The sequence below is a fragment of the Musca vetustissima genome, unplaced genomic scaffold (genome assembly GCF_032173495.1).
Source record: "Musca vetustissima isolate MV318-11 ecotype Yass unplaced genomic scaffold, APGP_CSIRO_Mvet_v1 utg75198, whole genome shotgun sequence".
Classification (NCBI taxonomy): domain Eukaryota; kingdom Metazoa; phylum Arthropoda; class Insecta; order Diptera; family Muscidae; genus Musca; species Musca vetustissima.
Window position 1 is genome coordinate 5055 of NW_026877125.1, and position 65161 is coordinate 70215.

Genomic DNA, 65161 nt, shown 5'->3' on the forward strand with positions numbered 1-65161 from the left:
TGGATATCATTCTTGTCCATCTTGGCATCGTTGAGAGCCTTTTCGACTGGTTGCAATGTCTGGCGGAAGAGATCTGCACACAATTCTTCGAAACGGGCACGACTGATTTTGGTATAGAAATCAATACCCTCAAACAAGGCATCAATTTCAATGGTGGCCTCTGTGCTGGATGAGAGTGTGCGTTTGGCCCGCTCAGCAGCTGTTCTTAGGCGGCGCAAGGCTCTAGGGTTGGAACGTAGATCCTTTTTGTATTTGCGTTTGAATTCATCAGCCAAATGGTTTACCAGGCGATTATCGAAATCTTCACCACCCAAATGGGTATCACCGGCCGTGGAACGTACCTCGAACAGGGAACCTTCATCGATGGTTAGAATGGAGACATCAAAGGTGCCACCACCCAAATCGAAGATCAATACATTGCGTTCTCCTTTTAGGTTCTTATCAAGGCCATAGGCCAGGGCGGCAGCTGTGGGTTCATTGATAATACGCAAGACATTTAGCCCGGCAATGCGACCGGCATCTTTGGTCGCCTGTCTTTGTGAGTCGTTGAAATAGGCTGGCACTGTGATCACTGCATCGCTGACTGTTTTACCCAAGTATGCCTCGGCGGTCTCCTTCATTTTGGTCAGTACCATGGAGCTGATTTCTTCGGGGGCAAAACGTTTTTGTTCTCCCTTGAATTCGACACAGATTTTGGGTTTACCGCCATCACTGACTACCTTGAATGGCCAGTGTTTGATATCTTCCATTATTTTGGGATCATCATATTTGCGACCAATCAAACGTTTGGCATCGAAGACTGTGTTCTTTGGGTTCATGGCTACCTGGTTCTTGGCGGCATCACCAATCAGCCGCTCGGTGTCTGTGAATGCCACATAACTGGGTGTTGTGCGATTGCCCTGATCGTTGGCAATTATCTCCACTTTGCCATGTTGGAAGACACCAACACAGGAATAGGTTGTGCCCAAGTCAATACCAATTGCTACCATTTTTGTTGTTTCTCTGTTGTTCTGATTTGTTCTGATTTGTAGATGACTGTTTTTTTTTTCAGAGAATAGATTTTTTTACACTTCTTGACTTTTGTAACGTTGTTTTCTTTCCTTTATTTTTTCACTTCGTTTTTAAATTTCGCGTTGAAAAAGTTTTGTTTGGTTTAGTTGCGTTGTTTTTTTTCTCTTGTGCGTTGTTTACTCTTTGACCGTTTCTACTGAATTAATGCCGAAGAGAGCCGAACAGCTGCTATTTATACCGCAAAGCCCCACTGCAGAAATTTCCCGATACTCTTACGAGTAGAATGTGGAAATTTCTAGATAAGAGGAGAAGAAGAGAGTTTCGATTTTTATTTTTGTTTTAAAGAGAATGGGCTAGACTATTCTCTGTCCCCCTCTCTCTCTTTATATTGTGTGCTTGGTTATGGGAGTGTGCCGTTAACAAAATGTATTGGTTATTTGTGCAAAATGCCAACAGTGTAGTATTTTCGAGATATTCATTCATGAATATTTGTTTTGTTTTCCAACGGTTGAGGGGGTCAGTGTGTTGTCTGCACATTGTTGGGTTGTGCTGGTTGCCGGCTGGCTGGCCAAGAGAATGAGAGTTTGTTTTGTTTTGGTTTTTTCTTGTGAAGAGGCATGACTGTGCGAGCATGTGTGTGTGTGTGACTGTGCGAGCATGTGTGTGTGTTTGTTTTCGTTTGTTATTTCCCGTCTGTTGCTCTCTCTCTCTGTTTATTTATTTTTATTTCTGCAAAGAGAATGTTATAGAAATGTTTACAAAGTGTCTGGTTGGCCTCACCACTAAGGTTTGCCAAGGGTAACAAAGGGGTCAGAGGGAATTTCGGTTTTTTTTGTGGTTTGTATCTCGAAAATTCATTTCATATATATTTTTCTATTGTTATTGTTGTTGTACCTTGTTTTGTATTGAATGGGCAATGAGTATCTCTTGCCGGTATTTTTTTCTGTTTTTAGTTCGACGCAAAAACTACATCAGCTGTACACAAGCATGGCTACATAAATACACATTTCTAGAAAGCTCTTGAGGAGTACGATGATATAAATGATATTGGTTTGGTATTTTGTTATAGATTCACTGCATGCAGCCCGCCGCTTACCTTTCAAATTAACGAAATTTTTGGAGTTCAAATCGATATATTTTTGTTTTTACCCACGATTCGAACCTAATTTACAGCAGTGCGGAATAAAAAAATTATGTAGAATTTTGATTTTAATTTAATGGTTTTTTCTGGGTAAAATAATAGGAAATCAGGTGGCTAATAAATGATGGGATAGATGGTTTGTTAAGAGGTAATATTCACATTAATACACATAATTCCATGCAGTGATCAGGGCATTCTTATTTATTTTGGACAGGGACCGTAACGGTTATAACTTATATCAAATCAGGTAAAAAATAACTGTTATTATGTGACCTAACAAAAAAAAATCCACTTAAATTATTTATTTTTTAACGGAAAAAATAAACGTTGATTTTTAACTGTTAAAAATGATTTTTATTTTTTCCGTCAAAAATAAAAGTCTTTTTGGGATTTTTATTTTTTCCGTCAAAAATAAAAGTCTTTTTGGGACTTTTATTTTTTCCGTCAAAAATAACAGTTTTTTTGGGACTTTTATTTTTTCCGTCAAAAATAAAAGTCTTTTTGGGACTTTTATTTTTTCCGTCAAAAATAAAAGTCTTTTTGTGATTTTTATTTTTTCCGTCAGGAAATAAAAGTCTTTTTACGTAAATAAACATATAGAGTTTGGTACCAGTTATATAACCTTTGACCTAATAGTCAGGGTAATGATTCTTTAATTTATATTCATGATTTGGTACACTAGACTATTTTTTAAAAATTTATAACAAATATTTTTTACCTTTGATCTTGATTACTTATGTGTACACTTATTGTAATAAGGACAGAGATTTATAAAGTGTAATTTTATAACTGATTACAAGTTTCTTTCTTTACATAAAAAGAGTTTTATTTCCTGACGGAAAAAATAAAAATCCCAAAAAGACTTTTATTTTCTGACGGAAAAAATAAAAGTCCCAAAAAGACTTTTAATTTTGACGGAAAAAATAAAAGTCCCAAAAAAACTGTTATTTTTGACGGAAAAAATAAAAGTCCCAAAAAGACTTTTATTTTTGACGGAAAAAATAAAAATCCCAAAAAGACTTTTATTTTTGACGGAAAAAATAAAAATCATTTTTAACAGTTAAAAATCAACGTTTATTTTTTTCCGTTAAAAAATAATCCTTAACATGGGAACTGAGAGTGTTTTCTCAAGATCACTCAATATCCTTAATGGGCTCCTCAACACGAATCTATTGGTATATGACACTATTGGTGTCCCATGTCTCTAACATGAAGATTTTTTTGTTCGCATTTTAAAAAATAACTGTTATTTTCGGTCCCTGATTTTGGACCATTGATTAAAAGGGTGGGTTTATCTTTTCAACATTAATTTAAAACTGTTTACCATCTTTAATAAAAATTAAACCAAAATAGTCCCAAAGGGAGTGAAATAAAAACTGTTCATGAAAACTGTGGCCTCAAGTTCTATTACATTGTAGTAGTACCGGGGTACTTTCCTTTGGTGGGATGGGGTGTATAACCCTAATTCGTCCTACATTCAAGTCGAAGATTTTCTACAAAAATTATTTTATAATGGAATATCAAGGGATAGATTTCTTAATTTTTTTTTTTTTTTTTTTTTTTGAAAAATATCGAGGCTTAGATTTTTAAAAGTTATTTTTTGGGAGGAATATCAAGGCGTAGATTAAAAAAAATTATTTTTGGGAGGAATATCATGGCGTAGATTTTGAAAAAATATTTTTCAATAAAATATCAAGGCGCAGATTTTCTAACAATTATTATACAAAGGAATATCAAGGCGTAGATTTTTTATGAAGTATTTTATGAAAAATATCAATACGTAAACATTTTAAAAATTATTTTGTGAAGGAATATCAAGGCAAAGATTTGTATACCCTTCACCACACTGTGGTACAGGGTATTATATCTTTGTGCATATGTTTTTAACAGAAAAAAGAAAACGAGATAGACCCATGGATCCTTTTGAGAATATGCGTAGAATAACTTTCTATGTCCCATAACTCCCATATATAGCTTCGTCCGATTCTATGTAAATGGAGCACCATACTGCCAATATTTTACACAGATTACTAAATTAGATCCATTAAATTTAGATTTAGCTTTCATATATATTTTCGTCCGATTTAATGTAAATGGTGCACCAAACCCACAATATTGGTCCGATTGTGACAACATTTTACACAGAGTACTGAATTAGGTCTAGTTTGGTATATACCAAGTTTTGTTGAAATCGGTTCAGATTTAGATATAGCTCCCATAAATAGCTTTGTCCGATTTAATGTAAATGGTGCACCAAACTCACAATATTGGTCCGATTGAGACAAAATGTTTGCCCAGATTACTGAATTAGGTCTAGTTTGGTATATACCAAGTTTTGTTGAAATCGGTTCAGATTTTGATATAGCTCCCATATTAGCTTCGTCCGATTTTATGTAAATAGTGCAGCATTGAAACAAAATTTTGCACAGAGTACTGAATTAGGCCCTGAAAGATATATGACAAATTTTGTTGAAATCGGTTCAGATTTAGATATAGCTTCCATATATAGTTTCGTCCGATTCCATATAAATGGAGCACTATACTGCCAATATTGGAATTTTTCATAAAATTCAGATTGGTATGTGTATGGGTTGTTTTTAATTTAGTTCAAATATCTACCCAGTTGTACAAAAAATATCAATTGTCTGCTATTATATAGTTATATAGCTTGTTACTTGGTGATCTAGTTACTTCATACCCCAAAAAGGAACACAAAATAGACTGTTGGATTTTTTTGTCAACTGAAAAAGTTGTTTACACACATCATACCAATTCAGTAGTTACTGGTAATGCAAAGGGTAATGAATCGACTATCGAAATGGCTGTATACTGGTAACGCAGACAGGGGACAATTGACTTCCCCAATGACATACACATGTTAAATTCACCAGTCTAGGGCATGAAGTGGTAACTAGTGATACTTACAGGTAATTAGTAAAATATCTAGTTCATCACCAGTTACTCGAACTACTGGGTATGTACTTCACGTAGTTAATTTCGTCTGATTCAATTTCAATGATCCTCCAAAGATGCTATGTCTATTCTACCTAAAAGATGTTGTACATATGAGCATCTCTTGTATGTACCCAAAGTGGTGAAGGGTATCATATAGTCGAGCCCGTCCGACTTTTGAGCTTTCCTTACTGGTTAAAAAATTATTTTTTGAAGGCATAGATTTTTTAAAAATTATATTTTGTTTTCTATATTATTTTATAAAAGAATATCATTAAGTAAGATAAAAAAGAAGGAATATCAAGGCGTAAATATTATTATTATCTTTAAACAATTATTTTATGACGGGATATTGAAGATTGGATTTTTTTTTAAATTATACATTTTTATTAAATAATTTTATTATATCTGGGAACTATTCCGCAACTTCTGAAAGAAAGACATCCGCATAATTAAATGAATAATCAAAATCATTGCGGGTTCGCTATGTTTCATTAATTTAAAGCAGTGGGCCCAGTCGCTTCTCAACAGCAGTTGATGATAGTCGCTTTTCTTTTGCGTATTTGTTTACGAACGAAAAAACAACAACAAAACATAAATAACAAGCAAACTTATGTGATATTGTTCTTATTCTTTTTTGGATTTGACTTTTCTATCAATACGTTTTTATTTTGGTTTCAATAATTGAAAATAAATAAAAATTGTTTTTCAAAATGGATGGGGATCCTCCCCCGCAAACAAATTTAAGCCCTCCGCCGGGCGATTTGAATAAACGAAAAGCATCCGCCATATCCAATGATAATAAAACATTTAAACCAGATAATGGCGAAACTCCGAAAAGAGAAAACAATTCACTACAACCACCACAAATACCATCAAATCGCAATCTTACATCGATTTACAACTACAATGCATCTAACAACACTGAAACTCTATACCCTGAGCGCCATCCTGGGCCATTTTATGTGCTGGTCACATCAAATACACCAATTTGTACACGTAGAAAGAACTCCGAATTGCACTTATATGCACTGCTTCAAACAATTGGAATGCCAACTAACTATGTTTGTAAAAACATTGGTTACAACATATTTAGATTGACTTTTAACAACTACTCTGCTGCTAACTTATTTGCTCAAAATCAATCTCTAATATCAAGAGGATTAAAGGCTGAAATCCCCGAACGATATGTGCAGAAATTTTATGTAATAAAAAATGTTCCTAAAACCATTCTTGGTGAAACCATAATGCAGTCTATACAAGAAAACAATGACATGGATGTAGTGTCTGTGTATAGATTTATGAGGAAAAATGAAAAAGGTCAATTAGAGCCAACAGAAACAGTTAAAATAGGTATAATCTACGATGGGGTACCTCAGGAATTATATATGTGTGGGTGCAAGATTGTTCCAGATCTTTACGTCCCTCCTATTCGTCAATGTAAAAACTGTGGCAGACTTGGTCACATAGCTCTTCATTGCAGGTCGGAAAAAAATGTTTAAAATGTGGAAAAATATTTGTATGTCCTAATATGTGCAAGAAGGAAAAATGTTTGGAGTGCTTAGCAACAACATCATGCAAAGTCAGATGTGATTTTCAAAGATGCATTTTATGTAACAATACGGATCACATATCCACAGAATTCAAAAAATGCCCTAAATGGGTTGAAGAAAAAAATATAAAAAGCATAATGGCTCTTTCCAACCTCTCCAGGAAGGAGGTATTACAAAAATATCCAGAAACAAAAAATTACTACAGCATTTTATCGGATGAAAATTATATTAATGAATTTCCTCTTATAAATACAAACTCAATACCAAAAAGAAATATTCACGAAGAAATAAACAGAAGAATTACTAAAGTAAAATACAGCAAGGTAGCCTCTCCAAGACCAAGACCAAATTGCAGGTCGGAAAAAAATGTTTAAAATGTGGAAAAATATTTGTATGTCCTAATATGTGCAAGAAGGAAAAATGTTTGGAGTGCTTAGCAACAACATCATGCAAAGTCAGATGTGATTTTCAAAGATGCATTTTATGTAACAATACGGATCACATATCCACAGAATTCAAAAAATGCCCTAAATGGGTTGAAGAAAAAAATATAAAAAGCATAATGGCTCTTTCCAACCTCTCCAGGAAGGAGGTATTACAAAAATATCCAGAAACAAAAAATTACTACAGCATTTTATCGGATGAAAATTATATTAATGAATTTCCTCTTATAAATACAAACTCAATACCAAAAAGAAATATTCACGAAGAAATAAACAGAAGAATTACTAAAGTAAAATACAGCAAGGTAGCCTCTCCAAGACCAAGACCAAATTTTCCCACAGCAAATCCGATTCAGGTTGTTCCGTCCACACCTGTATACAAACATCCAAAATTTTCGAAAGTTTCGGACCTAGAAAAAGAATTTTCAGCATTTGCAGCACAAATGTCACAAATACTCACGAATTTTAATTGCCCAGAAGGCCTGGATATACTAAAAAGTTTCCAGAAAACAATTTCTTCCACAACAGTTCCCTATTCAAATAACTTTGAGAATGATTCGTCAAATCCTGGGACTTCCAAATAAAACAGACCAAACTTCCTAGAAAAAGAAATAAAAAATTAATTAATTAAACATAATTAAAAATATATGAACATTTTACAATATAACATACAGAGTTTAAACAAAAACAAAAGTTCCCTCGAGTTCCACTTAAACAAGCTTAACATTGATATATGTATATTAAGTGAAATTTTCAATATCGATGAGAGTAAAAATTCTACGTCGATGTTAAACTATAATATTCTATCTAAAAAACGAAATGATAACTATGGTGGCGTCGCGTTTATAATTCACAAAAATTTAAAATTTAAAAAAATAGCCTATCCGACCTTATTTGATATACTAATTTGTGAAACCACAAGTCTATCAACAAATATTACTCTGGTATCCATATATTTTCCGCATTCACTAAAGTGTAACGAAATTAAAAGCGAACTTGAAAAACTAATGTGTTTTCTTGAAAATAAAACAAATGTATTCATATGCGGCGATTTCAATGCTCGACATACATCGTACGGTGACTCCTTTGACTCCCAAAGGGGAAAAGTTGTCAAAAACTTATTCGATCTATCCAGTTTTCGTGTACTAAACAACGGTAAACACACTTTTAAAAAACGGCTAAATGAGCCAAATGGGTCGGTGTTAGATCTGACGTTTACAAACACCGCCTTAAACGTGTTATGGGATGTCAATTCCTCCTCAATTGGTGTCATCATTTTCCAGTTATAATAAAAATTACAAGTGTTTCTAAAAAACCAAAAAAGTTTTTAGCAAAAAATAAGCTTCTTAAAAGTTTAGAGAATTCATCTCTAAATCCATCTTTCAATGAGATTCACAAAACCTTTAAAGAACATATAAAAAAATCAACATATACGATTAATGAAAAAAATATATCAAAGGCATGGTGGGATTCAGTTGTCGAAAAGAATCACAAAAGATTGCAGCCCAAAAAGTGTTTGATTTACACAACAACAATATTAATGCTCAAAAGCTTATTGAAGCAAAAAAAAACTTTCGAAACTCAGTTAAATATGCAAAAAACAACTCTTTCAAAACGAATGTGGAACATTTGAGTAATGCTCCGAACTCAAAGGGTCTATTTAGACTTATTCACGGGTGTAAAAATTCGCTACTCTCAACTTCAACACAATCGAAATGGTCGTCTGAAAATGACAAAAACTTTTTAACCCATTTAAGGAATCAAGTTCCCGACAACACTCCTGTTAACTTCAATGTCCCCGAACACCGCACAACCACAAACTTCACTTTTCAGGAATTTTCTAAAGTTTTAAAGTGTAAAACGAAACCATCTGCGGCTGGACTTGATGGTATTACGTATGAGATGGTAAGTCATCTCTCAGAGAACTCAAAGACAAATCTACTTGCGGCCATGAATACTCAATGGAAAAACTGTGAGATAAAAGAAGAATGGAGAAAGATAAAAATTGTCCCTATTCCAAAAAGGGGGAAAGACCTTGATTGTATAACCAACTACAGACCAATTGCCCTTATTTCTGTCTTTGCAAAAATCATAAACTTAATGGTCAAAGAGCGACTCCAAAAGTTTTTGGATCAAAACAATATATTACCTACAAACACTTATGCATATAGGAAACACCTTTCAGCCTCAATGTGCATCAATAACATTCTACACACCATTAGCTATCACAAAGAAAGGGGAGATAAAGTAATCATGTTGTCATTAGATGTAGAAAAAGCATACGACTGCGTAAGGATCGATACTCTACAAAAAATTCTAAGTGAACTACACTGCCCTATTGATATCATAGCATGGATTATCAGTTTTTTGAAACTCCGAGTACTAGTTATGGGAAAAAATGAACTAGAGATATACAATGGACTTCCTCAAGTGAGTTGTTTGAGCCCTACACTCTTCAACATTTACACCCTAGGCCTTCATGGAATCATTGATGAAAACACATACACATTTCAATTCGCAGATGACTTCGTTGTACTATCTACTAATAAACACTTCGATGTTGCTAATCAAAATCTACAACAAAAACTAAACACTTTTCAGCGAATGTTATCGCAACTAAACCTTAAGCAGAATGTTGAAAAAACCGCTGTAATGTATGTAGCTAAAGGAGCTAGGAAAAAACCTAACATACGCAGTCAAGGCACTGAAATTAAAACTGTCAGTATGATACAATTCCTGGGAAGAAACATTAAAAATAGTCTTACATTAAAGGAGCACTATGAGGATGTTATGACTTCATGTAAAAATTCGCTAAATGCACTTAAAATGATCAATTCGGTCCAAAAAGGAATTAATCCAAAAACGGCAATAACACTATCAAAATCGCTAATATGCTCCAAAACTGAATATTCAATATCATCAATGGCACACATGCCAACATACATAAACCGCAAAGTGACCAGCTTTCAGAATCAGAATTTTAGGAGAAGTTTAGGACTTACACCTTCTACTCCAGTACATACAATCTATGCTCTTGCGGTATGTCTACCGCCCGAACAACGATCGCAATATTTAGCATCTAAAGAATTAATCAAGTTCAAATTATTCCACAGAAACATTTATGACAAAATCACCTTGGTTCCCTCTGCAAAAACCAGTCTAGGCAGAGTTTATACCAAATTCAAACACATCTTTGACAACATAAATACTAATGTACATGTTACATCAACAAATAAAATAACGTTTCTATTGGACATCTTTAAATCCTTCAAAAATAATCAGTCAAAGGAATCTTTTAAAGCCATACTCCAAGAAAAACTCAATGAAACCCAATTCTTTGGTACCTCAATATGGGCTACAGATGCGTCAGTCACCGGTAATAACACTGGCTGCGCAGTGTGCAACATTTCATGTGATCACAATTTTGTTTTCAAAATATGCTCCAAATTATCATCTCTAATGGGAGAACTTCACGCTATAAATAAAGCGATTGATATCATCATGGAAGATGGTATTGAAAAAGCGGTAATTCTTACCGACAGCAAAAATGCCTTACTTCTCTTGCAAAACAACACCTCATACAACTATCTTGCCAGTGAAATAATCCACAAGGTTAAGCACTCACCCATAACTTCACTCACGTTTATATGGACCCCTTCACATACTGGAATCTCCGCCAATGAACGAGCCGACAATTTTGCAAAGCATGCAACTAATGTAGGATGTATAATTCCATCGCACTTGTCTGTTGAAGACGGATGCACAAAAATACACCAAATCCTATGGGATGAATGGGTAAACAATTACAAGGAAACTTCAAGAACCAAAGGAACTTACTTTTTCCAATTTTTTCCGGAACCTCCAAAGCATCACTGGCACTCTGGCACCACTTTATCACCTGCGGATATAAAATTGATTAACAGACTCTTTACAGGTCATACATATGGAAAGACCTATCTGCACAAAATAAAAGTTTCCAACACAAACATCTGCGAGACTTGCAATACAACAGAAACTGATGACCATGTCATTTTCAGCTGCCACAAATACACCACAATTAGGAAAGATTTTGCTTTTTTCGGGAACTTCAACAACTTATCACAAATATTAAGCACTCACTCTATCCCACTATTACATGATCTTTGTAAATTCATTCACAAAGCTAGAATCAGTCTATAAACGCCAAGAAAAACACAACAAAGCAACGAATGAAGACAAAACAAGCAAACAGATACACAAATCGACATATCGATAAACAATAAAATCGATTGAACAGCTGTGGTTCATGATTACTTTGGGTAATCGACCAACCCTAGTTTGCCCTCATCGGCGACAAAATTCCAAAAAAAAAAAAAAATAAAGCAGTGGGCGAACTATTTTTAAACTCACGTGTATCGGAAAATAAATTATAAATCGCAACACGTTTTGCCGGCATAGTTTCTAATGCCCATCAATTTAACTGGCTATGCCTTTGCTGGCAACCAAATATAAGGCTGACGTCAGAGTGCGCGCGAGAAGCGATGCTATGATATGCCGCTAGACGACGCTATAAACCTCTGCGTGTGTTTTCTTATGGTATAGCGCAAAAGCTGTCAGAGTGGATGCTACGCTACAAGCGAGACAAAGCGAGTGCAAGCGATAAAGCGTGTTGTGCAATGGTTTATAGCAAGAGCTCGCTTTGGCTCTGTTTGAGTTTCTTTGTTTATTATTTTTATTTACCGTTATTGATCGGTTTTTGGCATCGTTCTTTTGCATCTTATCGAATTTTAATGGCATGGACCAATCTGTCGGGATTTTTGTGGACTCAAGTCCAAATTTAATTAAATAATAATAAAATAATTTGGAAAAAATAAGGGAAATCGATGCAGAAATATTTGTTCATTTCATGAATTTTCTTTAAAAAATTACTTTGAAAATATTTTGTGATATGAAAAATTCTTCGTCGGAATCCTTCTTGAGTCAATAAACACCAGTTTACAACAGAAATAGGCGATATAAACCAACAACACGCTTTGCTCTCTATAGCACTCACTCTGACATACTATAGCATTGAAGTAGCATGAACTATTATAGCATGTAGTATCGCATCGCTTCTCGCTTGCACTCTGACGTCAGCCTAATAACATGATTCAGATGAGAAAAACTGAGGTAAATATGTATGTATGCTTATATTGGCCAAATATACATACCTACATTTTTTGATTCTAACATAACAATTAGAAAGAAGCTCAAAATTTGGATAACAGAAATATATTGAGATACACTTCTATAAATATATTCTAATTACAGTTGGCGGCAAATATTCTCTTTCGCCCATAGCCCACTCAGCTTATCAAGTGTTGGTTTCTCTCATTTGCAAACAAAGAAAACCACCTGACCTACCTCTACAATTGACGCTCAACCATGACATTGCCATAGAAATACGAAATTTCTAAAACAACATTTTGTTGATAGGGTACAGCAGCAGGCCCTTCTTGTGACCACTGCTATCTATTTCTCTATTCGGTTATTCATTTCGCTCCATATCACAACTCTGACCTTTTTCCATTTCTAATCTACAATTTTCAACCGAATATTCCCGATTTAGACAAACCAACTGTCTCTGGAATTTTTTATATTTTTTATTTGGCACACTCTTCTCATGTGTTTTCTTGTTCTCATCTGGGGCTGGCATGGGGAAATGAATCACCACCACCACCATTCTCTTCAACATTCAACTTCAGCTCTCTTCTTCTCCTTCTCAACTTATCTAGAAATTTCCACATTATTCTCGTAAGAGTATCGGGAAATTTCTGCAGTGGGGCTTCGCGGTATAAATAGCAGCTGTTCGGCTCTCTTCGGCATTAATTCAGTAGAAACAGTCAAAGAGTAAACAACGCACAAGAGAAACAAGGCGACAAAACTAAACCAAACAAAAGTTGTTCAACGAGAAATTTAAAAACGAAGTGAAAAAGTAAAGAAAAAAACGTTACAAAAGTCAAGAAGTGTAAAAAATCTATTCTCTGAAAAAACAGTCATCTACAAAAATCTAAAATTAACTTCCTGCAAGAAAATCAAACAGAAACAGCAACAACATGGTAGCAATTGGTATTGACTTGGGCACAACCTATTCCTGTGTTGGTGTCTTCCAACATGGCAAAGTGGAGATAATTGCCAACGATCAGGGCAATCGCACAACACCCAGTTATGTGGCATTCACAGACACCGAGCGGCTGATTGGTGATGCCGCCAAGAACCAGGTGGCCATGAACCCGAAAAACACAGTCTTCGATGCCAAACGTTTGATTGGTCGCAAATATGATGATCCTAAAATAATGGAAGATATCAAACACTGGCCATTCAAGGTAGTCAGTGATGGCGGTAAACCCAAAATCTGTGTCGAATTTAAGGGAGAACAAAAACGTTTCGCTCCCGAAGAAATCAGTTCCATGGTATTGACAAAAATGAAGGAGACCGCCGAGGCGTACTTGGGTAAAACAGTCAGCGATGCAGTGATCACAGTGCCAGCATATTTCAACGACTCACAAAGACAGGCGACCAAAGATGCTGGCCGCATTGCCGGTCTAAATGTTTTGCGTATTATCAATGAACCCACAGCTGCCGCCCTGGCCTATGGCCTCGATAAAAACCTGAAAGGAGAACGCAACGTGTTAATCTTCGATTTGGGTGGTGGCACCTTTGATGTCTCCATTCTAACCATCGATGAAGGTTCCCTGTTCGAGGTACGTTCCACGGCTGGTGATACCCATTTGGGTGGTGAAGATTTCGATAATCGCCTGGTCAACCATTTGGCCGATGAATTCAAACGCAAATACAAAAAGGATCTACGTTCTAATCCCAGAGCCTTGCGCCGCCTAAGAACAGCTGCTGAACGGGCCAAACGCACACTCTCATCCAGCACAGAGGCCACCATTGAAATTGATGCCTTATTCGAGGGTATTGATTTCTATACCAAAATCAGCCGAGCCCGTTTTGAGGAATTGTGTGCCGATCTCTTCCGCCAGACATTGCAACCAGTCGAAAAGGCTCTCAACGATGCCAAAATGGACAAGAATGATATCCACGATATTGTCTTGGTTGGTGGCTCAACACGCATTCCAAAGGTACAAAATCTGCTGCAGCAATTCTTCTGTGGCAAGAGCCTCAACTTGTCCATTAACCCAGATGAAGCAGTGGCCTATGGTGCTGCTATTCAAGCTGCTATCCTCAGTGGGGACAAGAGTAGTGAAATTCAAGATGTCCTACTGGTCGATGTGGCTCCACTTTCGTTGGGCATTGAAACTGCTGGTGGTGTAATGGCGAAAATCATTGAACGCAACACCCGTATTCCATGCAAGCAGACCCAAACATTTTCCACCTATTCGGACAATCAGACTGGTGTCACAATTCAGGTGTTTGAAGGTGAACGTGTTATGACTAAGGATAACAATCGATTGGGTACCTTCGATCTATCCGGCATACCACCAGCTCCACGTGGTGTACCCCAAATTGAAGTGACATTCGATTTGGATGCCAATGGTATTTTGAATGTCTCCGCCAAGGAAATGAGTTCCGGTAATGCCAAGAATATCACCATCAAAAATGACAAGGGCCGCCTATCGCAAGCTGAAATCGATAGAATGGTTAACGAGGCTGAGAAATATGCTGCCGAAGATGAGAAGCAACGCAATAAGATTGCTGCCCGTAACAATTTGGAAAGTTATGTGTTCGGTGTAAAACAGGCATTGGATCAGGCCGGCAGTGATAAGATATCGGAACACGAAAAGAGCGAAGCGCTGCGGGCCTGTGAAGATACCATTAAATGGCTGGATGCCAATACCTTGGCCGAAAAGGAGGAATACGAAGATAAAATGAAAGATCTGACAAAGATTTGCACGCCCATTATGACGAAATTACATGGAGCTGGACCTTCGTGTGGCCAACAGGCTGGCGGTTTTGGTGGCGGCAGAAGTGGACCCACCGTTGAAGAAGTCGATTAAAGTGGGAGATACTCTTAGAATAATTTTGAATAAAAAATAGAATCATTGCCATTGTAAAAATCATCTCATCATTCATGTCCATAATAGTCTATGTTATATTTAAGATAATTTAGATAGAATAACAAATTGATGTTTTTTAAATTATTGTACACAAGAACAAGAGAAAACAAAGAAATCACAAACAAATAAATGCAATACTTTGGATAGGTATTTCAAACATAATTTACATCAGTGTTTTTTTATTAAGAATTAAAAAATGTGGCGCTTTAAAAAATATTTAGTGGGTTCAATGTGAAAATTGTAAAAATATAATGAATATACATACCAACTTTCGTCTGAGTAATTTGGACGACTATAAACAAATTTGATTGCGAAGTAAAGATATTTGTTTTGGCGAGTGAATTTGTTGTAATCTTACCTTTTAAATTAATTTAAATTTGAGTTTGACAGGAATATTTTGAAAATGTCCCATATGAATTCGAGACTATTTGACTCAAAAGGACCATAAAATAGAAAATCAGAAAATCAGAGATTTGCATTCATTCTACCCACAGTTAGCATAACATATGCAGAGGAATTACATTATTTTTGGACTATATCTGAAATAGACTACAGTAGTCCTATTGCTGTCCATATAGAATGTGTAATCTTAATATATAAAAGAGCTTAGTGTTAAATGTGTGACTGACAGATCATCGCCCAACGACACGGCTGAAGCTAGAATCTTGAAATTTTGTGTGTGGGTTGTTGTTGGTGTGTAGGCATGAGATAAAGCTGGGTTTTTGAAAATTCCAACTAGAAGGGCACGATAAGTACTAAAATGTACTAAATATGGTACCCTTTTTATTAGGCAAACGGAATGAGCTAGAACTCTGAAATTTTGAATGTGGGTCTCTGATGGAAAGCTAGAAAATGTAGAAAAGTTTATGGAAATTCGACCTATAAATGTACGAAAAGTACTAAATTTAGTTCAATTTGTATATATTTTTAACACATATATAACTGGGAAGTGGTATTGATGCATGGACATGTCTTTATAAATTTGTACTTATATGTATGAAAAGTACCAAGTGGTACCAAATTTGGTACATGTTGGATTTAGGTGGACAGATATAGCTGGAGTCTTGAAATTGAGTAAAGTACTGTTGGAGTGTAAGATGGAGGTAGTGTTGAAAATTCGTGCTTATGGGTACCAAAAGGTCTAAATGATACTAAAGTACCTTCCATACAAAGGGTCTTGAAAAATCCGCATTTTAGACCTATAAAATTGTTTATATTTATCAAAATTCCATGAAAATTTTCATGTCTTCGTACAAATTACTTCAAAATTGGGCGAAGACAGTAATAGATGTTGCAATTTAGTTGTTGGTCCATGTTTCAGGTACCTACCATACCAAAAGTACCTAAAAAAGTAACTTTCTGTACCATAAAATCGTTATATGCAGCTATATTAAGTATAGTAGTTTTATTTTTGTTATTTTAATTATAATAAAATATTTGATATACTTTAGTTACTAATAAATTACTGTTTTATCGTTGTCTCAATTTAGATTAGGCGAGTTTACTTGCGACAAGTCTTTGCTTAATGGAGAGAGGGACAAGGGGAATAGAAATGACAATTTTCTGCCAATTTGTTTTGTTTATTTTGTTTGCAGTGTCATTTCAGAAAAAAATAATTCAATTCAGAAAATATATGTTTACAAGCGATTTGCCTTGTATAGCAAATTCAAAAGAGAACGATAAGAATTGCCGCAAGTAAACTCGCCTAATATAAATCAGGACATTCACAAAATTTTCAGAACACCCATCAGCAGTGTTGCCAAAACTTTGTTGAGGAAAAATGCTAGATTTTGTTGAAAAAATGCTAGAAAGTGCTAAAAAATTTAAAAAAGTGCTAATAAAATTGTTAATATTTAATTTATTCTTAACCGCTATTCGTTGTCGATTTAGCCAGGTCCGTCCGATTGAGGTCGCAATATTTAAGACAGAGCTTTGGAATTTTGCACATGGTTTTAATTTGATTGTTTAAATTTTGTTGAGTACAAAATGAAAAAAATCGCCCAAAATGAAAAAAATGGAGATATAGCCGATTTTTTGTGTCAGCATCTAGTGATGGCTAAAGGGCTTCTCAAACTTTAAACGCGTTTTTCTCTTTTGTGAATGACGGGCACGATAACTCAAAAACTAATAACCCAATCGATTCCAAATTTTTACACGTTTCTCTGTGAGTGCATCGTATGAACCAAGATAAAGACAATCGGTAGATCTTCATTATTTTTTAACTTGGTTTTTTGTAAACAAATTTTAGAGCGAAGTCAATAATCCTAGTTCATACGAGAGCCAGGGGGCCTTTTCTTTATTGCTGTTTAAGGATATTACAAGGTCGGATTGTAATATAAAATACTAAATAAAATCCTTAAAATACTAAATAAAATCCTCGGCGTTAACAAAAGTTCGGGCTGCTACTAATTATTTTGTGGCATGACTTGTTAGCATTTTGTGAAAGTCGCTCAAAAGGTATTGTACTGCACTTTGTATGAACTTTCCACAAAGGCAATTCATGTGTGACCTCTAAATTTAGATTATAAGATTATGTCTCAAATAATCTGATAATTAAATATAATCTTCAAACTGACTAATTATTTATAAGCTATATTTTAAAACCTTTGTAGAGACAAAACTACTCGATATATCGATATAAAATTTCATATTTATTCTAATTGGTGTTTTCTAATACGCAATACTCATCAAAAAATTTGTCCTCCTAGGTACTTGGTTTTGACCATTTTTGGCCGCGGTCGTGACTCTGTGTGTCGCTGGTTGGAAAAAAGCTATGTTTTATATTTTTATATAAAATGTGAAACTATGTGTGCATATTTACAGGTTGTCCAAGCTATTTCAAAGCAGCCGCCACTTGTATTGGAGTTGGAATTGCTGTGGATCTATTTGGAACGACGAGGTCATTCTTAATAGCGTTTACTAAATACATAAACGCATTGAGAACAACATTTTTTACAAATTTATAAAAATTAAATATTTGAAAACATTTGTACATCGTACTTCTATTTTCATACCCGTGTTCACTTAGGGAGAGTATATTTGATCGATCTCTTAATTTTTTTTTAATTCGTTCATCATTTTTTGCACTTGTTTTCGCAATACAATACCGAGTAACCCCCCTGGATTCCAGAATTTTTGAATTAAAATTACTGTTGGAGTGTAGGACTGAGGTAGTTTAGGAAATTCGTACATATGGGAACAAAAAGTACTAAATGGTGCAATTTGGATTAGTGTGAACGGATAGGGGTAACATTCTGAAATTTGGAATTAAAATAACGGTTGGAGTGTAGGATTGAGTTTTGAAAATTTGTGTACTAAATGAGTTGCCCCACATTTGTTTCTTGTTTTGTACGCCAAGAACCAAGGGGAAAGAAATGCATATTGCATTATGTAGAAAACAAAATTTACATCCTGCTGCATATATAAAAACTATACAATTTTTTACTTTTCATTCATGATTTTCAATTTTACTGAAAAAGTTTGAAAATTTCATAAATATTTTCAAACTGTCAAAATTAATTTATTTTCGATAAATACTCTCAATTGTTAGGGATGGGACACATTTATTGGTTATTCAGAGAGTGATTCGAATTGAACAACGTACAAAAGTCGGTGTTCGCTCAGACAATTTTGTATGGGGAACTAAGTAATTACTTCATAATTAAGGGTCGAACAACGAATGAGAGAGCGAACAACGCTCGTCTGTACATGGCATAAGATTACTGTCGGAGTGTGGGATTGAGATAGTTTTGGAATATGGGTACAAAAAGTACAGAACGGTACCAAATCTGGTACAATTTGGATTTTGGTTAGTCCTGATTTATATTAGGCGAGTTTCCTTGCGGCAATTTTTATCGTTCTCTTTTGAACTTGCTCCATGCGTCTATACAAGGCAATTCGGTTTCCAAAATATTTTTTTATTTGTTGTTTTTTCACATTTAAATATATATAAAATGTCAACAAATACGAAATACACAAAACGAATTGCCAGAAAATTGTCGGTACGAGCAATTTTTTTTCATTTCTATACCCCTTGCCCCTCTCTCCTACAAACAAAGACTTGCCGCAAGTAAACTCGCCTAATCTAAATCAAGACTTAACAAATAAAGTTGGAATTCTTAAATTTGAACGATTACTATTGGAAAGAATGATTGAGGTAGTTTTGGAAATTCGTACTTATGAATTCTGGAATCCAGATATATCCGTTCACACATAATCAAGTTGTACCAAATAAAGTACTATTTAGTACACATAACTACTATACCGCCATATCTCAATTCTACATTCCAACAGCAACCATTATTCCAAATTTTAGGTTTCCAGCTCTCTCCGCTCACTCAAATCCAAATTGTACCAAATCTAGTGCCGTTTAGTACTTTACCTACACATAGATACGAATTTCCAAAGCTGTCCCTATAGCTCAATCCTTAACAGTAATCATAATTCAACATTTCCGGTTTTCAGCTCTTATCGTTCACCCAAAATCCAAATTGTACTAACTTTAGTATCATTTAGCACTTTTCCGTACCCATAAGCACGAATTTTCAACACTACCTCCATCTTACACTCCAACAATACTTTTAATACTCAATTTCAAGACTCCAGCTATATCTGTCCACCTAAATCCAACTTGTACCAAATTTGGTACCACTTGGTACTTGTCATACATATAAGTACAAATTTATAAAGACATGTCCATGCATCAATACCACTTCCCAGTAATATATGTGTTAAAAATATATACAAATTGAACTAAATTTAGTACTTTTCGTACATTTTTAGGTCGAATTTCCATAAACTTTTCTACATTTTCTAGATTTCCATCAGAGACCCACATTCAAAATTTCAGAGTTCTAGCTCATTCCGTTTGCCTAATACAAAGGGTACCATATTTAGTACATTTTAGTACTTATCGTGCCCTTCTAGTTGGAATTTTCAAAAACCCAAAAATAATGTAATTCCTCTGCATATGTTATGCTAACTGTGGGTAGAATGAATGCAAATCTCGTCTGATTTTCTATTTTATGATCCTTTTGAGTCAAATAGTCTCGAATTCATATGGGACATTTTCAAAATATTCCTGTCAAACTCAAATTTAAATTAAATTAAAAGTTAAGGTTACAACAAATTCACCCGCCAAAACAAATATCTTTACTTCGCAATCAAATTGGTTTATAGTCGTCCAAATTACTCTGAAAAAATTTGGTATCGTATATTCATTATATTTTTACAATTTTCACATTGAACCCACTAAACATTGTAAAAAAGCGCCCATTCTTTTAATTCTTAATAAACAACACGCATATAAATTATGTTTGAAATACCTATCCAAAGTATTTCATTTATTTGTTTGTGATTTCTTTGTTTTCTCTTGTTCTTGTGTACAATAATTTAAAAAAAAACATAAATTTTTTATTCTATTTAAATGATCTTAAATGTAACTTAGACTCTATTATGGACATAAATGATGAGATGATTTTTACAATGGCAATGATTCTATTTTTTATTCTAAATTATTCTAAGAATATCTCCCACTTTAATCGACTTCTTCAACGGTGGGTCCACTTCTGCCGCCACCAAAACCGCCCGCCTGTTGGCCACACGAAGGTCCAGCTCCATGCAATTTCGTCATAATGGGCGTGCAAATCTTTGTCAAATCTTTCATTTTATCTTCATACTCCTCCTTTTCGGCCAAGGTATTGGCATCCAGCCATTTAATGGTATCTTCACAGGCTCTCAGTGCTTCGCTCTTTTCGTGTTCCGATATCTTATCACTGCCGGCCTGATCCAATGCCTGCTTCACACCGAACACATAACTTTCCAAATTGTTACGGGCAGCTATCTTATTGCGTTGCTTCTCATCTTCGGCAGCATATTTCTCAGCCTCGTTAACCATTCTATCGATTTCGGCTTGCGACAGACGGCCCTTGTCATTTTTGATGGTGATATTCTTGGCATTACCGGAACTCATTTCCTTGGCGGAGACATTCAAAATACCATTGGCATCCAAATCGAATGTCACCTCAATTTGGGGTACACCACGTGGAGCTGGTGGTATGCCGGATAGATCGAAGGTACCCAATCGATTGTTATCCTTAGTCATAACACGTTCACCTTCAAACACCTGAATTGTGACACCAGTCTGATTGTCCGAATAGGTGGAAAATGTTTGGGTCTGCTTGCATGGAATACGGGTGTTGCGTTCAATGATTTTCGCCATTACACCACCAGCAGTTTCAATGCCCAACGAAAGTGGAGCCACATCGACCAGTAGGACATCTTGAATTTCACTACTCTTGTCCCCACTGAGGATAGCAGCTTGAATGGCAGCACCATAGGCCACTGCTTCATCTGGGTTAATGGACAAGTTGAGGCTCTTGCCACAGAAGAATTGCTGCAGCAGATTTTGTACCTTTGGAATGCGTGTTGAGCCACCAACCAAGACAATATCGTGGATATCATTCTTGTCCATTTTGGCATCGTTGAGAGCCTTTTCGACTGGTTGCAATGTCTGGCGGAAGAGATCGGCACACAATTCCTCAAAACGGGCTCGGCTGATTTTGGTATAGAAATCAATACCCTCGAATAAGGCATCAATTTCAATGGTGGCCTCTGTGCTGGATGAGAGTGTGCGTTTGGCCCGTTCAGCAGCTGTTCTTAGGCGGCGCAAGGCTCTGGGATTAGAACGTAGATCCTTTTTGTATTTGCGTTTGAATTCATCGGCCAAATGGTTGACCAGGCGATTATCGAAATCTTCACCACCCAAATGGGTATCACCAGCCGTGGAACGTACCTCGAACAGGGAACCTTCATCGATGGTTAGAATGGAGACATCAAAGGTGCCACCACCCAAATCGAAGATTAACACGTTGCGTTCTCCTTTCAGGTTTTTATCGAGGCCATAGGCCAGGGCGGCAGCTGTGGGTTCATTGATAATACGCAAGACATTTAGACCGGCAATGCGGCCAGCATCTTTGGTCGCCTGTCTTTGTGAGTCGTTGAAATATGCTGGCACTGTGATCACTGCATCGCTGACTGTTTTACCCAAGTACGCCTCGGCGGTCTCCTTCATTTTTGTCAATACCATGGAACTGATTTCTTCGGGAGCGAAACGTTTTTGTTCTCCCTTAAATTCGACACAGATTTTGGGTTTACCGCCATCACTGACTACCTTGAATGGCCAGTGTTTGATATCTTCCATTATTTTGGGATCATCATATTTGCGACCAATCAAACGTTTGGCATCGAAGACTGTGTTTTTCGGGTTCATGGCCACCTGGTTCTTGGCGGCATCACCAATCAGGCGTTCGGTGTCTGTGAATGCCACATAACTGGGTGTTGTGCGATTGCCTTGATCGTTGGCAATTATCTCCACTTTGCCATGTTGGAAGACACCAACACAGGAATAGGTTGTACCCAAGTCAATACCAATTGCTACCATGTTGTTGCTGTTTCTGTTTGATTTTCTTGCAGGAAGTTAATTTTAGTTTTTTGTAGATGGCTGTTTTTTTTTTTAGAGAATAGATTTTTTACACTTCTTGACTTTTGTAACGTTTTTTTCTTTACTTTTTCACTTCGTTTTTAAATTTCGCGTTGAACAACTTTTGTTTGGTTTAGTTTTGTCGCCTTGTTTCTCTTGTGCGTTGTTTACTCTTTGACTGTTTCTACTGAATTAATGCCGAAGAGAGCCGAACAGCTGCTATTTATACCGCGAAGCCCCACTGCAGAAATTTCCCGATACTCTTACGAGAATAATGTGGAAATTTCTAGATAAGTTGAGAAGGAGAAGAAGAGAGCTGAAGTTGAATGTTGAAGAGAATGGTGGTGGTGGTGATTAATTTCCCCATGCCAGCCCCAGATGAGAACAAGAAAACACAAGAAAAGAGAGTGCCAAATAAAAAATATTTACTATTCGCATTGTTCTCTGGTGTTCTGGTTTTTTTCTGTTGGATTGTTTGTGCATGCCTGTGTTTGTGTGTGCAACAGCTGTGCTTTGCATCAAATTGCTATGACAAGGTATTTTATTGAATGGTGGGGAATGTGGTGTGCCAAACAGCTTCCCATTCCCTTCCGTTGACTGTCGTGGTTAGGTAATATTCCAGAGACAGTTGGTTTGTCCAAATCGGGAATATTCGCTGTGTGTTGAATGGTAGTTTGTGGTTAAGTAGAATTTATTCCACAGTCCCAACCCCATTGTGATGAGTGGGGCCAATATGAATGTGCTGTGATGGTAAATATTTTAAATGAAATCGAATATTGGTATTTGAAAAATTGTTAACTGATGATGAAATCGAAAATAATAATGAAATAATGCAAGAATCACTCAATTGGTAATTATTATAGCATCTGGTAGCCCATAGCGTAGGTTCGGATATGCAGGAATATGAAGACCAATCTGAAAATTGTAGATTAGAAATGGAAAAGGGCAGAGTTGTGATATGGAGCGAAATGAATAACCGAATAGAGAAATAGATAGCAGTGGTCACAAGAAGGGCCTGCTGCTGCTGGAGGAACTTTCGGAACCAAAACTTTGTTCAAAATTAAATTACATGGCTGATGATACTTTTTGTAGTGGAAGGGAGGGAGGGATATATTTACTCTGGTGTTATGGAAGGTCCACAATTTTCATGGGTAATTACTAAAACAAACATTTGCAAAAAAAATTATAATTTGTATACAATTTAGGAGTTTGGCTAACCAAACGAATTTTATTGGAATTCTATAAGGCTTCACTAAGTTCTCTTTGCTTAATAAAAAAATGTCTTAAATAAATTCCTCATTAGAATAGTTTTTTGCGGGGTACCATCCACAACAATCTTCCATGTTTCCTTGGGATTTATACGGTGGTACCCTATCAACAAAATGTTGTTTCAGACATTTCATATTTCTCTGGCAATGTCATGGTTGAGCGTCAATTGTGGAGGTAGGTCAGTTGGGTCTTCTTTGTTTGCAAAAGAGAGAAACCCACATTCGATTGGGTGGGCTATGGGCGAAAGAGAATATTCGCAGCCCACTGTAATTTGAATATATTTATCACTAGAAAGACGGGAATTTTGTATATACCTATATTGCCTAAAATCGGTCAAAATGACTTCATTCTGAAAGAATTTTTATTGTGTAAAGAAATTTTTTTAAACTAATTTTTTAATATTTTTTACATTATTTACAATCATACAAAACGTTGTTATTATTTGTTTTCGGTGGTAGGGCTCTCGAGTTTCCCCTTTTGAAAAATAAGAGCCCGGACAGAATGTTCGAAAAAGAGGAAGTCTTTACTCTGAAAGTAAAATCGACTGGAAATATGAAATTTATTTTTCCCGATTTGTATGTTCGTTTGTGTTTCTAGAGTAGCAAACGGGTTTCGATGTTGTTGTACTGATCTGGTCATATAAGAAATTTACTTTATACAATAATAAAAGTAGTTTGATTATTTAATATTTCACAAAAGGTCAAAATGACCGCTTTTAGGCAATATAGGTATAGCACATGTGAATACGGGGAATGAAAGAGGGGAGGAAGCAGCTAATATGATTAATAAACGTAGTTCTATGTGGTACAAAAAGTCACCAAATTTTAAAAAGCTGGGTCATAATATACACAATTGTTTTTGTACTTGAAATTGAAAAACGGTCAAAATGACTGCCTTCGGCAATCTAGTGTTATAGAAGTGTATCTCAAAATAGTTTTATTTTGCAAATTTTGAGTTTTTTTAATTGCTATGTTAAAATCAAAAAATGTAGGTATGTATATTTGACCAATATAAGCATACATACATATTTACCTCAGTTTTTCTCATCTGAATCATGTTATTATATTTGGTTGCCAGCAAAGGCATAGCCAGTTGAATTGATGGGTATTAGAAACTATGCCGGCAAAACGTGTTGCGATTTATAATTTATTTTCAGATACACGTGAGTTTAAAAATAGTTCGCCCACTGCTTTAAATTAATGAATCATAGCGAACCCGCAATGATTTTGATATTTCATTTAATTATGCGGATGTCTATCTTTCAGAAGTTGGAGAGTAGTTCCCAGATATAATAAAATTATTTAATAAAAATGTATAATTTAAAAAAATCCAATCTTCAATATCCCGTCATAAAATAATTGTTTAAAAATAATATTTTATTTACGCCTTGATATTCCTTCATATTGTTTTTTTATTTTACTTGATATTCTTTTATAAAATAATATAGAAAACAAAATATAATTTTTAAAAAATCTATGCCTTGATATGCCTTCACAAAATAATTTTTAAACCAGGGGAAAGCTCAAAAGTCGGACGGGCTCGACTATATGATACCCTTCACCACTTTGGGTACATACAAGAGATGCTAATATGTACAACATCCTTTAGGTAGAATAGACATAGCATCTTTGGAGGATCATTGAAATTGAATCGGACGAAATTAACTACGTCCGTACATAGATGTACGTACATAGATGTTTGAACTAAATTAAAAACAACCCATACACATACCAATCTGAATTTTATGAAAAATTCCAATATTGGCAGTAGAGTGATCCATTTATATGGAATCGGACGAAACTATATATGGGAGCTATATCTAAATCTAAACCGATTTCAACAAAATTAGTCATATATCTTTCAGGAACTAATTCAGAACTCTGTGCTAAATTTTGTTTCAATGCTGCACTATTTACATAAAATCGGACGAAGCTATATATGGAAGCTATATCAAAATCTGAATCGATTTCAACAAAACTTGGTATATACCAAACTAGACCTTATTCAGTAATCTGGGCAAACATTTTGTTTCAATCGGACCAATATTGTGAGTTTGGTGCACCATTTACATTAAATCGGACAAAGCTATTTATGGGAGCTATATCTAAATCTGAACCGATTTCAAGAAAACTTAGCCTATATCTATCAGGACCTAACTCTGTACTCAGTGCACAATTTTTTCTCAATCGGACCAATATTGTGAGTTTGGTGCACCATTTACATTTAATCGGACAAAACTACATACGAGGGCTATATCTAAATCTGAACCGATTTCAACAAAAATGTGTCATATATCTTTCAGGATCTAATTCAGTACTCTGTGCAAATTTTTGTCTCAATGCTATACCATTTACATAAAATCGGACGAAGATATATATGGGAGCTATAACAAAAAACAGAACTTTGTATATACCAAACTAGACCTAATTCAGTACTCTGTGTAAAATTTTGTCCCAATCGGACCAATATTGGCAGTATGGTGCTCCATTTACATAGAATCGGACGAAGTTATATATGGGAGTAATGGGACATAGAAAGTGATTCTACGCATATTCTCAAAATGATCCATGGGTCTATCTCGTTTTCTTTTGTCTGTTAAAAACATATGCACAAAGACATAATACCCTGTACCACAGTGTGGTGAAGGGTATACAAATCTTTGCCTTGATATTCCTTCACAAAATAATTTTTAAAATGTTTACGTATTGATATTCTTTCATAAAATACTTCATAAAAAATCTACGCCTTGATATTCCTTTGTATAATAATTGTTAGAAAATCTGCGCCTTGATATTTTATTGAAAAATATTTTTTAAAAATCTACGCCTTGATATTCCTCCCAAAAATAATTTTTTTAAATCTACGCCATGATATTCCTCCCAAAAATATTTTTTTTTTAAATCTACGCCTTGATATTCCACCCAAAAAATAACTTTTAAAAATCTACGCCTCGATATTTTTCCAAAAAAAATTTTAAGAAATCTATCCCTTGATATTCCATTATAAAATAATTTTTGTAGAAAATCGTTGCCTTGAATGTAGGACGAATTAGGGTTATACACCCTATCCCACCAAAGGAAAGTACCCCGGTACTACTACAATGTAATAGAACTAGAGGACATAGTTTTCATGAACAGTTTTTATTTCACTCCCTTTGGGACTATTTTTGTTTAATTTTTATTAAAGATGGTAAACAGTTTTAAATTAATGTTGAAAAGTTAATAATGCCCTCCCTGATCACTGCATGGAATTATGTGTATTAATGTGAATATGACCTCTTAACAAACCATCCATCCCATCAATTATTAGCCACCTGATTTCCTATTATTTTACCCAGAAAAAAACCATTAAATTCAAATCAAAATTCTACATCATTTTTTTTATTCCGCACTGCTGTAAATTAGTTTCGAATCGTGGATAAAAACAAAAATATTTCGATTTGAACTCCAAAAATTTCGTTAATGTGAAAGGTAAGCGGCGGGCTGCATGCAGTGAATCTATAACAAAAAATGCCAAACCAATATTATTCTCATCGTACTCCTCAAGAGCTTTCTAGAAATGTGTATTTATGTAGCCATGCTTGTGTGCAGTTGATGTATTTTTTGCGTCGAACTCAAAACAGAAAAAAATACCGGCAAGAGATACTCATTGTCCATCCAATACAAAACAAGGTACAACAACAATAACAATAGAAAAATGTATATGAAATGAATTTTCGAGATACAAACCACAAAAAAACAGAAATTCCCTCTGACCCCTTAGTTACCCTTGGCAAACCCTTAGTGGTGAGGCCAACCAGACACTTTGTAAACATTTCTATAACATTCTCTTTGCAGAAATAAAAATAAATAAACAGAGAGAGCAACAGACGGGCAATAACAAACGAAAACAAAAACACACACATGCTCGCACAGTCATGCCTCTTCACAAGAAAAAAACCAAAACAAACTCTTATTCTCTTTGCCAGCCAGCCGGCAACCTCACAACACACACATGCTTTTTCGCAAGAAAAAACCAAAACAAAACAAACTCTCACTCTCTTGGACAGCCAGCAAGCCGACAACCACACAAGCAAACAATGAGCAGACAACACACTGACCCCCTCAACCGGTAGAAGTACTCACAAGGAACACACAACAATCATTCATGAATCTCAAAAAAAATCTCAAAAATACTACACTGTTTGCATTTGGCAGAAATAACCGCTACATTTTGTTAACGGCACTCTCCCATAGCCAAGCACACAACACAGAGAGAGACATGGACAGAAAATAATTCAGCACATTCTCTTTGTAAAAAAATAACTACCGAAACTCTCTTCTTCTCCACTTATCTAGAAATTTCCACATTCTACTCGTAAGAGTATCTGGAAATTTCTGCAGTGGGGCTTTGCGGTATAAATAGCAGCTGTTCGGCTCTCTTCGGCATTAATTCAGTAGAAACAGTCAAAGAGTAAACAACGCACAAGAGATAAAGGCAACAAAACTAAACCAAACAAAACTTTTTCAACGCGAAATTTAAAAACGAAGTGAAAAAAGTTAAAGGAAAGAAAAAAAAACGTTACAAAAGTCAAGAAGTGTAAAAAAATCTATTCTCTGAAAAAACTAACTAAAACTAAAATTAACTTCCTGCAAGAAAATCAAACAGAAGCAACAGCAACAACATGGTAGCAATTGGTATTGACTTGGGCACAACCTATTCCTGTGTTGGTGTCTTCCAACATGGCAAAGTGGAGATAATTGCCAACGATCAGGGCAATCGCACAACACCCAGTTATGTGGCATTCACAGACACCGAGCGGCTGATTGGTGATGCCGCCAAGAACCAGGTGGCCATGAACCCGAAAAACACAGTCTTCGATGCCAAACGTTTGATTGGTCGCAAATATGATGATCCCAAAATAATGGAAGATATCAAACACTGGCCATTCAAGGTAGTCAGTGATGGCGGTAAACCCAAAATCTGTGTCGAATTCAAGGGAGAACAAAAACGTTTCGCTCCCGAAGAAATCAGTTCCATGGTGCTGACCAAAATGAAGGAGACCGCCGAGGCGTATTTGGGTAAAACAGTCAGCGATGCCGTGATCACAGTGCCAGCCTATTTCAACGACTCACAGAGACAGGCGACCAAAGATGCTGGTCGCATTGCCGGGCTAAATGTCTTGCGTATTATCAATGAACCCACAGCAGCCGCCCTGGCCTATGGCCTCGATAAAAACCTGAAAGGAGAACGCAACGTGTTAATCTTCGATTTGGGTGGTGGCACCTTTGATGTCTCCATTCTAACCATCGATGAAGGTTCCTTGTTCGAGGTACGTTCCACGGCTGGAGATACCCATTTGGGTGGTGAAGATTTCGATAACCGCCTGGTCAACCATTTGGCTGATGAATTCAAACGCAAATACAAAAAGGATCTACGTTCCAATCCCAGAGCCTTGCGCCGCCTAAGAACAGCTGCTGAGCGGGCCAAACGTACACTCTCATCCAGCACAGAGGCCACCATTGAAATTGATGCCTTGTTTGAGGGCGTTGATTTCTATACCAAAATCAGTCGTGCCCGTTTCGAGGAATTGTGTGCCGATCTCTTCCGCCAGACATTGCAACCAGTCGAAAAGGCTCTCAACGATGCGAAGATGGATAAGAATGATATCCACGATATTGTCTTGGTTGGTGGCTCAACACGCATTCCAAAGGTACAAAATCTGCTGCAGCAATTCTTCTGTGGCAAGAGCCTGAACTTGTCCATTAACCCAGATGAAGCGGTGGCCTATGGTGCAGCCATTCAAGCTGCTATCCTCAGTGGTGACAAGAGTAGTGAAATCCAAGATGTCCTACTGGTCGATGTGGCTCCACTTTCGTTGGGCATTGAAACTGCTGGTGGTGTAATGGCGAAAATCATTGAACGCAACACCCGTATTCCATGCAAGCAGACCCAAACATTCTCCACCTATTCGGACAATCAGACTGGTGTTACAATTCAGGTGTTCGAAGGTGAACGTGTTATGACTAAGGATAACAACCGATTGGGTACCTTCGATCTATCCGGCATACCACCAGCTCCACGTGGTGTACCCCAAATTGAAGTGACATTCGATTTGGATGCCAATGGTATTTTGAATGTCTCCGCCAAGGAAATGAGTTCCGGTAATGCCAAGAATATCACCATAAAAAATGACAAGGGCCGTCTATCGCAAGCCGAAATCGATAGAATGGTTAACGAGGCTGAGAAATATGCTGCTGAAGATGAGAAGCAACGCAATAAGATAGCTGCCCGCAACAATTTGGAAAGTTATGTGTTCGGTGTAAAACAGGCATTGGATCAGGCGGGCAGTGATAAGATATCGGAACACGAAAAGAGTGAAGCATTGAGAGCCTGTGAAGATACCATTAAATGGCTGGATGCCAATACCTTGGCCGAAAAGGAGGAGTATGAAGATAAAATGAAAGACCTGACAAAGATATGCACACCCATTATGACGAAATTACATGGAGCTGGACCTTCGTGTGGCCAACAGGCGGGCGGTTTTGGTGGCGGCAGAAGTGGACCCACCGTTGAAGAAGTTGACTAAAGCGGGAGATCCTATATTAATTATTAAGAATTAAGATGATTTGAGGAGATGATGTAAAAATGACTGATTATTAAATAAGAAGCCAAATGAATTCTCTACTACTCATTACCATTTTAGAGTTTAAGTAGAAAAGCCAATGGCCGTTTTAGATTTAAGTAGAAAATAAGTAAATTAATTTTTGTTAAAGCCATACACAGAGAACAGTATTTTGGAATTGAATAAAAAACAAAACATTTTTTATTTAAAAAATAAAATTTTGGTGTTTTTTCTTAATTTATGTTGGGGATAATGAAATGGGGGGTGTTGGGTAGGTTGCTGTTAGGTAGGGTAGGGGAGAAAATATAATTATCGCCCATGTGCTGCATTTCGAGTTTGCTCGAATGTGAAACATTTTCCCAAATTTGGTGTGCTCCATTCCGAATTCCCAAAAAAATATTGGGAATATAATTCGATCACATATAGCCTTGTGGATTGAAAACGAAATGAGATCGTACGTGTTTTTCTGAGCACGTACAAGTTGAAAAAGAACGCTGAAGTAATATTTAACGTGTTTTTACAATATTTATTTAAAAAATACAGATTTTACATTAGTTTTTATAGTATAATTAAAGAAAATAAAAAAGGGATCCTTTTATCAAAAACAGCGCGTAGCATTTTTGAGATCAATTTGGCAACTCAACCACCATATGATCAAAATAGAAATAGAATCTATAAAAAATCTACTTTTAAGATTTCCAATAGTCATTTTAATAAGTTTTTTGCAGATGTGTGCACTTTATTATATCGATGTTGACAATATCCATGCTCCACTTGTTTATAGGGCGTCAAAAAAATGTTTCTAAAGCGTAACCACTGTCTCATACAAGCCAACTATTTTGCGTACCATTTCCTCTTTTGTTAATGCTGCCTAGCTGCACTCATATGCCAAATATAATCATCATGGCTGGATCCTGGTCTGCAGCTGTCCACAGCTTGCACACACTTTGTCTTTCAGGACTTCCACAATATTTTACACATTGTTGTGCGATCAACACTTATATTTAAATCATTTGCCACTACCCTCTGAAACCCACCAACAGCCAGAAAGGTACCTGCTAACTGGAGGCTTTCTCTCAAAATATCCATAAATGCTTATTTTAACAGTTCCAGTATCATTAGACTTTTTCTGGTAGAAGCCAGGGCTATTAATAAGCCAGCAGGCATATTTTTTCTTAATTTTGTTTGTAAACAAATTGCAAATTCCAATGAAACATATGTTTTTTTATTGAACACATTTCGTAACATATTGAACACAGCTATGCTTTCGAGTCGCACTTTCGCTCGAAATTGAGCACACCATTTTGCACAACATGTGAATTTAAAAAAGTATGGGAATTCAAAAACTCTCGGAACTTGTCACATGGGCGTATAATAGGACATGAAAAGATATATAAATCAATTATCCTTGAAAAATAATCCTTAGAAAATTCACGTTTTTTTGTCGCTATATCCTTGAAAAAATATTCTTTAAAAAATCTACGCATATTGTTCTATATATCTTTGAAAAAATATTTCTTAAAAAATATCCTTGAAAAAATGTTCCTTAAAAAAATCAACGCTTATTTGTCGTTATATCCCTGAAAAAAGATTCATTAAAAAAGCTACGCTTATTTGTCATTTTATCCTTGAAAAAATATTCTTTAAAAAATCCACGCTTATTTGTCGTTATATCCTTGAAAAAATATTCTTTAAACATTCCACGCTTATTTGCCATTACATCCTTGAAAAAATATTCTTTAAAAAATCCACGCTTATTTGTCATTATATCCACGCTTTTTGTTCTAAATATCCTTGAAAAATATTCCTTAAAAATTCACGCTTATTTGTCATTATATCCTTAATAAAATATTTTTAAAAATCTACGCTTATATGTCTGTATATTCTTGAAAAATATTCCTTAAAAAATCCAAGTTTATTTCCGAATTGATCTTTGAAAGAATATCCTTAAACATTTCATCCCTTTCCATCTAATTATCCTGCGCAAAAATATAGTTTCTAATGTTATATTTTTGTCCATAGCCCCCCTCATTTACTACTCATATGCCATTAACGACATAGCTTTCCTTTGAATTATTAATTGGTCAACTATCGATCTATATATCCCTTTATAAGAATACAAAATTCTTGCTAGAATTGTTCAATCTAATTCACTGAATCCAGTGTTTCAGTTTCAGCAATGAAATACAAAAACAATTTCCGTTATTGAACAACCAAAATCCAAATGGTTCCCACTTTTTCATTCCAATGAATCACTCAATTGAACTATTGCTTAGCATATCGCAACGACACAACTCTACTTGTGGCAGTGTCAGCATAAAACTTAGTAAAAGTATAAAATATTTAATATTTAAATTAAATATTTATTATCAATGTGATTAAATACAACAACAACAATTAAAAAATGTGGAAATAATTTAAAAAGAAAGTGAATACATCGAAAGAAAAGAACACATTGAAGCAAGCTGAAAGCCAGAAAAAAAGTATCAGAAAAATACACCCCCCACAAAGAAACAAGAACACTTTTGATTACAACAACAACACGACGACGACAATTTAATATAAAGGATAGAAAAAAGTTTAATGTTTCACGTTGTTGTTTAGTGGTGGAGGTGGTGGTTGTGCGTGTGGATTCAAGAATCACGTAAGAACACAAAAAAAAGCCCAACAGGAACAACAAACATCAAAGATCAACGTTGAACGTACGTTCTTTGACTGGTGGTCGGTCTTTGTTGTTGTCGTCGCTTTGTAAGCCAGCCAGCCGCCCGTTTTGATTATGACGACAAAAACCAATGCCAATGTAGAAATCAATAACACCACCACCAACCGCAGAACTACTCAAGCCCAAGAGGATTTGTATAGCAAGGAAAAAATCGAATTAATTGTTCCCACTACGGGTAAACTCTATTTCGAACATAAACCGGAGCTAGTATTTTGTAAGCCACATTTGATGCCATTGAAATCTCAGGCGCTGGAACGCTTGGAGGAAATGCAACGTGATACTGCCAGGCAGTTGCAAGAGAAACGTTTAAAAGGCAACAATCGCAAGAACGCAAAGAACTAAATCCAGCTACTTATTTTTTGGGGGGAGGAGAAGCAGCAGTAACCACACTCACACACACCTACACAGCACGCACGTTCGCCTACAAAAAATTTGCACATTTCACCTGGAGTTGATCCTAACCAACCTCCTTAGCTCCCTCTCGTTCGCAATATAACAACAACGACAACACACAAATTGGCAAACAAATCACGTAACCATTTCTAAAGATAGCCAAGACCGTCCGTTTTATTTTCTTTTTTATTTAGAACCAGCGATTAATTATGGCTTATTTATTACCATTTGCCATATGTTTGGCCTTGTGCTTGGCCGGCTTTTCATTATACCGTTATGGTAATATACCACGCCAGCATATTATTGTAACACTTTCGGTTTTAACAGCCTGGTGTTTTTCATTTTTAATTGTTTTCACCATACCATTGGATGTGACATCGGTAAGTATGACACCAACAAATAATAACGTAAAAAATCTGAAAAATATTTTTTTTTAAACTTTTTTCCAGACATTATATCGGCAATGTATACAAGAACACAATATCACAACAATAACAACAATGCCAGGCGGCACTATGGGTACCATACATGCCGGCACTACAGTCACAATACATCCACAGCATTCATTGAAACATAATGAGTCATCATTGTCAGCAACAGTATCATCTTCACATGCCGCCGCCTTGTTATCCAAAACATCAGAATGTCAACAACCTTGGGGTATGATACCCGATGAAGTATTTCCCAATTTATGGCGTATCATATATTGGACATCGCAATTTCTAACATGGTTAATAATGCCATTAATGCAATCCTATTTAAAGGCTGGAGACTTTACGATAAAGGGCAAATTGAAATCGGCCCTAATAGAGAATGCCATTTATTATGGTTCATATTTATTTATATGTGGTATACTATTGATATATATTGCCGCCAAAGGTGTGTCATTGGATTGGCAAAAGCTGAAGGCAATAGCATCATCGGCATCGAATACATGGGGTCTGTTCCTGTTGGTGTTGTTATTGGGTAAGGAAATTGAAAAGATAAAAAAAATCAAGGATAAACAGGCATAAAAGCTTAATTTTTTTATATTGACAAATAAGCGTGGATTTTTTAAAGAATATTTTTTCAAGGATATAACCACAAATAAGTGTGGATTTTTTAAAGAATATTTTTTTCAAGGATGTAACCACAAATAAGCTTGAATTTTTTAAAGAATATTTTTTCAAGGATATAACCACAAATAAGCGTGGATTTTTTAAAGAATATTTTTTCAATGATATAACCACTAATAAGCGTGGATTTTTTAAAGAATATTTGTTCAAGGATATAACCACAAATAAGCGTGGATTTTTTAAAGAATATTTTTTCAAGGATATAACCACAAATAAGCGTGGATTTTTTAAAGAATATTTTTTCAAGGATATAACCACAAATAAGCGTGGATTTTTTAAAGAATATTTTTTCAAGGATATAACGACAAATAAGCGTGGATTTTTTAAAGAATATTTTTTCAAGGATATAACGACAAATAAGTGTGGGTTTTTTAAAGAATATTTTTCAAGGATATAACGACAAATAAGCGTGGATTTTTTAAAGAATATTTTTTCAAGGATATAACGACAAATAAGCGTGGATTTTTTAAAGAATATTTTTTCAAGGATATAACGACAAATAAGCGTGGATTTTTTAAAGAATATTTTTTCAAGGATATAACGACAAATAAGCGTGGATTTTTTAAAGAATATTTTTTCAAGGATATAACGACAAAAAGGCGTGGATTTTTTAAAGAATATTTTTTCAAGGATATAACGACAAATATGCGTGTATTTTTTAAAGTTTATTTTTTCAAGGATATAATGACAAATAATCGTGGATTTTTTAAAGAATATTTTTTCAAGGATATAACCACAAATAATCGTGGATTTTTTAAAGAATATTTTTCAAGGATATAACCACAAATAAGCGTGGATTTTTTAAAGAATATGTTTTCAAGGATATAACGACAAATAGGCGTGGATTCTTTAAAGAATATTTTTTCAAGGATATAACCACAAATAAGCGTGGATTCTTTAAAGAATATTTTTTCAAGGATATAACGACAAATAGGCGTGGATTCTTTAAAGAATATTTTTTCAAGGATATAACCACAAATAAGCGTGGATTTTTTAAAGAATATTTTATCAAGGATATAACGACAAATAGGCGTGGATTTTTTAAAGAATATTTTATCAAGGATATAACGACAAATAGGCGTGGATTTTTTAAAGAATATTTTATCAAGGATATAACGACAAATAGGCGTGGATTTTTTAAAGAATATTTTTTCAAGGATATAACGACAAATAGGCGTGGATTTTTTAAAGAATATTTTATCAAGGATATAACGACAAATAGGCGTGGATTTTTTAAAGAATATTTTATCAAGGATATAACGACAAATAGGCGTGGATTTTTTAAAGAATATTTTATCAAGGATATAACGACAAATAGGCGTGGATTTTTTAAAGAATATTTTATCAAGGATATAACGACAAATAGGCGTGGATTTTTTAAAGAATATTTTTTTTTGTTTTTCAGGTTATGCCTTGGTCGAAGTTCCTCGTTCGCTGTGGAATAATGCAAAACCCGGCTTCACTCTGCAATATGCCTATTTCAAGGCGGCAAAATTAAGTGCTGACAAAGCCGAGGCTGAAGAAAATGTCGACGATGTTTTGGAATCGTTGCAGGGTATAACACGTTCTGTACCCAATAATCATGAATTACGCCCATGCGTTGAGACAATTTTGCGAAAAGTACCAACAGAATTGCAAGAACGGGCAGCTCGAAATTATTCAAGAGGCGGCAATGGTGGTGGTACTTCAACTATTGTACCCTCTGAAAAAGCATTGGTACGTATACACAGACAAGTGATAAAATCTCTACAAACCTTACAACGCACAGAGGCCTTATGGAGTGTACAGGTCGAAAAGGTATTATATTTGGAAGATGTCTCCAGGAATATGCATTCATCGGATCGACGTTTTAAATCGGAATTTACAAAAGCACGTTCGCAATTGGGCCGATTTTTCTATTCGCCGACCCTGCATTGGTATTGGGCTTGTTTGCTGCGAAGTCCTCTGCTGAAATCGTTGTGTGTGGTCACAGCGATTATGTCCGGTATGGTTGTGTGGAGTGAATTAACATTTTTCCAACGTCGACCGGTTCTGTCGATATTTGCCAATGTCATTAATGTGGCCAAACATGGCTATGATTTCTTTACCATTGAAGTCTTCTCAATGATTGTGCTGTGCTACCTCTTCTATTGTACTTATTCGACAATATTGCGTATACGTTTCCTCAACCTGTACTATTTGGCACCGCATCATCAGACCAATGAGCATAGCTTGATATTCAGTGGCATGTTGTTGTGTCGTCTAACACCACCCATGTGTTTGAATTTCTTGGGTTTGATACACATGGATTCGCATATTATTAAGGAACGTGTGATGGAAACGTATTATACCCAGATTATGGGTCACATGGATGTCATTGGAATCATATCGAATGGTTTTAATATCTACTTTCCCATGTGTATGTTGGCCTTTTGTTTGGCCACATGGTTTAGTTTGGGTTCGAGGGCACTAAACGCCATGGGCTTTCAACAGTTTTTGCAAAACGAAACGATAGCCACGGAATTGGTACAGGAGGGCAAAGATTTGATTGCTCGGGAGAAGAGAAGACGTCAGCGAGCAGAGGAGGCTATGAATCGTAGAAGAGAATTTTCTCGCAACAATGAGGCAATAACTGCCAATATTTATGTCAATAAATATGGTAATTTGAATGCGAATAATGCAGTGTCTACTGCAGGAGGATCCGGTGGTGGTGGTGGGGTTGGTCGTTTGGGCTCCAATGTACCCTCTGATGATTTGATTAGAAATGGTGATAATTTACGTTATGACACTTTGCCGCGATCCCTGTCCGATGAGCTGAAAGAGCGATTTGGTGTTAGCACAGAGGCCCATGTGGGCTTTAAGGGAGGACATCAACCATCAACTAATAATCGCTATAGTGATAACACCTCCACATCTCGAGGATTATCCGATGAGATAAGCAGCCGTTTTGGCCGAAGCACCCAAGTACAACCACCCTCCACCAGTCATTATCGTTTGGAATTTGGTGATTATGAAGAAGATGATTTTATGGCAACATCGGGATCAAATCGCATCGAACCACCAAGGCGTTTATTTGATGATGTATAAAAGGAAGGAAGAAATTACACAAACACACACTTATACATTTGCTCTCTCTCTCGGATGGTTAAACTCAGCTCCTTGATGTGTTACTTGGCTCCAACAACAAAAAACTACAAATTTATTAGTCACAATTAAATGCAATGTCGCGTATATACATATACCTATATATGTCTAGTTAAATATTATTACACAAACACATATACACACACTCATGAACAAATAAGCTGTTTAGCAGCACTACTCCATTTGCCCCCCTGTGTAGCACCACTTTAAAATTGATGGCCTTATCACTTCGTTTTGTTTGTTTTTTATTTTGTTTTTGCTGTGGTTGCTGCTCTCTCGCCATTATTATGATCGATCATTTTTAAAATATAATTATTTTAGCTGTAAGTACTTTTTTAAGTATTTAAAGGAGAATTGCATTATATTATATATTTTTTGGAATAGCTAATAATTATAAGCAGTTAAGCGCAAGCATTCATTGCTTCGGATTTATGCCTCATAGCATATAATTTATTTTTTAATTTATTATTATTTTTGATTTTTATTATTTATTAATTAAGCTATGATTTCTATTCGTTTTTATTAATTGGGCTTGTTATGAAAAATTTTGGAGATACATTGTTGAAATTTGAAATTCATGTGGAAAATTTGGATTCGTTCCCCCAAAATTCTTTATACTATAAAAAATCACCTCCAGGAATAGACTCAAATCATTTCAAAAAGACCGGTAGAAGGCGAAAAAACATTCAAGGTAGCTGTAAAATGCCCATCCTCTCGTATGAGACCTTCTAGGCCTCCCGGTCAATTATAAATATTGCTTATGTGGAAATGGTCAAATTTATAAATCCTCCATGATTGTCATCGATGTGATATCATGAACATATATATTTGCTTTGAAAATTGTATATCTATATTTAAATATAGAAATGTTCTTCCTATTATTTTAAAATTGATATCAAACTCTTTATCTTCTTATACTTCTATTTTACAATAAGCCTTCATTAGTTTTATTCTAGTTTCTTTTTTGTTGGTTCCTCATTTCATTTATTTCACAAGGCAGTTTTTTAAAAACTAACATTTAAATGGACAGTATAAAGTTTTATATATATTAAAAGTAAATAGAATTAAATATATATTTATGGAACACAATTTGTTTTAAGAGAGTATTTAAAAGTAATTGAAATAAATGATTCATATAATCGAAAACTGAAATCTTGTATTTATACCGAATGGGATACAAATGGAAATTGCTGTGAAATTATTTGGAAAGACAACAAGGTTTTCTGATAGGTGGCCTCGTAGGTCTACATATAGAAGACCAGCAGAATTTGTGATAGGAAACCACCAGGTTTTCCTTATAGAAAATCAGAAGCTCATCCTATGTTGTTGTAGCAACCCTATTGCTTTTATCACTTGTTATTTGGCTGAGCAATTGAATAAGTGCCGTGTGCTATGAGGGCCCGTTTCACTTGTTGGGCAGACATCTTGCATCTGGTCATCAATCCGTGTCCAATACGAATTGAGATGACTGTACCATCCTGAACGTAATTATACCAAAACTACTTTGGTTTATCTGGGCAGCTTACGTTCTTCAGCTGCTATGGGTGGGGATGAGCTCCGAGGACGGCATTCAATCTGCATCCGTTCAGCGCTGCGGCTACTGTATCATATGAATGCTATTCAGACCTGCTCATAGTCAACTTGATCTAGAGACTCCCTTTTGTAACGTTGAACCTCTCTAGATCATGTAGGTCCTTCCTGACACGCCTGGGTGAGGGAGTCCTATACACCATATGATGGTTGGGATGATTGCCCAGATTGCTAATTCGACGAAATAGGCGTTCAACCACACACATATGTCCTCAACAATGCGAACTGACGCCATGATCGTACAATCATATGCATATGCCGTCCGAAGGGCGTGGAATACCGGAAAGGTAGAGGTTAAACAGTTCCGGAGAAATCCCTCCACCCTGCCGAAGTGCTCTAAATGACCTCAAATAGCGTGGCATGGTTGACAGTATCAAAGGCTTTTGATAGGTCAAACGCTACCAACACTGTTCTGTCGCACGGCCGGTTCTGGTTAAGTCCTCGACTTATATGTGTGGAGATGACGTGCTTTGGCTTTCCTATGGTTTGACCTGGTGACACAATGGTTATGTTCCCCTCTGGTCATTACCTAGGACGGAATGCCACAACTCATGATGGGCATTGAAGTCCCCTAGCACCAGTCGGTTATTGCCCTCCAATAGAAATAATGTTGGCAAATAACGCGGTTCACAGCTATTAATCGGCGGTATGTACACGTTAAGCACCTCTACCTCGGCAGTAGGGGAGACTGGGGCACCTTCGGCACTTGTTTTTTAGAGCTCTATATCTCAGTACTTATTCAACATATATAACAACTTTATGGCTGATTTTTGTCCTCTGACACTTAGTTATAAAAAATAGTACCAAAAAGATATAAAAAAATAGTATTAGTTAAAAAATTTTACAGTTTTGTAAAAAAAGTCAAATTCGCCGAATGTGCCCCAACCCGGGGTAGCTTCGGCATTTGATGGGGCACATTCGGCACCATAGCCATAGCCGGGTAATTGTCATCGTTATCAGTCTGGTTGAAATTCTGATCCTCTAAAGGCTCTATTTGGTTTTAATACGCCACACAATGTTTGAATTATAGGGCTTTATTTTCTAGCTGAGGACGTTTATATCTCAAGGTCGCACACAGCATCAGAATTAGGGGTTTTCTATCGCATTTTCGTCAATACAAGCACGTTTGATCTTATATATGCAATTTCGAACCATATTAAAGGATTATTTTTAAAGACAAACTCAAAAACAATATTGCACAATCTGTATATGGCCGAATGTGCCCCACTTTAAAATGCCGAATGTACCCCGAATGTACTTTTTATAGTTTTGTTCATTTTTTCGATCAGTTTTGTAAAAACATTACATTTTTAAATATTTCTATAATAATACACATCGTAGTTAACCACTTTTTAATAATATTATCTTAAAAATTTAAAAAGTTTTATACACGAAATACTTACGAAATGGAATTGAAATATTACAGAAACATCTACAAAAATACAAAAACCCATGTATCTAAATAAGCTTATTAGCTAGAAATTTCAAACTTTGTGTCAGTTATTTATTTCGATATTCGATACCTATGTATCGAAACTAGTGATGTACGGTGAGAGCTTCATATCGAAAACGCGATTGCCGAAGGTGCCCCGATGCCGAAGGTGCCCCAGTCTCCCCTACCACATTTAACTGCATTTAACATTCCATGTATGGGTCACTAGAGTCAAGCTCAAGCGAGATAGACCTGTATTGAACAGAGTGGTGCATAGGGAATGCTAGGCCTCCACCTCCACTTCTGGCTACAATTTTCATTGAGCTTGGTTTTCTGCACCGCCGCGACCAAAATATTCTTCCGATTCTTGAAGTCCACTATCTCATCTATTTTTCCTCGAAGACCGTTGCAATTAAATTACAGAAACGATGCACTGTCAGGGGTGGAACAGCAACGTGCGGTGTTAAATGCTGCATACTTGGTTGCTGTTGAGGAGACTGCGGTGGAGTTCCGTACTCCGACGAAGAAGATGACGTCGTAGACGAAGGCTCCATGGGAATTGCGCTATCGCAGCACGCAATAAGATCATCCTATAGAAATTCACGTAAATAGTTTAAGAATCCACGCCTATTTTAGGAGTTTTTATTTTTTTTTTTAAATCCACGCCTATTGTAGGAGCTTGAACAAAATTATTTTAAAAATCCATGAGTTTAAGTAATTTTTTTAAAGATTTTTTATTTATATCTCTTAAATGTCAGTTGCATATTGGAAGAATTTAAGATAAAAGGGTACTTCTATTTTTGTGTTCTAATTTTGGTTTCATCTTGGGAATAATTAATTTTAAAAATTTAATTAATTTTTTTATTCATAACCACCATTTACTCCATTCCATTTTTTTGCCACTTAAGATGAATTACTACACATAAAACAGCTGATGGGACTATCCGATGTATATTTCAATATACGATAACCAACAATACATTCTGACGATTTGGAGATTTCATTTTTGGCACAACAATTCAAATAACAACGAGACGATGACGACGACTTTGCAGCTGACATTCGGCCATAACAATCACATTCAGCCAACTGGGGCAGAGATTGATATCAGACTGAGGCACGTTTCAAGCTAATCGTACTGGCAATAATATCTGTGGGTCTAAAATCGGGATCGGCAAATGTTTCATGGTTCATACAGCGAGTACCGCCCAAACAGGTGCACGAACATATCGATGCCGTCTCATCATATTCTGTCATATAATTGGAACTATTCAATAGTTTACCGTGTATATTGTAACTGTGTTCCGTGTCGAAGGTAACGGGTGCATTTGCGGCTGCCAAATTTTGGGCATCCTGTTCGTCGCGTTTGGCATCTTCGGCTTGCCTGGAAAGAGGAAGAAAAAAAAATTATTTTAGAAATCCACGCCTATTTTAGAAGTTTGAAAAAATTATTTTAGAAATCCACGCCTATTTTAGAAGTTTGAAAAAATTATTTTAGAAATCCACGCCTATTTTAGAAGTTTGAAAAAATTATTTTAGAAATCCACGCCTATTTTAGAAGTTTGAAAAAATTATTTTAGAAATCCACGCCTATTTTAGAAGTTTGAAAAAATTATTTTAGAAATCCACGCCTATTTTAGAAGTTTGAAAAAATTATTTTAGAAATCCACGCCTATTTTAGAAGTTTGAAAAAATTATTTTAGAAATCCACGCCTTTGATAGGCCTTGAAAAAATATTATTTTAGAAATCCACGCCTTTGATAGGCCTTGAAAAAATATTATTTTAGAAATCCACGCCTATTTTAGAAGTTTGAAAAAATTATTTTAGAAATCCACGCCTATTTTAGAAGTTTGAAAAAATTATTTTAGAAATCCACGCCTATTTTAGAAGTTTGAAAAAATTATTTTAGAAATCCACGCCTATTTTAGAAGTTTGAAAAAATTATTTTAGAAATCCACGCCTATTTTAGAAGTTTGAAAAAATTATTTTAGAAATCCACGCCTATTTTAGAAGTTTGAAAAAATTATTTTAGAAATCCACGCCTATTTTAGAAGTTTGAAAAAATTATTTTAGAAATCCACGCCTATTTTAGAAGTTTGAAAAAATTATTTTAGAAATCCACGCCTATTTTAGAAGTTTGAAAAAATTATTTTAGAAATCCACGCCTATTTTAGAAGTTTGAAAAAATTATTTTAGAAATCCACGCCTATTTTAGAAGTTTAAAAAAAAATATTTTAGAAATCCACGCCTATTTTAGAAGTTTGAAAAAATTATTTTAGAAATCCACGCCTATTTTAGAAGTTTGAAAAAATTATTTTAGAAATCCACGCCTATTTTAGAAGTTTGAAAAAATTATTTTAGAAATCCACGCCTATTTTAGAAGTTTGAAAAAATTATTTTAGAAATCCACGCCTATTTTAGAAGTTTGAAAAAATTATTTTAGAAATCCACGCCTATTTTAGAAGTTTAAAAAAAAATATTTTAGAAATCCACGCCTATTTTAGAAGTTTGAAAAAATTATTTTAGAAATCCACGCCTATTTTAGAAGTTTGAAAAAATTATTTTAGAAATCCACGCCTATTTTAGAAGTTTGAAAAAATTATTTTAGAAATCCACGCCTATTTTAGAAGTTTGAAAAAATTATTTTAGAAATCCACGCCTATTTTAGAAGTTTGAAAAAATTATTTTAGAAATCCACGCCTATTTTAGAAGTTTGAAAAAATTATTTTAGAAATCCACGCCTATTTTCGGTACATGAAAAAATACTCCTTTAGAAATCCACGCCTATTTTAGAAGTTTGAAAAAATTATTTTAGAAATCCACGCCTATTTTAGAAGTTTGAAAAAATTATTTTAGAAATCCACGCCTATTTTAGAAGTTTGAAACTATTATTTTATAAAACCACGCCTATTTTAGAAGTTTGAAAAAATTATTTTAGAAATCAACGTCTATTTTAGAAGTTTGAAAAAATTATTTTAGAAATCCACGCCTATTTTAGAAGTTTTAAAATTGATTTAGAAATCCACGTCTATTTTAGAAGTTTGAAAAAATTATTTTAGAAATCCACGCCTATTTTAGAAGTTTTAAAATTGATTTAGAAATCCACGTCTATTTTAGAAGTTTGAAAAAATTATTTTAGAAATCCACGCCTATTTTAGAAGTTTGAAAAAATTATTTAAGAAATCCTCGCCTATTTTAGAAGTTTGAAAAGATTATTTTAGAAATCCACGCCTATTTTAGAAGTTTGAAAAAATTATTTTAGAAATCCACGCCTATATTACAAGTTAAAAAAAAATTATTTTGGAAATCCACGCCTAATTTAGAAGTTTGAAAAAAATTATTTTAGAAATCCACGCCTATTTTAGATGCTTGAAAAAATTATTTAAAAAATCCCCGGTTTGAAAAAATAAATAATTCCTACTTACATCGTCATAAACCGCAATACCAGCAAATTGATACTGGCAGCCACCACTGCCAAACCGAAGAGAATGAAAACCAAACTGAGGGCCACATACCCTGGCTTATTCATTAAGGCCTGGTCGTTTTGTAGAGCCACATAATCACCAAATCCAATTGTTGTCAAAGTGACAAAACAATAATAGAAACTATCGAAGTAGCTCCAACCCTCATAGCGAGAAAATACTGCAGCTCCGGTGGTGATAATAATCGATGACAACATTCCGGTGGCCAACATTAAATTCATTTCCGTTGCTTCCGTGTGGCTGCAGTGCATATAACGCTTGGCTCTTCTAATGATGACCGAGGCAAATTTATTCAAACGTTCACCAATCGATTGGAACATGACCAGACCCAAAGGTATGCCAACCTGAAATATATTTTTTTTGTATTATTTCTAACCTCATTTTTTAAATTTCCGATCACTCACCATAGCATAGGCCATACAAAACGCCTTACCCCCAATGGTGACCGGTGTTGAGTGACCATATCCTATCATCGCCAAAACTACAGTGGCAAAATAAAATGCCCCCGCAAATTTCCACTGGGGACCGGCCTTGTGTGGCTTATTTTCGATTATCACAATTTCCATCATGCGAAAATCCTCCGCCGTGACATTGTATTTTTTCATGAAATTATTCTTCACCGCTTGCAGAAAATCCCAACGTTTCGATTCGAAATCCGATTCCAAACTATCGAAGACAGCTGCTCCAATTAACAAATATGTGAAGGTACATACCACCAATGACAGGGTCCTAACATTCTGCCGCTTCATACTGCACTCGGTCACAAGCTCAACAATATAATCGCGATAGGATTCAATAAGCATTCAATAGCTTTTGATGTCGAATCGATTTTTTTGTTTGTGGAAATGGAATATTTTTGTTTTTTTCCTTTTTTGTGGGGATGGTGGAAGACCTTTTTATGTGGATCCCTAAGAAGTTACATGGAAATATTATCCACTACACTTCTAATGAAGAATCATCTAAGGATTCTATCACACACACATAGACGGAAGGAAAAATTATTCTTCTTCAGTGTGTATAGGATGTGTTGTTTTTGTTTTTTACTTCGTCGGAGTGACGTTTTACAAAAATCAATACAACCCCCAAGTGTCCAGTTTACTCTCGCTCTCACAGGATACAAAAAGGACGTCACAAAAGAAATGTCAAAACATTGATATCCTTTGCGCATTGCGCAGAATCGGTGTTATGCTAGGGTGGTATATTGATTGATAATTTTTGGGATTTTGAAAAATAATTTAAAAAATCAATCCTATAATTAAATCTTGAAAAAAGTCTCATTTAGAGGGGTGAATTTTTAAAACAATTTTTCAAGCTCCTACAATAGGCGGGAATTTTAAAATAATTTTTTCAAGCTGTTAAAATAGGCGTTGATTCTTAAAATAATTTTTTTAATCTGTTAAAATAGGTGTGGATTTTTAAAATAATTTTTTCATAGCCTATTTTTAGGTGTAGGGTGGAGTAGGGGATGATAAGTACCAAGCAACGGCTCTGGTTGGCTTTAACATGGCAAAGTCCAGGCTTATCTTGGTCCCTCTTTCATCTCAATTGTGGACGCTGGCCTCCCCGCGGTGTCACCTAGGGTAGCTATTTTTCATCACCCGTTGAAGTAGAGAGCTAATATGTGCCGCGAGTTCACCCATAAGAACTATAAAATAGGTTGAGGCGTCGGGTTAGTTGCCCACACTCGGAAAACCCCTCCTACTATGAAAAAGCAAAGAAAAAGAAAACAAACCCTCCTAATGTTGACGACCCCCGCAAACGTATAAAGGACCACGATCTGCGAATCTGCACTTGGAATGTGCGCACGTTGTACAACGAACAGGCGCAGTTCTCGCTTTGGCGGATATTATATTATTGCCTTACAGGAAATGCGACGGAAAGGGACAGGCGTAAGTAAATCAGATGCGGATTACGCCCTGTATCATAGATGCCATGAAACGAAACATGAATTTGTCTGCGGATTTATGGTTAACAGGAGAATAAAATACCTCGTCTTTAGATTCACTCCAGTAGATGAGCGAATTGCTATAATCAGTCCATGCTCCGACCGAAGACAAAGATGAACAGACCAAAAACATATTTTACGAACGCCTAGAAACAGCATATGATCGCTGCCCTGGCCATGTCATTAAAATTCTGTTAGGAGATTTTAATGCAAAAATCGGAAGGGAAAAAATCTTTGGTCCCACCATCGGAAAATTCAGCCTTCATGAAGAAACATTCGCCAACGACATGAAGGACTGATTGAGCGCCAGATTCAAGCATCTCGATATACACAAGGCCACTTGGATTTCTCCCGATCGAACAACGAAAAATCAAATCGATCATGTTGTGATAGACGGAAGGTATTCATTCATTGTTTTAGACGTTTGATGCATACGAGAAGCGAATATCGATTCGGTCCATTACCTTGTGACAGCCAAGGTACGCACCCGTCATAAGGTAGCAGCAAAGGTGCGATCTAACACAACACGGAAACTCGACGTCGAAAAGCTGCAAACACAACAGATAGCCGAGGCCTACTCCGCTCAATTTACCCACTTGCTTGACGAAAGCACCCATAGTCCCGATAATAATATAGAAACACAATGGCAAAGAATTGCCCACTCCCTACACACTGCAGCAAAATCAACACTTGGGTAACAAAAACCACCATCAAGAAACGATCATGGTACGATCAGGTGTGTCGTAATGCTACTGATGTGAAAAACGCAGCGTATAGGGCAACCTTGCAGACAACAGCAACACGTAATGTGATGGTGAATTATCGGGAGAATAGGAGAGAGGTGAAACGTGTTTTCAGAAAAAAAGTGGAAAGAACAAGAAAAACCTTGAGCGTAAGCAAATCCGGATGTACAGGAGTCAGAATGAAGTCCGAAAATTTTACCAACGAGTAAAACACCAAACCGAAGGTTTTGGTGCAGGCACATCCTCCGGTAGAAATGAAGAAGAAAACCTGGTGGCAGATACAGACACGTGTTGAGGATCTGGAAGGAGCATTTTGCAAAGCTTCTGGTATCAAATAGGGGCGGTGAAAAAGATACCCCAGAACCAGTAAGAGTTGACGGTATAGAGTGTATACCAGCAAACCAAGATGAAGACAGAATAGCAATCAATCGGCTGAAGAATAATAAAGCAGCAGGTGCCGATGGATTACCAGCCGAACTATTCAAGACTGGTGCTCAGATGCAATTTGGCTAGAGAAATGCATGTCCAATGATTGGAATATCAGCATCCTGTGTCCCGTGCACAAAAAAATGAGACAAGACAAGAAGATGTGCCAAATGTAGAGAAATAAGTCTTCTTCCCATTGCATATAAAGTGCTATTCAGCGTACTGCCAATGGTCAATGACATCCTTGGACCATACCAATGCGGCTTCAGACCTGGCAAATCCACCACATTGACCAGATTTTCACTCTCAACCAAATCCTGGAAAAGACCAACGAAAAACACATTGAAACATTCCATCTATTCGCCGATTATAATGCCGCATTTGACAGCTCTATCCGTTCAGAGGTGTTTAAAGTCATGTATACGTTCGGCATTCCTGCAAAATTAATACGGATATGCAGTATAACTTTATGTTGCACAAGGTCAGCAGTTAAAGTCGAAAGAGCCTATCGAAGCACTTCAATACAGAACGAGGATTCAGACAAGGTGATAGTTTGTCGTGTGATCTTTTTAACAAGGTCATACGAGACGCAAAGGTGAACAGAAATTGCACTCTGTACACCAAACGACATATGTTACTCGCCTACGCCGATGACATCAATATAATGGGCCGAACATTGAGAGCGGTCGAACAGCCATCGTTGAACAAATTGAGAAGGAATCTGCCAAAGTGGGTCTGGCAGTAAACGGTGAGAAGACCAAGCTGATGGTATCAACGTGCAGCAAGACGTCCAGTAGACTCGGACCAACTGTGGAACTTGAGAACTACAGCTTCGAGGTAGTTAAAGCTTTTATATACCTTGGTAGCGCCATAAATAAAACGAATGACATCAGTTTTGAAATTCGCAGAAGGATTGTGATGGCCAACAGATGCTACTATGATCTAAGTAAGCAGTTTAGAAACAAGGTCACCTCCCGCCAGACCAAACTCACACTTTACAAGACGCTGAGACTACCCGTGCTGTTAATGGGGTGTTTGAAAGAAAAATTCTCCGAAAGATCTATGGGCCGATCTGCGTTGACGGTGAATATCGCCGTGGAATGAACCATGAGTTGTACAAGCTACTCTCGGACATCCACATTGTTAGACGTATTGAGCTGCAGCGACGTTGGCTAGGTCATGTTGTGGGATTTGATGAAGATGCTCAAGCCCAGAAGGCATGTAAAAGTGAACCAGCTAATGGTTCACGCAGAAGGGGAAGGCCACGAATACAATGGAAAGATCAAGTCGAAGACAACATTGCCGAAAATGGTCTTTCAAATTGGAAAAACTGCGCAAAAGGACGACGCGCCTTTAAATCTTTTCTAAGCTCAGCTTATGGAATGAAAGATCTGTCACAAGCCAGCTAAGTAAGTATAATAGGCGTGGATTGTTAAAATAATGTTTTCAAGCTGTTAAAATATGTGTGTTTTTTTTTAAATATTTTTTTTCAAGCTATTAAAAATAGGCGTGGTTTTTTTAAGATAATTCTTTCAAGCTATTGAAAATAGGCGTGGATTTTTTTAAATATTTTTTTCAAGCTGTTATAATTGGCGTGGATTTTTTTAAATAATTTTTTTCAAGCTTTAAAAATAGGCGTGGATTTTTTTAAATATTTTTTTCAAGCTGTTATAATTGGTGTGGATTTTTTTAAATAATTTTTTTCAAGCTTTAAAAATAGGCGTGGATTTTTTAAATAATTTTTTTTCACAGCCTACTTTTAGGTTAGGGTGTTTTAAAATATTTTTTCACAGCCTACTTTTAGGAGTGACTTTTTAAAATAATTATTTCACAGCCTACTTTTAGGAGTGACTTTTTTAAAATAATTATTTCGCAGCCTGTGGACTTTTAAAATAATTTTTTTTCACAGCCCACTTTTAGTTGTGGATTTTTTAAAATAATTTTTCTATGGCATTGCCATATGAAATAAAATTGTTATTGAAACCAACACCCTTAAATTCCGTTACATTAGTCCTGAAAGAGTTAAACAGATGTTAAGTTCCTTTGGTTTTTTGGGGGTTGCTCCACAATGTTGCCATATTGAATGGGGGGATATGGCAACATTGTGGAGCACAAGTACCCAAATGAGAGAAACTTCCTTATTCCCTTTTATCCTTGGTTTTTCATGCTCGCTTGCCTTATACGTTTCTCTCTGGTGTGGTTATTCATATTTTATACATTCGCCTAGCAAGTAATACCAAAAACGTAAGAGGTCAGCAAACTCCTCCTTGGGAAAAATCTATAAACCAAAAAAGGAAAAAAAGAAAAGTGAAACGAAAAATTTTCAAAGAAAAGTTTGGCTTTTTCCAAAAATTTCCCATTTACCAGCCAAAGTAAAGGAGTTTTTGGAATAAAGAAATCGGGAGGTGGATATTTTTTGGCAATTTTTTTGAAGTTTTTTAGAGAAGAAAAAAAGTAAGAAAAAACCAAACATGTCACCCAATCCCCATTCACCATTACCCCAGGCAACTATGTCATCTGGTGATTTTGGCAATCCCTTGCGTAAATTCAAATTGGTATTCCTGGGGGAGCAGAGCGTCGGTAAGACCTCGCTAATTACACGTTTCATGTACGATTCGTTTGACAACACCTATCAGGCTACCATTGGTATTGATTTTCTCTCGAAAACCATGTACTTAGAGGATCGTACTGTGCGCTTGCAATTGTGGGATACGGCAGGTCAGGAACGTTTTCGTTCGCTGATACCCTCCTACATACGGGATTCGACAGTGGCTGTGGTGGTGTATGACATTACCAATACCAATTCATTTTATCAAACTTCCAAGTGGATCGATGATGTACGCACCGAAAGGGGTAGTGATGTCATAATAATGTTGGTTGGAAATAAAACAGATTTGGCTGATAAACGTTTGGTCTCCACCGAGGAGGGTGAACGCAAGGCCAAGGAGCTGAATGTAATGTTTATTGAGACAAGTGCCAAGTCGGGTTATAATGTTAAGTTGTTGTTCCGACGTGTGGCTGCTGCATTGCCGGGCATGGATTCGGCTGCAGACAACAAGCCATCGGATGCTATGCAGGATATACAATTGGGACAGCAAAATGAACAAAAGGATCCAGAGGGTGGTTGTGCCTGTTAAGCAAATGGAGGAGGATAGGAGAGATGTAAAGAAAAAAAAAAACAACAACAACTTCGTAAATCAATTATGAGATAAAAAAGAAGAAGAAAACAAAATATAACAAGAACAACAACAAAAAATATTTATAAGATTATTTGTTTCTTTACACATTTTGCTGTGATGATGATGAGGGAAAATATGTTGAAAAGAAGGACAATTGGAATGGACGGGACTGGACAACTGCAACGAAGAGGAAGAAGAAGAAGAGTATGCCTTTGTTTTTTGGTAAGTGGAATAATTTTATAAAAATTCTTTAAAAAAAAAATCTATTAAATATGTGTATTTTTGTATTTTCCAGTAATCAGCAAACCTCCTTATTTGGAGAATTTTTGAAAAAAGAAATGGGAATAGCCGCAGATTTTGTTTTCCACACCAGAAAAAATATTAAAAAAACCAAACAGCTTCAACATCAATATATCAAATTTATGGAACACATTACAAAAAAAAATTATTATTCAATGAAAACAAAACAACAACAACAACAAAATATCTTATTAAGCAAATGTCGATGTTTAATCAGAATCACGCAAAAATATCCAAGGCAGAGATTATCAACACACTGAAAATAGCCTTTAGTTTTTGAATAGTTTCCGAATGCTTTTTAGAGGCAAAACATGCAAAAAATTTTGAAAGGCAAGGAAATTTCAATATTCTGTTACAGTTTTTTTAAGTTTCCGAAAAAAAACTGGCTAAAAAAAACTGACTATGGTAAAAAGGCTATTGCAAAACAACACAAAAAATTTAGATGTTATTGAAGAACTACTACTAACTATTTCATTTATTATAATCAAAATAAAATTTAAAAAAAAAATGACAACAAATGCTAAATATAACAACTAAATAAATAAAAATCTAAATACAATTTGCAAAAAAAAATTAAATTCAAATTCAAATAAAAAATACACATTTTATGAAAACTTATGTGCTAAATTCTAAATTATTTATTCCACACTATAAGAGGTGGAGAGATTTGTGAGGGGGAGTGTGAGGAAGGGGAGGGTGCTGCTGATGTTATGTGTGATGATAATAATAACGATGATGATACAGAAGTGGAAACGCCTTTGTTGATGATTAATTTATTAGACGTGAATAGAATGGGAACGAATACGACGACAGAAGAGGGGATGATGACAAAATTTGGTATGGATATAATAACTTTTCAAGGCGTCGAATTTAACAATAATTTTTTTAAAGCTGTTAAAATAGGAATAGATTTTTAACATAATTTTTCAAGCTGTTAAAATAGGCATAGATATTTATTTTTTTTTAACTCCTACAAAATAATTTGTTCAAGCTCCTACAATAGGCGTGGGTTTAAACAAATATTGATATACATATTTTAGGGTTAGGGATGTACGGTTGTAAATAACAACCGTCCACTCGGAGACTATGTCCATTATGATCATCCTTTTATGTTACCTGTAAAGAAAAGAAAAAGAGGGAGTGGAGAAGCAAGGAGAAAATATATTGAGAGAAGAAGAGCGGAAGAGAGGTTATTTTTGCCATGTCAAATTTTTGACAAAGCCTAGGATCTGGTTTGGGTATATCCTCCAAAATGTTTATGCCTTCTGCTAATCAGCGATGGATATTTACAGAGGATGTTTTTAATTGTTTCCAGTTCTTCTTCGTCCTCACATAGACGACAGTAATCCTTTCCATTGGAGTCCCACTTCGAAGTGAGAGATCTAATCTCCCTCTTATAGTATGTCAGCAGCGAAGACGTTCTTTTACGAGAGAATTCAGGCCATATAGATCTTGAGATTCTGCAAGCAGGTTCTCTTAGCCATCTGTTGCCGACTACCTCGCAGTAGAACGTACGGATTCTGCCAATGAAATAGCCGATGTGAGGTTTCACAGATCTCTCAATCGGAAAATTGGACGACTGTGGATATGTCATTCTCTTCAATGTCACTAACATAAACCAACTATCTGTCGTATATCATTCAGAGCGGTCTTGCAATCATGAACTGCTTTTGAGTTTATAGTATGCGACTTCGCCGCTTTAAGGGCCGCCTGACTATCGACATATATATTTACATACATTTACTTACTTAGCTGGCTTGCGACAGAAATTTCGTTTCATAAGCCGAGCTTAAAAATGATTTCCAGGCGCGTCGGTCTTTTGTTCAGTTTTTCCAAATTGAAAGGCCCTATTGTTGTCTTCCACTTGGTCTTTCCATCGCATAAGAGCAAGGCCACGAATAAGATGGAAAGACCAAGTGGAAGACAATATTGCTGAATATGGTCTTTCAAATTGGAAAAACTGCGCAAAAGACCGACGCGCCTGTAAATCCTTTTTAAGCTCGGCTTATGAAACACAGTTCTGTCACAAGCCAGCTTCGCTTTTATATGCCTTCTGGGCTGGGACATCTTCATCCATTCTCACAGCATGACCTAGCCAACGTAGTCGCTGCAGCTCAATACGTCTAACAATGTCAATGTGCGAGAAAAGCTGGTACAACTCTTGGTTCATTCGAATTTTTCTTTCAAACTCCCCATTGAGGCAGCTCTCATCTGCTTGCGCAAGTAGCCATGCTTCAGATCCATATAACAGCACGGGTAGTATCAGCGTATTGTAGAGTGTGAGTTTGATCTGGCGGGAGGTGGCCTTGTTTCTAAACTGCTTACTTAGACCATAGTATCATCGGTTGGCCATCACAATCCTTCTCCGAATTTCAAAACTGATGTCGTTCGATTTGTTTATAGCGGTACAAAGGTATATAAAATCTTTGACTACCACGAAGCTGTAGTTCTCAAGTTCCACAGTTGGTCCGAGTCTACTAGACGTCTTGCGCGTTGATACCATCAGCTTGGTCTTCTCGCCGTTTACTGCCAGACCCACTTTGGCAGACTCCTTCTCAATTTGTTCAAAGGTGGCTGTTACCGCTCGTAATATTCGACCCAATATTCGTCATCGGGCGAGTAACATGTGTTGTTTAAAGTACAGAATGTCATTTTTGTTCACTTTTGCCTCTCGTATGACCTTTTCCAGCAGGTTGTTAAAAAGATCACACGACAAACTGTCACCTTCTCCGAATCCTTGTTCGGTGTTGAAGGGCTCCGATAGGTCCTTTCCGACTTTAACTGCTTACCTTGTGCCACCTAAAGTTATCCTGCATAGCCGCATTAATTTTGCAGGTTTTCCGAATGCAGACATGGCTTTAAACATCTCTAAACGGAACAGGATGTTGAGGTTCCAATCATTGGGCATTCATTCCTCTAGCCAAATTGTACTAATCAGCTGGTGTATGCTCCTGACCAGCATCTGACCACCAGTCTTGAATAGCTCGGCTTGTAACCCATCGGCACCTGCCCATTGATTGCTTGGCTATGTGTTATACTCTCTATACCGTCATCCTCTTCACCGCTACTATTTGATACCAGAAGTTTTTCAAAATGCTCCTTCCAGATCCTCAGCACGCTGTCTGTATCTGCCACCAGGTTTCCATCTTCATCTCTACAGGAGGATGTGCCTGCACCAAAGCCTTCGGTTTGGTGTTTTACCCGTTGGTAAAATTTTCAGACTTCATTCTGACTCCTGTACATCTCGATTTGCTCACGCTCACGTTTTTCTTTTTCTTTCTTCTTTTTTCTGAAAATACGTTTCTCCTCTCTCCTTTTCTCCCGATAGTTCTCCATCGCATTACGTGTTGTTACTGTCCGCAGGGTTGCCCTATATCAATAGCATTACGACACTCCGGATCGTACCACGGATTTCTTGATGGTGATTTTTGTTGTCCAAGTGTTGTTTTGCAGCAGTTTGTAGGGAGTGGGCAATTCTCTGCCACTGTGCTTCTATATTAATATCGGGACAAGGTGCTTTCATCAAGCAGTTTGGCAAGTTGAACGGATTAGACTTCTGCTATCTGTTGTGTTTGCAGCTTTTCGACGTCGAGTTTCCGTGTTGTGTTAGATCGCACCTTTGCTGCAAATTAAGACGAGTGCGTACCTTGGCTGCCATCGATCGGACGTCTAAAACACTGGACGTCTATCACAACATGATCGATTTGATTTCTCGTTGTTCGATCGGGAGAAATTCATGTGGCCTTGTGTATTCATATCGAGATGCTTGAATCTGGTGCTGCTAACTACCATGCTTTTTTTTGCTGCCGCGAAGTCAATCAACCTCAGGCTGAATTTTCCGACGGTGGGGCCATAGATATTTTCCCTTCCGATTTTTGCATTAAAATCTCCACGCATATTTTAACTGCTTGGAATAATATTTTAAATATCAACGCTTGATGTTAAAGCAAAAAAAACTATTTTAAAAAACCTTTAAAAAATAAAAATTTTAAAATTTTTTGCTAACATTCCAATTCTTTATTTAATTTTAAATTGCTTCTCATACAAAAAAAAAATCACTTATTTACTAATAACACATTTTCGCTCGTTTCGCTGTCCATTGTTCGTTTTTGTTTGTCTTTTTTTCTTTTTTGAGATCGAATTTACATATCGTTTTTATCGCTGTGATAGATCATAACATCCTTCAACATAACATTGGGTAATTGTGATATTTTGTCCATATTTGTCATTTCACGATCGAGAGGATACATCAAGGGTAAATTATCCACAATGAGGGTGTCCATACCCAAGCGGGTACCTTGTCCAGAGGTCATCATCATCATCATATTCTTCTTTTCTTCGACGGGGGTTATAACAACCATTAATTGCATGGGTAGACCTTCAGTGCGACCACGAGGCAGCAGCATACGATGTGGCATTAGGGTAGTTTGTCCAACAATGGGATTCATGGTGAGATCTACATCACCCTTCATGGCCCGCATAACACGTTCATAAATTTCCGAATATAAGGTCACATCTTGTCCAGTCCATTGAATATCCTTTGATTTGCGGCTAATGACATTGCGTCCGGCATTCAATTCAATACGCATAATATCAAGGAGTAAAGCATTTTGACGATGTTTTTCCATGGCCACTCTATTGGACATGCCATTGATTTTGGGTACCAAAAACATGCGTACGACTACATTTTGTCGCCGATCCGATGTTATATCCATATTAATAGTAAATGATTTATGATTGAGGCGTAGCATGCGTCCCATAACCCCTTTCTCTTGACCTTCTTGCATATTGCTCATATCCATTGGAACTTCTTCGATATAGGTTCGCAGTTCACCAATATTGAGATTATTAATGGTAATCATATCGCTTGAGATTTCTTCGACATTACGCACTGCAATCATATTAAGTTCTTGCATTTCTTGCTCCGCAATATTTATGATTTGTTGTAGGAGAATGTGGGCAATGGGGCTCTCTAAGATTTGGGACATTTCCGTGGCAAAGGTAAATTTGGAGAGGTTCATCATTTCTTGTAAAATAACTTTTTGCATAATTTGATTCATCTCTTGCATTTTCATTTCATAGGACATTTCTTTTTCCTTTAGGTACATAAGTTTTTGCTTTAGAGTATTTTTCAGATTTGCGGAAATTTCTTGCATTTTTTCCATAACCATGTTTTGGGTAAGGTCATCCATATGGGAGGAGTATTTCATGGGATTTAGCATACCCATATTGGTCATAATTTGCATTTTGTCCTCCATAATTTCCATATTTTTCATTGATCCCATATTACGCATTCTTCCCATGCTTGGCATCATGTCCATTCTGTTCATCATACCCATAACATTCATCATATTTCCATTGTTCATCATGCCTACATTACTCATCATGTTCATATTGCCCATACTTCCCATGTTGCTCATCACACCCATATTCTTGAACATATCACCATCGTTCATTCTGCCCATAATATTGTTCATCATGTTCATATTGGCCATATTATTATATAATCCAGGAGTTTTCATAACATCCCTGATACTAACTCTTCTCGACTGGTTCATTCCATACATCATATTCATATTATTCCGCATGTTACCCATAGAGTTCATTGAATTCATTCCCATCATTCCCATATCCATGGAATTCATTTGGATGGAATTCTTCGCCTTCATTATTATCATCTGCAACATATCCATATTATCCAGTGCCAACATAATATCAAGTACCTCCATTATGGTCATTATATTCATTTTCATATCCTCATCCATATTCTCCAATACGATCATTCTTTTCATTAAAGGCATTCGACTTAGCATTTTAATTTGATTCACTACATTCATTCTATCCTTCATATTCATCATTAGATCATTAATTTTTATTATGACCATTTCATTATTAATTTTCATCGACATTACGATCTCAGTTTTTTGTGGTAGATCGAACATTTTTAGTACATCAACATTTTGGAGCATCATTAGTTGCATCATCATATCAATTTTCTGCATCATTACGTTTCTTTCCACAGTTTTCATATTTTTCATTAACTCCAGCATTTCCATAACATTCATTTGATTCATCATACCCAAATCGAGCATTTTCATCATTTTATGCATTAATAGGGTTCGTTCAGTTACACTCAAATCTAAAATATCCATTATTTTCGAGAGATCCATGTTGTTCATTATGTTCATGGTGTTAATTTTGTACACTTGATTCGGTTTTCTAATAATCAACATATTCTGCAACATATCCATATCATTCATTAACAACATATTATCGATAACATCCATTATGGTTATAATATACATTTTCATTTCCATGTCCATGCTCTCCATCATAGTCATTCGTTCCCTAAGAGGCATTTGGTTCATCATTCTGATCTTCTCAATAATTGTGCTTTTCTCATTCATGTTAAGCATTTGCAATCCTTTCATTTTATCGTTCATGGTCATCATGACATCATTTGTTTTAAGCACGTCCATCATTTTCATCACATCGACATTTTGGAGCATCATCATTTTCAACATCATCTCCATTTTGTTCATCATAACTTGCTTTTCCATTGTTTTCATATTTTTCAGAATCTGAATTATTTCCATGACGTCCATTTGATTCATCATTCCCATATTGAACATCTTCATCATTTTGTTCATTAATAGGGTTCTCTCATTCATGTTCAGACCCATCATATCAACGATCATTGAAACGTACATATTGTTCATCACGCCCATGGAGTTCATATCGCTCATCATACCCAATGAGTTCATTCCCATCATTCCCATTGTGCTCATTCCGCTCATCATACCCATGGAGTTCATTGGTCTCATAACTATACGCTGCATCATAGACATATTATTCATCATCAACATGTTATCGATCACATCCATTATGGCCATAATGTACATTTTCATATTCATATCCATGTTCTCCATCATCGACATTCGTTCCATAAGGGACATTTGATTCATCATTCTGATCCTCTCAATAATTGTGCTTTTCTCATTCATGCCAAGCATCAACAATCCCTTCATTTTATCATTCATGGTCATCATGACATCATTTGTTTTAAGCAGGTCCATCATTTTCATCACATCAACATTCTGGAGCATCATCAGTTTCATCATCATCTCCATTTTGTTCATCATAACCTGCTTATCCATTGTTTTCATATTTTTCAGAATCTCAACCATTTCCATGACATCAATTTGATTCATCATGCCCATATTGAACATCTTCATCATTTTGTTCATTAATATGGTTTTCTCATTCATGTTCAGACCCACCATATCAACGATCATTGAAACGTACATATTGTTCATCATGCCCATGGAGTTCATATCGCTCATCATAGCCATTGAGTTCATTCCGCTCATCATACCCATGGAGTTCATTGGTCTCATAACTATACGCTGCATCATAGACATATTATTCATCATCAACATGTCATCGATAACATCCATTATTGTCATTATATACATTTTCATATTCATATCCATGTTCTCCATCATCGACATTCGTTCCATAAGGGGCATTCGATTCAACATTGCAATTTTTTCCATTAATACCATTCTATCATTCATGGTAATCATCAGTAAGCTCTTCATTTTATCATTCATGGTCATCATGACATCATTTGTTTTAAGCAGGTCCATCATTTTCATCACATCAACATTCTGGAGCATCATCAGTTTCATCATCATCTCCATTTTGTTCATCATAACCTGCTTATCCATTGTTTTCATATTTTTCAGAATCTCAACCATTTCCATGATATCCATTTGATTCATCATGCCCATATCGATCATCTTCATCATTTTGTTCATTAATAGGTTTTTCTCATTCATGTTCAGACCCATCATATCAACTAGCATTGAAACGTACATATTGTTCATCATGTCCATTGAGTTCATTCCACTCATCATTCCTATTGAGTTCATTCCGTTCATCATACCCATGGAGTTCATTGGTCTTATAACTATACGCTGCATCATAGACATATTATTCATCATCAACATGTTATCGATAACATCCATTATGGTCATTAAATACATTTTCATATTCAGATCCATGTTCTCCATCATCGACATTCGTTCCATAAGGGGCATTTGATTCATCATTCTGATCTTCTCAATAATTGTGTTTTTCTCATTCATGCCGAGCATCAACAATCCCTTCATTTTATCATTCATGATCATCATGACATCGTTTGTTGTTAGGAGTTCCATCATTTGCATTACATCTACATTGTGGAGCATCATCAGTTTCATCATAATCTCCATCTTCTTCATGATAACTTCCTTATCCATTGTTTTCATAGTTTTCAGAATCTCAATCATTTCCATGACATCCATTTGATTCATCATTCCCATATTGAACATCTTCATAAGTTTGTTCATCAATAGGGTTCTCTCATTCATGTTCAGACCCATCATATCAACTAGCATTGAAACGTACATATTGTACATCATGCCCATGGAGTTCATATCGCCCATCATTCCCATCATATTCATATTTACTTCGATTGTATCCATCGACAACATGTTATCGATAACATTCATAATGCCAACTATTTCCATGTTCATGTTCATTACCATAGAGTTGAGCATATTCAAGCTATCAATTAGAGGCATTCGGCTTAGCATATTCATTTGCTGCACCAGAGTCAATCTTTCTTGCATGCCCATACCCATCATCACCATTTGGAGTTGATTCATTTCCATTGGTTGATCGATATTTAATTTGTTCACAAGACCGGTGGTTTGTAGTAAATCGATTATTTTCATAATATCGACATGTCGTAACATAATCACCTGCAGCATCATATCGATTTTTCTGACCATTTGTGTTGCTGTGATATTTTTATTTTGCATTGCCAATTTTTTAATTGCCTCCGTTATTTCGATAACATCCATGGATGATAACATGCCAATATTTGACATTTTTGTCATTTTATTTAGTAACCGTATGCGTGTAGGGTTATCTAGATCGATTAGATTGGTAATCATTGAGATATCCACTTTGTTTTGAATTCCATGGGATTTCATTGTTTCGATAATGCCCATTTTTTGTAGCATATCGATTTCATCCATTATCAACATGTTATCGATAACATCGATAATTGTGAGAATATCGTTTTTCATGGTCATAGGCATTTTCTTCTCCATCATCATCATTTGCATCCTGTACATTAATGGCATTTGATTTAGTTTTAGAATTTGCTGGGCAATCATTAGCTTTTGGGCGCCATTTAATTCATAGAGTATCTTCATGCGATTTATTAGGTCCATTTGATTGTTCTCCTTTAAAATCATTTGAATATCATTGGGTGTTTGGGTTGGATCCATTAATTTCATGGCATTTACATTTTCCAGCATAATTAATTTCAGCATCATTTCCATTTTCCCGATTAAATCTTCAGATGTTGGCATTTTTCGAATAACTTCAGAAATCTCCATCATATCGTAATAACTTAGCATATTTCGTATTATCATTGATCTCATGGAATTTTTCAACATTTGTCTTTGGTTGTCATCCGAAGCGATTGGGATCTGCAGATTTGACACCATATCCATGGCATTGGTTTTATTGATATCCGTAACCACTTGAAGGGTTTGCATGATGTTTACATCAATCACTCTTGATATGTTATCGATAATATCCATAATCGCGATTATTGACATTTTCATGTTGACCTTCATGTTCTTATTTAGCATATCGAATTTCCTGTTAAGCATTACAGAATTAATTACATCAATTTTATTCATAATATCCATTATTTCACGGCGAAGTAGTTTTCGCAAGGCCTCAATTTTCTCTTGGATATCCAAACGATTATTTATATTTAGTTTGATTGCAGCATCCGGCATTTGCACCAGCTCCATAAATTTCACCATATTAATATTTCTTAGCATTATGAACCTCAAAAACATATCGATTTTCGGCATCATATCCCTCTCTTTCATTGGCTGCAGGACTCCACTAAGTTCCATTAAATCAATTTGGCTCATTAAACCCATTTGCATTAATTTTACCAAACGCATCTTCAGCATCTCCTTATCTTCAATATTTAACATATCCACCAGCATTTGAATATCCATCATATCCATCACATTAGGCATTTGCAAATTCCCCATCAGCTCCCTTAACATTATATTATCGATAACATCCATTAGCATTCGCATTCGCATTCGATCGTTGGTTTTCATACTCATTATCATATTTAAACCCTCCATTATGCCCATACCTTGCAATTTCTCAATATTCTCCATCAACATTTTACGATCCGTCATCATGCTTGAATCCACCTCCATAATAGTTTCCATCATATCCACAACTCGCATAACCTCCAAATTTTTCAACATTATCAAATTCAACATAATTTGCATTTTATCGATTCTCTCCATTCGATCCATATCTCTTAAAACATTCCGCATTTCCGAAATATCTGAATCTTGCAGCATACCCACTTCAATCATTATCGCCATTTTATTTCGAATTATCATCCGATCATTCATATCCATATTTAGCATATCGATTAGACGTTTCATTTCCATGTTATCGATAACATTTTGCACATCCATACGATTATGCATTTTTTCCACGGAAATTCGTTCAATATTTAGACGTGATAAAACTTGTTTCAAATGTTCGATTAGCAATTGACCACGATACATTTGTTCCTTATCTTCGACCATGGACATAGATGTGCCACGAGAGGTTTTTTCTTGGGGCATTAAGATATCATTTAAGCGTATACTTTTACGCGATTTTCCATCCAATAAATTTAAACGGCGAGCGGTGTCATAGAGGAACGATGATGATTCGTTATCGTCCGATTTGGAGGATACATGTTTATGCATATGGCGGGATTTTTTGTTATTCTGAAAAAAATATTATAGTTTTGAAAGAATCTCACCAAATACAGTGTTATCGATAACAACATTCTCGAAACAAACTGGAATCGATAACACCAGAAATCGAAGTCGATAACAACGATTACTTTAGAAACTCTAATCGATTACAATCATTTCATAAGAAAACATATAACAATATCAATTATAAGATATTGTCATCGATAACAATAATTTCTAATTAAATAATGATCGATAACAATAATATCAATCAATTAATAATATGTATACAAAAACATTTCGATAACAACTATTGTATCACAGAAAATATAATAGTTAACAGTAATTTTGATAAAAATCGATAAGCGAAAATATTTTTTTTAGAAATTGTAACGGATAACTTCTATTTCATGAAAAACTATCATCGATAACAACAATTCCATTCGAAATTATTATCGATAACAACAAATTTGTTAAAAATTATAATCGAAAATGACTATTTCGTTGGAAATTCTAACCGATAACAATGATTCCATAAAAAAACTATAATCGATAACAAATATTTCAATAGAGATTGCTGCCGAAAATTATTATAACTATAGCACATTCAAATTTGGAATCGATAACAATGATTTCCATAACCGTTAAAAACAAATTTCGATAAAAATCGATAGTCAATAACAACAATTTTGTTAAAATTTTAACCGATAACTACAATTTCATGAGAAACTATCATCAATAACAACAATTTCATTCAAATTTTTTTAGTTTTTCTAATCGATAACAAATACTTTGTCAAAAATTGTTATCGATAAGCTATTTTATCAGTAATTTTAATCGATAACTTCATTTTCATGAGAAACGATCAACGAAAGACTAACTGTAACTAACTCCGATAACAGAAAATTTCCTTGGAAATTATAATCGGTAACTTCAGTGTAATGATAAATTATAAATAATATAATCGAGTACTTAAATTTCATGAGAAACTATCATCGATAACATCGACCTTCATCAGAAATTCTAATCGATAAATCCATGTCATCAGAAAGTATATTCGATAACTGTAATTTTGTTAGAAATTATGATTTTCTGAGAAATTATGATCGATAAAATGTTTTTTTTTTTTAATTATAATCGATAAGAACAATTTCTTTTCAAATTAATATCGCTATCTATAATTCCAAAAGCAATTGTTATCGATAAGAATAATTTTATCACAAATTATAATCGATGTATTCATGTTCATGAGAAACTATAACCGATAACACTAATATATATAGTGGCTATAATCGATAATGATTATGTCATTTGAATTCTAATAGAAATTATAGTCGATAAATCCAATGCCATGAGAAACTATCATCGACATCAGTAATTTCCATAGAAATTATAATCGATAACTGAAATTTCATGATAAATTATAATCGAAAACTTAAATTTTATGAGAAATTATTACCGATATCGACAATACATATATTTATTGTCGATAACAAAAATTTCTATAGGAACTATTATCGATAACTAAACTCCCTATAGGAAATCTAGTCGACAACAAATAATGTCTGTACAAATCATTGTCGATAAAATTATGTTTATAGAAATTGTCGTCGATAACTATAGAAACCAGTGCCGATAATAATGATTTTGATATTAAAATGTTTATCGATTACAATAATTTATCGCTAACTGTTTGTCGATAACTATTATTATTGACGAAAATCAGTATCATAGAAATAATCTCACTTACCATTTTCATATTCGTTCGATCATCCATCATTTCCATTGTTGGTTCTTCCATCGATTCCATTTGTTGAACAATAAGTTCATCGACGAGGATATTAAGGAATGCCCGCATACCAACATCTTCAGCCATAAGGCCCTCCACACTTTCACGACTGTTCAACATATAATTTTCCCGGGAATCCCGTCCCATTACAAGAATATCTCGAATATTGGGACGTTGAGATCTCATATTTCCCGCCATCATTCGAACATTTCCCTTAACATTGTCAATTGTCGGAATCATGGAATCCTTGGTATAGGTCATGGGTAGAATTTCATAGAGAGCGGGTATGATCAACATTTGTGTATCCTCACGTTCCGCTAATGCTAGGGTAAAATCATTTACAAATAATACCGGATTCATACGTTGGCGCCCAAAGAGTGCCAAACGTTTTAACATTTCAAAATCACGACAACGCACGAAAAGGCGATATAGGCCGACAAGCTGACGCAAATGCATTTCATCGTTCATCGAGAACATGTCGGAGCGTGCCAGCATGCGATCATCGCGAATTAATTCCAACATAAATCGCATTTCATCATCGAGAGGCTGTAAAAGGATATGATGGGGGGCGGGCATGAACATTTGTGCTGAAAATTAAGCAAATATTACAGTCTACTTACTCCCACAAACATATTCTCATCCATTAGCTCATCAATTGAAATATCATCTACCATCATATCCTGCAGAGGTAATTCGATTTGTTTCAAAACATCTAAAATGAATTTCTGACGTAGTAATTCATCTCGAGTCATTGTATAAAGACGTCCAATGCCTAGACGAAAAGGATGGAATCCAAATGAATTAATTCAGGATCAAAAAAGTAACCCTCCTCTCCCCTCCTTACCATTTTGTTTGCCTTGAACGTTACTCAAATTCAATTTTGGTCTTTCGACAATAACTCTGCCTGCCACCAAACCGGCCAGGCATAAAATAAGTATCGTAATTTTCATATTCGAAAATCTCTACTCCTTCAAACGAAAAAAATCCACTTCTTCACTGAACTCTAACAACCAAATGAAAAGACTTGATGTGACTGCGATTTGTTTCAAACATTCAGATGATTTATATACCCTCTTAGGCATCTCTAAATACAGGGCGTTATCATCATCTGCCTACTGCTGCAGGTCGTCACATTGATGGTTAGCGATAATGCTTTCTTTTATTCCTTTCTTCTGCTTCTTCTTCTTTTTTCTGTATCTTCCTACAATTCTTTAATTGTTTCTTAATAATTAATTGCTGCAACATAGTAGCGGCGATTATTGTTCCAACGAATACGAATATATGCAACGGCCAAACAATCAACCGCGCGGGACCAAAAATTATCTTTTTGCATACCGTTGTTGTTGCTGCTATTGGTGTATTTGTTTTATGAGTTTGTTTTGGTTCATGAGCCTACCAAAATCTACACATTATCACTGTTCAGCCAGGTCCAGCAACGATCTAATAATGCCTTTCACGATCCACCATAAAATCATCGGTTTTAAGGTCAGAACATTTGAAAATGAATCTAATATTGATTTTAACTGAAGCACACACACGAAAATCAGCGATGGGAATTTTGAAGTCTCGAAAAAATAACACG

At 35.7% G+C, this 65161-nt stretch overlaps 8 protein-coding genes across 8 annotated transcripts in view; 5 read left to right on the forward strand and 3 right to left on the reverse strand.

Annotated features, from left to right (window-relative positions):
- LOC133321710 (heat shock protein 70-like) overlaps positions 1 to 1011 on the reverse strand; it is a 1927-nt gene extending 916 nt beyond the window's left edge. The window contains exon 1 of the mRNA XM_061530794.1: positions 1 to 1011. This exon is cut by the window's left edge and continues 916 nt beyond it. Coding sequence (XP_061386778.1) covers positions 1 to 989 — 989 coding nt within the window. The 5' untranslated portion in view covers positions 990 to 1011.
- A 12130-nt stretch (positions 1012 to 13141) lies between these two features.
- Positions 13142 to 15079, forward strand: LOC133321709 (heat shock protein 70-like). Its single transcript, XM_061530793.1, has one exon. It carries the CDS (start codon positions 13175 to 13177, stop codon positions 15077 to 15079), a length of 1905 nt encoding a protein of 634 aa, XP_061386777.1. The 5' UTR covers positions 13142 to 13174.
- Positions 15080 to 20675: 5596 nt separating this feature from the next.
- LOC133321708 (heat shock protein 70-like) lies at positions 20676 to 22601 on the reverse strand. Its single transcript, XM_061530792.1, has one exon. It carries the CDS (start codon positions 22578 to 22580, stop codon positions 20676 to 20678), a length of 1905 nt encoding a protein of 634 aa, XP_061386776.1. The 5' UTR covers positions 22581 to 22601.
- A 5927-nt stretch (positions 22602 to 28528) lies between these two features.
- LOC133321707 (heat shock protein 70-like) lies at positions 28529 to 30456 on the forward strand. The gene has a single exon (XM_061530791.1). It carries the CDS (start codon positions 28552 to 28554, stop codon positions 30454 to 30456), a length of 1905 nt encoding a protein of 634 aa, XP_061386775.1. The 5' UTR covers positions 28529 to 28551.
- Positions 30457 to 33268: 2812 nt separating this feature from the next.
- On the forward strand, positions 33269 to 33556 carry LOC133321699 (BBSome-interacting protein 1). Its single transcript, XM_061530784.1, has one exon. It carries the CDS (start codon positions 33269 to 33271, stop codon positions 33554 to 33556), a length of 288 nt encoding a protein of 95 aa, XP_061386768.1.
- A 256-nt stretch (positions 33557 to 33812) lies between these two features.
- LOC133321700 (LMBR1 domain-containing protein 2 homolog) lies at positions 33813 to 37788 on the forward strand. The gene is made up of 4 exons (XM_061530785.1): positions 33813 to 33987; positions 34057 to 34115; positions 34236 to 34573; positions 36128 to 37788. The coding sequence occupies exons 1-4, from the start codon at positions 33817 to 33819 to the stop codon at positions 37786 to 37788; spliced, it is 2229 nt and encodes a 742-aa protein (XP_061386769.1). The 5' UTR covers positions 33813 to 33816.
- A 4144-nt stretch (positions 37789 to 41932) lies between these two features.
- Positions 41933 to 45141, reverse strand: LOC133321697 (two pore potassium channel protein sup-9). The gene is made up of 3 exons (XM_061530782.1): positions 44755 to 45141; positions 44294 to 44694; positions 41933 to 42251 (listed from the first exon to the last, which is right to left on the reverse strand). The coding sequence occupies exons 1-3, from the start codon at positions 45097 to 45099 to the stop codon at positions 41975 to 41977; spliced, it is 1023 nt and encodes a 340-aa protein (XP_061386766.1). The 5' UTR covers positions 45100 to 45141; the 3' UTR covers positions 41933 to 41974.
- Positions 45142 to 49895: 4754 nt separating this feature from the next.
- Positions 49896 to 50609, forward strand: LOC133321698 (ras-related protein Rab6-like). Its single transcript, XM_061530783.1, has one exon. The coding sequence runs from the start codon at positions 49936 to 49938 to the stop codon at positions 50599 to 50601; it is 666 nt and encodes a 221-aa protein (XP_061386767.1). The 5' UTR covers positions 49896 to 49935; the 3' UTR covers positions 50602 to 50609.
- The last annotated feature ends 14552 nt before the right edge of the window (positions 50610 to 65161 follow it).

Coding starts and splice junctions, on each gene's coding strand:
- LOC133321709 (XM_061530793.1), top strand. CDS start 13,175: ATGGTAGCAATTGGTATTGACTTGGGCACAACCTATTCCTGTGTTGGT.
- LOC133321708 (XM_061530792.1), bottom strand. CDS start 22,580: ATGGTAGCAATTGGTATTGACTTGGGTACAACCTATTCCTGTGTTGGT.
- LOC133321707 (XM_061530791.1), top strand. CDS start 28,552: ATGGTAGCAATTGGTATTGACTTGGGCACAACCTATTCCTGTGTTGGT.
- LOC133321699 (XM_061530784.1), top strand. CDS start 33,269: ATGACGACAAAAACCAATGCCAATGTAGAAATCAATAACACCACCACC.
- LOC133321700 (XM_061530785.1), top strand. CDS start 33,817: ATGGCTTATTTATTACCATTTGCCATATGTTTGGCCTTGTGCTTGGCC. Junction 33,988..34,056: donor TACCATTGGATGTGACATCG/GTAAGTATGACA, acceptor ACTTTTTTCCAG/ACATTATATCGGCAATGTAT. Junction 34,574..36,127: donor CCTGTTGGTGTTGTTATTGG/GTAAGGAAATTG, acceptor TTTGTTTTTCAG/GTTATGCCTTGGTCGAAGTT.
- LOC133321697 (XM_061530782.1), bottom strand. CDS start 45,099: ATGAAGCGGCAGAATGTTAGGACCCTGTCATTGGTGGTATGTACCTTC. Junction 44,695..44,754: donor TTTGTATGGCCTATGCTATG/GTGAGTGATCGG, acceptor AATATATTTCAG/GTTGGCATACCTTTGGGTCT. Junction 42,252..44,293: donor GTATTGCGGTTTATGACGAT/GTAAGTAGGAAT, acceptor TCCTCTTTCCAG/GCAAGCCGAAGATGCCAAAC.
- LOC133321698 (XM_061530783.1), top strand. CDS start 49,936: ATGTCACCCAATCCCCATTCACCATTACCCCAGGCAACTATGTCATCT.